We start from the raw sequence: 72,089 nt of genomic DNA on the forward strand, positions 1-72,089 counted from the left end.
GGGAGATGATCTTAGCGGGAGGAAAATACTTAGAGATAAAAGCATCTTTGCATTTGTTCCAAGAATCAATACTATTTTTAGGCAAAGACGAAAACCAAGCTTTAGCATGATCTCTAAGCGAAAAAGAAAATAGCTTCAACTTAACAATATTGTTGTCCACATCTTTCTTCTTTTGCATATCACACAAATCAACGAAGCTATTTAGATGGGTAGCGACATCTTCACTAGGAAGGCTGGAAAACAGATCTTTCATGACAAGATTCAGCAAAGCGGCATTAATTTCACAAGATTCAGCATTGGTAAGAGGAGCAATCGGAGTGCTAATAAAATCATTGTTGTTGGTATTGGTAAAGTCACACAATTTATTGTTATCTTGAGCCATCGTGACAAGCAAGCAATCCAACACACAAGCAAACAAAAAGCAAGCGGGCAAAAAGAGGCAAATAGAGAAAGAGAGGGAGGATAGAGAAGAGAGAGGGCGAATAAAACAGTAAGGGTGAAGAGGGGGAGAGAAAACGAGAGGCAAATGGCAAATAATGTAATGCGGGAGATAAGGGTTGTGATGGGTACTTGGTATGTTGACTTTTGCGTAGATTCCCCAGCAACGGCGCCAGAAATGGCTCGTTGTCGGGAGTCAAATCTCGACTTGCACGAACCTCCCCGGCAACAGCGCCAGAAATTCTTCTTGCTACCTCTTGAGCACTGTGTTGGATTTCCTTGAATAGGAAAGGATGATGCAGCAAAGTAGCGTAAGTATTTCCCTCAGTTTTGAGAACCAAGGTATCAATCCAGTAGGAGGCTATGCGCGAGTCCCTCGTACCTGCACAAAACAAATAACTCCTCGCAACCAATGCGATAAGGGGTTGTCAATCCCTTCACGGTCACTTACGAGAGTCAGATCTGATAGATATGATAGAATAATATTTTTTGGTAATTTTGTGATAAATAAGCAAAGTAAAATAAAAGCAAAGTAAAAAAGAAAAGGAAATAACTAAGTATTGGAAGATTAATATGATGAAGATAGACCCGGAGGCCATAGGTTTCACTAGTGGATTCTCTGAAGAGCGTAAGTATTTTATGGTGGGTGAACGAATTACTGTTGAGCAATTGACAGAATTGAGCATAGTTATGAGAATATCTAGGTATGGTCATGTGTATAGGCATCATGTCCGAGACAAGTAGACTGACTCCTGCCTGCATCTACTACTATTACTCCACTCATCGACCGCTATCCAGCATGCATCTAGAGTATTAAGTTCATGAAAACAGAGTAACGCCTTAAGCAAGATGACATGATGTAGAGGGATAAATTCATGCAATATGGTAAAAAAAACCATCTTGTTATCCTTGATGGAAACAATACAATACGTGCCTTGTTGCCCCTACTGTCACTGGGAAAGGACACCGCAAGATTGAACCCAAAGCTAAGCATATCTCCCATTGCAATAAGGATCAATCTAGTAGGGCCAACCAAACTGATAATTCGAAGAGACTTGCAAAGATAACCAATCATACATAAAATAATTCAGAGAAGATTCAAATATTGTTCATAGATAATCTTGATAATAAACCCACAATTCATCGGTCTCAACAAACACACCGCAAAAAGAAGATTACATCGAATAGATCTCCACAAGAGAGGGGGAGAACATTGTATTGAGATACAAAAAGAGAGAAGAAGCCATCTAGCTGATAACTATGGACCCGAAGGTCTGAGGTAAACTACTCACACTTCATCGGAGATGCTATGGTGTTGATGTAGAAGCCCTCCGTGATGGATGCCCCCCCCCCCCGGCGGAGCTCCTGAACAGGCCCCAAGATGGGATCTCGTGGATACAGAAGGTTGCGGTAGTGGAATTAGGTTTTTGGCTCCGTATCTGATCGTTTGGGGCTACATAGGTATATATAGGAGGAAGGAGTACGTTAGTGGAGCAACAGGGGCCCACAAGGGTGGAGGGCGCGCCTGGGGGGTAGGCACGCACCCTACCTCATGGCTTCCCCGTTGGTTGCTTGACGCAGGGTCCAAGTCTCCTGGATCTTGTTTGTTCCAAAAATCACGTTCCCGAAGGTTTCCTTCCATTTGGACTCCGTTTGATATTCCTTTTCTTCGAAACCCTAAAATAGGCAAAAACAACAATTCTGGGTTGGGCCTCCGGTTAATAGGTTAGTCCCAAAAATAAAATAAAAGTGGATAATAAAGCCCAATAATGTCCAAAACAGTAGATAATATAGCATGGAGCAATCAAAAATTATAGATACGTTGGAGACGTATCAGTAACATAACCAAACAACGGTTTGCTAGGAAGGTGGATTAGAGGCCTGACATGGCAATATGGGAGGCATGATAAACAAGTGGTAGGTAGCGCGACATAGCCGTAGAACGAACAACTAGCAAGCAAATATAGAAGTGATATCGAGGGTAATGATCATCTTGCCTGCAAAGTTCTCAGGGTTGTTGAAAGCTTGCTCCTCGTAAACGTACTCAACAGGATCCTCATTCATGAACTTGTCTCTCGGCTCGACCCAAAACAAAAAGACAAGCAATGGAACAACAATCAATCACGGTGCAATGCACAAGCAACATGATGCAAGACATGGCATGGAATGCAAGATATGATGTGCAATGCATATGGGTACTCCAGAAGGAAAAGGATGATCATGCCATCAACTTGGCAAACCAAGCATGCCATTGGATAGGTTGGGAGATTTCGAGTGAAATCGATATGAAGATCACCGGAAACGGATGCACGGTTTGCAAATGACAAGCAAAACAAGATATGATGCAAGCTGCTTAAAACAGCAACATGACCACTTAGATGCAAGGTTAAAATATACTACAACACCCAAACATGAAAACATAATACATGGCAGTGAAGTACAGGTGAAGCTCTACAAATCATGAACACTGAGCTACTGCTAGAAACCCCTAGAACAAGTCTAAAATAGCATGGCAAAAATGCAAAAGTTAATAGCTTATCAAACTTGGCAGAAATTCATGCATCAAGACAGAAACATCATCAGGTAGCAAAGTTTATGCATAGCAAACTATATTCTACAGGAACATATTACATTACACAAGATCATGGCATGATAGTACTAAATGCACTTAATAAAACTCACTGAACTTGTCTCAGAGACCCACAGAAAAGATGGTAGTATCAATGCAAACATGGCAAATGATATGAACAGATTTCAGACTTGGAGGAAATCATGGCATGGCATAAGCAGATTCATGATGGCAACTTTGCAAGCTTGTGGCACTCATCACAGTGCACTAAATGACATGAAATAAAATCTAGCATGAAGTAGGTATGTTAAAGAGCATGTTCATGAGCAAAACTAACCCATAGCATATTTGAATAAAATTACACATAAAACACAAAACAACATCATGATGCAAAATGACATGTTCATGAACTTGCTCAAATGCAAAAACTAATGGCACCACTGGATTGGTGGGGTTTTTCTATCCCAAAAAGATATATAATATGTCTAGGTTACTGTAGAAAAATCATCACAAAAGCTATAAGTGAAAAACTGCCCTAAATGGAAAGGGACAGAAATGGCAAGTCTCCCTAATAGGAAATGTCCAGATATGGACCTGCCCGATCTGGAAAGATTCCTTCTGCCTGAAACTGAATATGCACTGGAATAAATAAAATAAAAGAGAAAAAGGAGGGAGGGGATGACAGGTGGGTCCTGGTCCCCCGAGAGGCTGACGGGTCCCGCAAGGACCCACATGGCGGTGACACAGACATGCCCGAACATGGGAAAACAGAGGAGGGCGACGGCGTGGCCTCGCCGGAGCAGCTCCGGGGACCTAACAGAGCGGCGGAGGGGTGCTACGGAACCGTCTGGCGATCCGGCACTCGTATGTGCATCGTACAGCATCGGGTGATGACGGAGTCGACGCCGGCGATGAGGAACAGAGGGGTGACATGGAGACGAACGCGGCAAGGTGGCGACCCTAACGAGCTACTACACACGAGGAACTGGCCTACGCGACGCGGAGAAGACAACGGACATGCGAACCTAGCGAGAGGGGGTCGAGGCACTCACCGGAGACGAGGTCCGACGGCGGCGAGCTCGGGCGAACATGGCGATCAGTGACAGAGCATGCAAACGAGGGGGAAAAGGGGACGGGAAGACACGCGTGCTCACCAGGAGCTCGGAGGTGAGCTCCGTTGGTCAGGAGGTGGACGAAGACGGCGATGACAGGGACATAGTCGACGTCGGGGAAGATGATGGACAAGGTTGGCAAGGTAGACGAAGACGAGGAGCATGCTGGCGACGAGCCCGTGCTCCTAGATGCGCTCGGGACACGGCCAAAACGACGGATCTGGTGGGTTAGGTGCCCTGGCAGCGGCAGGGAGAGAGAAAGGGAACCCTAGAGGGTTTGAGGGACAAGGAGGAGGCTTAAAAGGGGGGCTAGGACGACGGGACGAAGCGGCGACGCGCTCGAGCTTGCGGTCCCCATGGCGTGGCGCGAGGAGGACGAAAAGGTGGGTCGGAGTCTACAGGGACTCGCTCACGAGCGGGTCCGCCTTGGCCACGTGTCGGCGGGGCAGCAGGGGTGCATGCGTGCGCGGGTGAGAAAAGGTTGGGAGGAGAAGGCCGCGAGGCTAGCTAGGCTGCGGGGCTGCTGCTAGCTGGGCCGGCTAGCCTACTCTGCTGCTGCTGCTGGGCTAGCCTGGAGGCCGAGGCCCAGGGGGTGCTGCTGCTGCTTTTCTTTTCCCTTTTCCTTAGGCAGAAAAAGAAAAAGAAAAGAAGAGTGGAATAGGAGAGGTGTTTGTGAAATATGAGAATATTTCCATGATCCTGGAATTATGCCTATTTAATAAAATTGGTTTGGAGATTTTTAAAGGAATTAAAATAATTCAAGTTTGAATTTAATTCAAACTTGAGCCATTTTAAAACCAAACCAAAACAACTTCAAAATAGATGAAAATTGGCAGAGAGGTTTAGGGCATGATGGCTGATTTATAGGGAGAGGATGAACATTTATGGAGGCCAAAATAATGCTTGCCAAAATAAAATAAAGGAAGGAAGAGGTGAGTAGATGAGGGGGGATATGATGATGCCATGACTCACAATCTACCATGCCCAATGCAATATGCTACACAAGAAGATGCACATGATGATGATGACAAGTCCAAAGGCAAGAAGCACAAATGCAACACTATGGTGAGGCCATGATGCAACAAAGAATGGAAAAGAAAATATGACAAGCAAAAACAAGACAATGCAATGGGAAACAAAACAAACCCAACATGAAACCCACAAAGAGGAAAACCACTGGAAATAGATGAAGAACAAGATGGATACATTGCCAAAAATGGAAGTTTTACTACTGGGGTGTTACAACAACATACCCTTCAAAAACAAGTTAGACGTCCTCTACTTTGTTGTTGCAAGTTTTACGTGGCTGCTATGGCAACTAGCAAGAACCGTTCTTACCTACCCAAAACCACAATGGTGATTATCAAGTTGCTACCTTCTGCAAGGACCGCCATAGTCAAATTAGATTCAACTAAAGTGGGAGAAATAGACACCAGCCAGCCACCTTTATGCAAAATAAGTTGCATGTTAATCGGTGGAACTGGTCTCATGTATGTGGACATGTAAGGTTCGTCTGAGCCGCTTCATCTCACGATACCGTCGAATCAAAATAAGACATAGGTAGTAAGCAATATGAACATCACTGCCCACAAATCCTTTGTGTTCTACTCATGCATGTCATCTACGCATAGACCTGGCTCTGATACCATTGTTGGGGAACGTTCCATGGAAAACAAAAAAATTATATGCACATGCAAGATCTATCCATGGAGTGCATAGCTACGAGAGGGGGAAAGCATCTACATACCCTTGTGAATAACTTAGAGGAAGCGTTTGTCAATGCGGTTGATGTAGTCATACACCTTCACGATCCATTCTGATCAAGCACCGAATGTACGACACCTCCATGTTTAGCACACGCTCAGCTCGATGACGTCCTCGCCTTCTTGATCCAGCAAGAGGGGTGAAGTAGTAGATGAGTTCTGGCAGCACGACGGCGTGGTGATGGTGGTGGTGAAACTACTTTCACAGGGCTTCGCCAAGCACAAAAGATTTAGAGCAGAGGAGATTAGAACCACACTGGGCTTCTAATTATGAGGATTAGAGGTAGCTAGTGCTGGCTCTAATTAGTCAACTAGGACCAACTAGAACTGGAACTAGATAAACTAGAGGAGGCTCATAAACTTGTGCTCTAAGGGCTAGCCCTGCTCCTCTATTTATACGTTGAGCCATGGGGTCGTTACTTGGGGAGAGGGCCTCCCCAAAGTCGGTTTAGAATGCAAAGAAGAGTCCTTCTCGGACTCCAGGGCCAAACGCCATGGTTCCTGGCGTTTACGCAAACGCCACGGACTACAACGTCTGGCCCAGGGGGTAGATGTCAGTGTCAAAACCGGTAGATCTTGGGTAGGGGGTCCCGAACTGTGCGTCTAAGGATCGAAGGTAACAGGAGGCAGGGGACATGATGTTTACCCAGGTTCTGGCCCTCTTGATGGAGGTAAAACCCTACGTCCTGCTTGATTGACTTTGATGAGTATAGGGGTTACAAGAGTTGATCTACCACGAGATCATAATGGATAAACCCTAGATGTCTAGCCTGTATGATTAGGACTGCCTCTATGGACTAAACCCTCCGGTTTATATAGATACCGGAGGGGGCTAGGGTTTGTACAGAGTCGGTTTACAGTGAAAGGAATCTTCACATCTGAACGCCGAGCTTGCCTTCCACACCAAGGAGAGTCCCATCCGGACACGGGGGAAGCCTTCTATCTTGTATCTTCACGGCCCACCAGTCCGGCCCATGTCACATAGCCCGGACGCCCGGGGACCCCCTAATCCAGGACTCCCTTAGTAGCCCCTGAACTAGGCTTCAATGACAATGTGTCCGGCACGGAGATTGTATTCGACATTGCAAGGCGGGTTCCTCCTCCGAATACTCCAAAGCAGTTGATCAAAAGAACTATATCCAGCTTTGTACAATAGTTACAAACCTGGGCCATGAGGGCAAAACACTTTAAATAGAAATAGGTTATGTCTTCTGACAACTTTTTCGGCGAGGTATTGTGTTCCGGCCTTATTATTATTTCGAACCATTTTCCATCCTCCCGTTTCGTGTTTTGAGATGCGATATTCATTGACACATCTTGTCAAAGCAGAGATCGAGTCCCCTTACTGCGGGATTCTCATCAATACAGATTTGGGTAATCCAACCGTGCCACTCACATGACTCCTGGGGAGTAGGCAAGTTTTAAGGCTCATGGGGGCGCTTGATATTCACTGCCTTTATAAGGCGACAAGGATCCACCTTTTTACCCCACGCCTTCTTCCTCTTCAGTCCATCTTCTCTCGAGCTCCAGCGCCCGAGCTTCAACCCTTTCCGTCCCCAACAAATGATCCAACCATGTCCAGATCTGGAGCACAGGGCAAGTGGATGGCCTCCTCCGTCACGGAGGAGCACATCAAAGAACTCCGGGAGGCGGGGTATCTTCTCTTGATATTCACTGCCTTTATAGGGTTAGTTGTATGTTTATAGGACTATGTATTGGAGGGCAAGAGTGGCAGAAACTTCAACCTAGCATAGAAATTGATGCATACAGGATCGAAGGGGGACCAATATATCTTAATGCTATGGTTGGGTTTTACCTTAATGAATGTTAGTAGTTGCGGATGCTTGCTAATAGTTCCAATCGTAAGTGCATAGAATTCCAAGTCAGGGATGACATGCTAGCAGTGGCCTCTCCCACATAAAACTTGCTATCGGTCTAGTAAAGTAGTCAATTGCTTAGGGACAATTTCGCAACTCCTACCACCACTTCTCCACACTCGTTATACTAACTTTATTGCTTCTTTACCTAAACAGCCCCTACTTTTTATTTACGTGCACTTCATATTCTTGCAAACCTATCCAAAAACACCTACAAAGTACTTCTAGTTTCATACTTGTTTTAGGTAAAGCGAACGTCAAGCGTGCGTAGAGTTCTATCGGTGGTCAATAGAACTTGAGGGAATATTTGTTCTACCTTTAGCTCCTCGTTGGGTTCGACACTCTTACTTATCGAAAGAGGCTACAATTGATCCCCTATACTTGTGGGTTATGAAGACCTTTTTCTGGCGCCGTCGCCGGGAAGCAATAGCGTGGGGTGAATATTCTCGTGTGTGCTTGTTTGCTTTATCACTAAGTAATTTTTATTTGCTGTTCTTAGTTGTTCTCTATCTTTATTTATGGATATGGAACACGAAATACCAAAAAATAAGGTTTACCTGCTACTCATGGAGATGGGGAACCTCCTAAAACCCTCGATGCTGGTTATGTGAAAAATATTATGTACTACTTTGATAATCCTGATAAAACCCCATTCAATTATGTTATGGGAGACACACTGGATCAATGTGAATACTTTAGGGATTATCGCTTGACTCAAAAAGGGAAACTATTATGGGATCAAATTCATATGTTGCATTGGTATGCTCGGGAACTATGCTTGAGATATGATTATACTTGTTGCTCTAGGATGAAGGCTCCACACCTTCCCTTTCCATGCATATTTAATGATGATAAAACCTTGTCTTCTTATGCTAATGGTATATATGATTACTATGATGTGGAACAAATAGAAGAATTTGTTGCTTTTGTGGGTGCTTATGAAATTGAATCTTTGTTTAAAGAGTGTGAAAATTTTGATGATTCAGTTTATAGACCTAAAAATTTAGCTATCCTTAAATATTGCTATGAGAATTATGAATTCAATTCTAATATTGATGATTTTATTGAGAGAGTCTCCGCTGTCCAAGAAGAGACTAATATTTTGCAGGAGTCTATGGAAGAAGAAATTGATGAAACTGTGAGCTCATTGGATGAAAAAGATGAAGAGGAGAGCGAAGAACAAAAGGAGGAAGAGCGGATTGATCACCCGTGCCCACCTTCTAATGAGAGTAACTCTTCAACTCATACATTGTTTAAACTCCCTTCGTGCTTACCGAAGGATGATTCCTATGATGACTGTTATGATCCCATTGATTCTCTTGAAATATCCCTTTTTGATGATGCTTGCTATGCTTGTGGCCAAGATGCCAATATGAATTATACTTATGGAGATGAACTTGCTATAGTTCCTTATGTTAAACATGAAATTGTTGCTATTTAACCCACGCATGATAGTCCTATTATCTTTTTGAATTCTCCCAACTACACTATATCGGAGAAGTTTACCCTTATTAAGGATTATATTGATGGGTTGCGTTTTACTATTAGAAATGGTGATTTTGATAGATATAATATGCATGAGGTTGTGTGCTTTGTCATTACTAAATGCCGATGTTGCTTTGTCATGCCGATGGCATGCCGATGCATAGGAAGAGAGTTAGACTTTGTCATTACTTGATATATGTTGCTTTGTGCTCACTACTAAATGCCAAATCATTGCTAATTCAAATTGGCTTTGATATACCTTGGGATCCGGGTGGATCCATTACTTGAGCACTATATGCCTAGCTTAATGGCTTTAAAGAAAGCGCTACCAGGGAGACAACCCAGAAGTTTTAGAGAGTCATTTATTTCTGTTGTGTGCTTTTATAAAGTTTAAAAATAAAATTAATGTGCCAAGGTTTGCCTTTAGGATGTTTTAGATTACTTGTTGGTTTGTACGGTGTAGGACAGAAACTTTGGCTGTAGTGCGCGATTTTACATTTTTTACTGGAACATAAAATGGTTCTGAAACATTTTTCACTGTCTTTCTCTACTAATTTTTTATTTTTCCTAATGTTTTTAGAATTTTTGGAGTAACAGAGGTATGGTGAATGTTCAGATTACTACAGACTGTCCTGTTTTAGACAGATTCTGTTTTGATGCATATTTTGCTTGTTTTGATAAAACTATCGATTTATATTAGTGGATTATGCCATGGAAAAGTTATATTACAGTATCTACAATGAAAAAACAAAATATGAATTGGTTTGCATCATTACTTAGAGTAGTGATTTGCTTTATTATACTAACGGATCTTACTGAGTTTTCTGTTGAGTTTTGTGTGGATGAAGTGTTTGAAGACCAAGGAGGTCTCTATGTGAGAAGAAGGAAGAGAGGCAAGAGATCAAGCTTGGGGTTGCCTGAGGCACACCTAGTAAATATCCAAGGATACTCAAGCGTCTAAGCTTGGGGATACCCCGGAAGGCATCCCATTTTTCTTCAACAAGTATCGGTATGTTTTCGGATTCGTTTCGTTGATGTGATATGTGCAATCTTGGACCTTCTTTTGCATTTAGTTTTCATTTTTATTTTATGCACCATGCTGGTATGAGATAGTACTTGGTTGATTTATAGAATGCTCTTTGCACTTCACTTATATCTTTTGAGTATGGCTTTATAGAATGCTTCATGTGCTTCGCTTATATCATTTGAAGTTTGGATTGCCTGTTTCTCTTCACATAGAAAACCGCCATTTGTAGAATGCTCTTTTGCTTCTTATATTTTTTAGAGCGTGGGCATATCTTTTGTAGAAAGAATTAAACTCTCTTGCTTCACTTATATCTATTTAGAGAGTTGACAGGAATTGGTCATTCACATGGTTAGTCATAAAATCCTACATAAAACTTGTAGATCACTGAATATGATATGTTTGATTCCTTGCAATAGTTTTGCGATATAAAGGTGGTGATATTAGAGTCGTGCTAGTTGAGTAATTGTGAAATTGAGAAATACTTGTGTTGAGGTTTGCAAGTCCCGTAGCATGCACGTATGGTGAACCGTTATGTAACGAAGTTGGAGCATGAGGTATTTATTGATTGTCTTCCTTATGAGTGCCGGCCGGGGATGAGCGATGGTATTTTCCTACCAATCTATCCCCCTAGGGGCATGCATAGTAGTACTTTGCTTCGAGGGCTAATAATTTTTTGCAATAAGTATATGAGTTCTTTATGACTAATGTGAGTCCATGGATTATACGCACTCTCACCCTTGCATCATTGCTAGCCTCTTTGGTACCGTGTGTCGGTGTCAAAACCGGCGGATCTCGGGTAGGGGGTCCCGAACTGTGCGTCTAGGCCGGATGGTAACAGGAGACAAGGGACACAAAGTTTTACCCAGGTTCGGGCTCTCTCGATGGAGGTAAAACCCTACGTCCTGCTTGATTAATATTGATGGTATGGGTAGTACAAGAGTAGATCTACCACGAGATCGAGGAGGCTAAACCCTAGAAGCTAGCCTATGGTATGATCGTTGATGTGTATGTTGTCCTACTGACTAAAACTCTCCAGTTTATATAGACACCGGGTAGGGTTAGGGTTACATAGGTCGGTTACAATGGTAGGAGATCTGCATATCCGTATCGCCAAGCTTGCCTTCCACGCCAAGGAAAGTCCCTCCCGGACACGGGACGAAGTCTTCAATCTTGTATCTTCATAGTCCACGAGTCCGGCTGAAGGTATAGTCCGGCCATCCGGACACCCCCTAATCCAGGACTCCCTCAGTAGCCCCTGAACCAGGCTTCAATGACGACGAGTCCGGCGCGCATATTGTCTTCGGCATTGCAAGGCGGGTTCCTCCTCCAAGTACTTCATAGAAGATTTTGAACACAAAGATAGTGTCTGGCTCTGCAAAATAAGTTTCCACATATTGCCATTGAGAGAATAATATTTACACAAATCTAATCTGCTGACGTATTCCGTAGTGTGACATCACACCACGGCCAAGCTTTTATTCGAACCGTTTTACTGTCCCATCTCAGCGCGTTATGCGAGGCGTTTCCTTGGCACATCCTGTTAAAGCAGAGATCGTGTCCCCTTATTTCGGGATTCTCATCAATACGGGGGTGGGTAACCCAACCACGCCATCGATTACGGCGCTTGGAGATAAGCGAGTTTTACCAGGCTGGTGGGGACATGTAGCTGCGTCCACTCATATAAGGGGATAAAGATCCACCTTTTCACCTACGCCTTCTTCCTCCTTCGCCTATCCATTCTTGCACACTCGAGCTCCAGCGCCCAAGTCTGCACTCCCCACCACAACCTTCTCCAGCCATGTCCGGAGCGGGAGGCAAGTGGATGGTCTCCTCCGTCACGGAGGGACACATCAAAAAGCTGAGGAAGGTCGGATACCTGTCTAACAGCATCGCGTACCAGCTCCCCGAGATGGGGCAGCTCATCCCCACCCCTAGGCCCCATGAGAGGGTGGTGTTTCTCCCCCATTTCCTTTGCGGGCTGGGCTTCCCTCTCCACCCATTTGTCCGGGGGCTCATGTTCTACTACGGCCTGGATTTCCATGATTTGGCCCCGAACTTTGTCCTCAACATCTCGGCGTTTATCATCGTGTGCGAGGCCTTCCTCCGCATCCGCCCCCATTTCGGGATCTGGCTCAAGACTTTCAACGTCAAGCCGAAGGTGGTGCGCGGCAGCCAGGCGGAGTGCGGAGGCACCATGGTGGGCAAGATGGCCAACGTCCTGTGGCTCGAGGGCTCCTTTGTGGAGACCCTGAAGGGGTGGCAATCAGGGTGGTTTTACATCACCGAGCCATGCGTCGCCGAATGGGTCGCACCCCCCGAGTTCCGGTCTGGACCCCCAACGCGGCTCACGTCCTGGAAAGAGACGGGCCTGTCGTGGGGTAAAAAAGGAGAGCTGACCGGACTCCAAACATGCGTCAAAACCCTGGTGGACAAGAAGCTCAAACTTGTCAACGTAGTCCAGGTTATGCTCATCCGCTTGATCCTCCCGTGCCAACAACGGGCTTTCAACCTGTGGGAGTTCGACTTGGCGCGGCACCAAACTCTGAGCAGGCTCTTCGACACGATGTACGAAGATGCCTGGAAGGTGCTTTTCAAGGACGCCGAGGCTCCCGCATCCGCTACTGAGGATCGCGGATTCAGTGCGCAGCGTCACGCTCTCGCTGTAAGCTGCCTTTTCCTTTTACAGGGTATCAGTTTTCCATAGTTTGACTCTATGCGGGATCTAAGCTCCCTTTCCTTTGACAGGATTGGCAGGTGACGTCCGGACAGATCAACTGTCTGGCCCCTTTGCTCGAAGGCCCAGCGGACGCTCGCTTGGCGAGGCTGCTAGTTCCGGCACCCTATGTGGTGCCGGAGAAGAAGGTCAAGAAGAAGGCCGCGGGGACTCGAAAGAGTGCCCGACGCCCGGAGGTGTCGGATTCATCATCCGACGAATCCAAGACGCACTTCTCCCGCGAAGACGAGGAGGAGGAAGAAGAAGAGACCCCTCCCCCCCAGCGGGGGAAGGGAAGAAAAGGAAGGACGCCCCAACTGGGGAGGCCAAAGGGTCCAAGAAGGGGAAAACCCTTCCTCCGGACCGCTCCACCGACGCCGACAGCGGCGGAGAGGAGTGGGCGCCTAGGGCCAAGCCCCTGGCCAAATCGTAAGTATCCGGATACCAGAGTAATTCATAATATTCGTTTATTGCATAGCTTTCCCTCACATCGAATATGTTTATGCAGCCCACCCAAAGACCGGCTCGAGGCGTCGTCGAGCGGCTCACTGGACTCATCGGATGTGAACTCACTTCCGACGGCTTCCTCACCCCGCCCTACGAACGACACCGAAGTGTTGTCCCAACAGGTTCCAAGTCGGGAGGAGGTGGTCCTGGAGGCGCTGCAAGGCGACCTCCCGGACTCCAGGAGTAAAGTGGATGAAACCCCCCAGGGCTCCAAGTCTGGCTCGAGGCCGGACACCGCTCCGGAACCTTCAAAGGTTCCAGAGTCCGGCTGGGGACCTCCTTCCAAGAGGAGCAAGTCCATCGTGCCGGCGGCCTCCGTCCAACCGGAGGCGCCGGACAATATGTTGGAGGCGCTCCAAGGCACCTCCATCAACGAGGAGCACCGCGCTATTATGAGTGTGGTGGTCCAGAAGGTTCAGTCTGCCAAAAACGGACTGAATGAAGCTTGTACTAGCCTTTTGACAGGCTTTGAGGTAAGTAAAGAAAGTGTGAATAATAGTACCGCATAGACAGTAGCCTTTGATGCTCTGTTTGGCATTCGGGAAGAAAATCCGAATAGAGGATCAAATAGAATTCACAGGAGTCTAACAAAAATGAGTCAATATGCATGTGCAGGCCACCCTGCTTGCGTCCGCCGCACTGACTGCGGAAGTGGACACGCTAAAGCAGGACCTCGAAAGGTCCGAGCAAGAGCTCGAGCGTGCCAAGAAGCAGCTCGAGGACAATGAAGGTAAGAAACACCTTGTTAAAAATATATATATATATAAAAGGTGCAATTGCAAAAAATGATAGGATTATCGTGGCTATTGTAGGGGCCATGTCTGAGGTGGCGACCCTTAAGCAAGCGCTGGACGAGGCCGAAAAGAGGGCAGCCTCGGAGCGCACCGAGTGGGAGAAGTATGAGGCTGAAGTTGGTAAGGTGGGGCAAGAGCTCCAAGCTCTCATGGAAAAGCATGAGAGTTTGGAGCTTGACTCAAAGACGCGAGCGTCTGAGCTCGCGTTGGCTATTGAAAATGCCAAGTCTGCCAAGGCTGAATCCCAGAAGACCCTCCAGGAGTTGGATGAGGTGCAGAAGATAGCGGTAGGTAAGGCATTCTTTATGCAAAGCAAACACATAAACGTGAGTTACTTATTACTTACCCGAATCCGGAGCTCTCCAGGAGCGTTCACAGATCTTCCCCGGAGTGTATCCGATGCCGCCGCATTCTATCGGGCCGAGGAGGGCAGCTCGACTGAGAAGGTGTTCTGGACCCAGTACGCTGAGGCCGGACACCCCGTGCCCCTGAGCGACCAGCTGAAGCAACTGGTCGAGCTCCACAAGGCGGCCAAACAGGCCATGAAGGGCCTCATTGTTCGGCTGTGGCCTGGAGGGGCCCTGCCTGGGAGCTATTTCGGGCTGGTGCGGCGGTTGGTGGAGGCCTGTCCAAGGCTTGAAGTCATCAAGCGCTCCGTCTGCATTGAAGGTGCCCATAGGGCCCTTGCCCGTGCTAAGGTGCACTGGGGCAAGCTAGATGCTGAGAAGCTAGTGAAGGACGGGCCACCGCTGGGGAAAGAGCATCGCAAGCCCGAGAATTACTATAGGGATGTTCTGAAGGGTGCCCGCCTTGTGGCGGATGAATGTTCTGGGGATGTAATTTTTTAGTGAAACTTGCTCGTTTTGTCCTGTGTGCTGAAAAGTTGTTTATATGCGCTAAGCAATGCTGCTGGAAAATATTACCTTCTGTGCGGTTGTTTATCAATTCTGAGAGATGGCGAGTCGTCGGCTTCTGCCCCCGTGCCGCTAGTGCTGGGGTGTTCGGGGATAAATCTGAGCGCTGTTTTTCCCATGGTTGGGTCCTTCGAGGGAGGCGCTCAGCCCAACAAACAAGGCAATCAGACTATAATGCATGAACACTCTCACTTAGCCATAGAATTCTATAATTTTAAATTTCGGCGAAGCCCTTGGTATTCGGAAGACCGAGTTCGGGGCGCTATCCACGCCTTGGCCGGACAGAGGCGGCTCCTCGCCCTAAGCGGCATAAGTCTTTAGGGACTCGAAAAAACCTCTCGAACAGCGACCATCTCTCGCTTCATCATGACAGTCAGTTTTAGCTTTCTCCACTGAGGTGCTCGACCCAGCTCAACTGGGGCACAATCGCAGTGGTTCTCCTAGTGCTACCTTAGCCAATATAGCGGAACGTAAGGCACCAAAACATAGGAGCTGAGCAAACCCAACTATTGACCCAAGACATGATTCGGAGCCGATGCATATAATGCTATAAGTTCGGGGTGCCGCACTTGTTAAAGTGTTCGGACTTCTCACACCATATTGAGGGTTACTAAAGCTCCTGGCGTATTTTGGCCGTACCAACGTGTACGGGTGCAACATGTCGTTAAGGAACATATATAAAGAAAAAAAGGTAATGTAAAAATAGACGAAAGCTATGCATTCTTTATTAAAAAGGGTTGCGATCAAAGCAGAACGATACAAATAATGCGATAAGTGGAAGGTTGGACTAGTTAACATGTCCGTTCCAGGGGCAAGCTGCGGAATAGTATGCGAAACGAGTATACTGCTCGTGATAGAGACCACCTGGGAGTTCCGTAGTGTGGCGTGGCTTGTCTGCTTCCCTGGTTCTTGCATCGTTTTGTGCGGCAATTGAACTGCCGAACAGGCCTTCCGAAGGATGAAGTCCTGAAAGTAAGAGAAAATTAAAAAATTGGCAGCCCCTGGTATGGTTTAAGCCGTGTTTTGGGCGTGCCGTGATGGTTCCCCTCCCCCTGTGCCCATGGTATCTCTAGAGCGTAATTATGTACGTGAAGTACTGGCATCACCTTTTTGCGAGGGTTGGGTTGGGGCCGCATTGCTACGCCTGCTCGGATCGTGCCAGGCGGTCTTGTTGTAGGTTACTCCGGTCGCGCTTGATGGTGTCCGGTTGTTTAGTGGCCGGGCTGGAGAACTGCCTGGAGAGGCTGCTTTGAACTTCCGCTGCAAGGGCCGTCGCGTGCTCCTTCGTTCGAAGGGAGCATTCGGTGTTTCCATTGACCGTAATTACTCCTCGAGGGCCTGGCATCTTGAGCTTAAGGTATGCGTAATGCGGTACCGCAATAAACTTAGCGAATGCGTTTCGCCCGAGCAGTGTGTGATAGCCACTGCGAAACGGGACTATGTCGAAGATTAACTCCTCGCTTCAGAAATTATTTGGGGATCCGAAGACCACTTCAAGTGTGACTGAGCCTGCACAGTTGGTCTCTACACCTGGTATTACGCCTTTAAAGGTCGTTTTGGTGGGCTTAATCCTCGAGGGATCTATGCCCATTTTCCGCACTGTATCCTGGTAAAGCAGGTTCAAGCTGCTGCGGCCGTCCATAAGGACTCTAGTGAGATGAAATCCGTCAATAATTGGGTATAGAACCAATGCGGCGAATCCGCCATGACAGATGCTAGTGGGATGGTCCCTTCGATCAAAAGTGATCGGGCAGGGGGACCATGGGTTGAACTTTGGGGCGACTGGCTCTACCGCGTATACGTCCCTTAACGCACGCTTCCGCTCCCTTTTGGGGACATGGGTTGTGTATATCATGTTCACCGTTCGCACTTGTGGGGGAAAACCCTTCAGTCCACTGTTGTTCAGCGGCCGGGGCTCCTCGTCGTCATTGCTATGCAGCCCCTTGTCTTCAGTTTCGGTGTTTAACTTGCCTGCCTGCTTGAACACCCAACAATCCCTATTGGTGTGATTGGCTGGCTTTTCAGGGGTGCCATGTATCTGGCATGAGCGGTCGAGTATTCGGTCCAAACTGGACGGGCCCCTAGGATTCCTTTTGAATGGCTTTTTCCGCTGACCGGATTTAGAGCCTCTGAATCCGGCATTAACTGCCGTATCCTCAGTATTGTCACCATTAATGCGGCGCTTCTGCTTGTTGCCACGCGACCTGCCACTACTATCCCTGGTGTCTGAATTATCAGGGTTCTTGGCCATATTGTTGCTACGAACAAGCCAGCTGTCTTCTCCGGCGCAAAAGCGGGTCATGAGTGTCGTGAGTGCTGCCATAGATTTCGGCTTTTCCTGTCCAAGGTGCCAGGCCAGCCACTCATCACGGATATTGTGTTTGAAGGCTGCTAGGGCCTCAGCGTCCGGAAAGTCGACTATTTGATTTTTCTCTGTTAGGAACCGTGTCCAGAATTGCCTGGCTGATTGCTCTGGCTGCTGAATTACGTGACTTAGGTCATCGGCGTCTAGGGGTCGCACGTAAGTGCCCTGGAAATTGTCGAGGAATGCGGCTTCCAGGTCCTCCCAACAACTGATTGATCCTGTTGGCAAGCTGTTAAGCCAATGAAGAGCTGGTCCTTTAAGCTTGAGTGGGAGGTATTTGATGGTGTGAAAATCATCGCCGTGGGCCATGTGGATATGAAGGAGATAATCCTTGATCCATACCACAGGATCTGTTGTGCCATCATATGATTCGATGTTTACGGGTTTGAAACCCTCGGGGATTTGATGATCCATTATTTCGTCTGTAAAGCAGAGTGGGTGTGCGGCGCCTCTGTACTGGGCTATATCGTGACGTAGCTCCAATGAGCCTTGTCTACTGTGTTCGGCCCCGCCGAATTTATGGCCGGCGTGACGGTTACCGTCTTGAGCCGTGGGGCACCCCCGCGATCCGTAGATCGATCTTGTTCGCCTTGCCTTATCCTCCAGCATGTCTCGTAAGTCCAGCGCATATTCCCGTGCCTTGGTACGGGGTGTGGCTTGAGTGGAGGGCCGAGATGCCTCTCTGTCGTGACCACGAGGTGGCCAGTCGGCCGCATCAAGTGCTTCCTCCTCTAATCGGGGTAGCAACCTGCGCTTTGGGTAGCTCTTGGAGGGGCGTTCGAGTTTATGCTCTTCGGCCGCAAGGACTTCAGTTCATCTGTCGACTAGCAAATCTTGATCAGCTCTAAGTTGTTGCTGTTTTTTCTTAAGGCTTCTTGCCGTGGCCATAAGCCTGCGTTGAAAATGATTTTGCTCGACGGGATCCTCTGGCACGATGAATTCGTTGTCATCGAGGCTTGCCTCGTCTTCGGAGGGAGGCACATAATTATCGTCCTCGACTTCTCTGTCTGCCGCTCTCTCATGAGGGCTGGTTTGTCCATCCTCCTGTGCTAAATCTTGCTGGAGGGGGTTTTCTTCGGCGCTTTCCGGAGTATTATTATCTCCCGTGCTGGAATCACCGTGTTTGTTTTGGCGGGATTTTGAGCGGCGCCGTTGACGCTGGCGCTTAGGCTATTTCTCAGAGGGGTCATCCTCCGCTGTTCCATCGCCATCTCCCTCTTTTGGGGTGTCCACCATGTATATGTCATATGACGAGGTGGCTTTCCAAGGCCTAGTAGGCGCTGGTTCTTCATCATCTCGTTCATCGGCGTCCATACCGTCGATATCTTCGGAGTCGAAGTCGAGCATGTCGGTTAAGTCGTCGACGGTGGCTACAAAGTGGGTAGTGGGTGGGCTTTGAATTTCTTCATCGTCCGTATCCCAACCTTGCTGACCGTAGTCCGGCCAGGGCTCTCCAGATAAAGAAAGAGACTTTAGTGACTTCAGGATATCGCCGAAAGGCGAGTGCTGAAAGATGTCCGTGGCAATGAACTCCATGATCGGTGCCCAATTGGATTCGATTGGCAGGGGCGCGGAGGGTTCGGAGTCCAGAGAGGAGTCCGGCTCCTTGGAGTCACGAGTCTCGCAGAGTACGGGGCTGGTGCTTGGCTCAATCGCCGTTGGGGTCGCAGCCCCCGAGGTGGCGTCCAACCGCCCATCCTCGATCGGCGCAGTTGGCTCGGAATTAAGGGTCGGAGCCGATGCGGGTGCGGCCTCCAGGGCGCTGTTTGGCGGCAAAGCTAGATCATGCTCGTCGTGACAGTGCGGCACGCTTGGCAGTGACTCGAATCCGTCGAAGATCAAGTCTCCATGGATGTCCACAGTGTAGTTTAAACTTTCAAATCTGACCTAACGGCCAGGGGCGTAGCTTTCAATCTGCTCCAGACGGCCAAGCGAATTGGCCCGCAGCGCGAAGCCGCCGAAGACGAAGATCTGTTCGGGGAGGAAGGTCTCACCCTGGACTGCATCTCACCCTGGACGGCGACGACACAGAGGAACTCTCAATGAAAGCACCAATGTCGGTGTCAAAACTGGCGGATCTCGGGTAGGGGGTCCCGAACTGTGCGTCTAGGCCGGATGGTAACAGGAGACAAGGGACACGAAGTTTTACCCAGGTTCGGGCCCTCTCGTTGGAGGCAAAACCCTACGTCCTGCTTGATTAATATTGATGGTATGGGTAGTACAAGAGTAGATCTACCACGAGATCGAGGAGGCTAAACCCTAGAAGCTAACCTATGGTATGATCGTTGATGTGTATGTTGTCCTATGGACTAAAACTCTCCGGTTTATATAGACACCGGGTAGGGTTAGGGTTACATAGAGTCGGTTACAATGGTAGGAGATCTGCATATCCGTATCGCCAAGCTTGCCTTCCACGCCAAGGAAAGTCCCTCCCGAACACGGGACGAAGTCTTCAATCTTGTATCTTCATAGTCCAGGAGTCCAGCTGAAGGTATAGTCTGGCCATCTGGACACCCCCTAATCCAGGACTCCCTCACCGTGCATTGCCCTTTCTCACCTCGAGAGTTGGTGCAAACTTCGCCGGTGCATCCAAACCCCATGATACGATACGCTCTATCACACATAAACCTCCTTATATCTTCCTCAAAACAGCCACCATACCTACCTATCATGGCATTTCCATAGCCATTCCGAGATATATTGCCATGCAACTTCCATCATCAACATATACATGACTTGAGAATTTATTGTCATATTGCTTTGCATGATCGTAAGATAGCTAGCATGATGTTTTCATGGCTTGTCCGTTTTTTGATGTCATTGCTACGCTAGATCATTGCACATCTCGGTACACAGTCGGAGGCATTCATATAGAGTCATATCTTTGTTCTAGATATCGAGTTGTTATATTGAGTTGTAAGTAAATAAAAGTGTGACGATCATCATTATTAGAGCATTGTCCCAGTGAGGAAAGTATGATGTAGAATATGATTCCCCCACAAGTCGGGATGAGACTCTGGACGAAAAAAAGAGAAAGGCCAAAAAAGAGGAGGCCCAAAAAAGAGAGAGAGAAAAGAGAGAAGGGGTAATGTTACTATCCTTTTACCATACTTGTGCTTCAGTGTAGCACCATGTTCTTCATATAGAGAGTCTCTTGAGTTATCACTTTCATATACTAGTGGGAATTTTCATTATAGAACTTGGCTTGTATATTCCGATGATGGGCTTCCTCAAATGCCCGAGGTCTTCATGAGCAAGCAAGTTGGATGCACACCCACTTAGTTTCAGTTTGAGCTTTCATACACTTATAGCTCTTAGTGCATCCGTTGCATGGAAATCCCTACTCCTCACATTGCCATCAATTGATGGGCATCTCCATAGCCCGTTGATTAGCCGCGTCGATGTGAGACTTTCTCATTTTTTGTCTTCTTCACACAAACCTCCATCATCATATTCTATTCCACCCATAGTGCTATGTCCATGGCTTGCGCTCACGTATTGCATGAGGGTTGAAAAGGCTGAAGCGCGTTAAAAGTATGAACCAATTGCTCGGCTTGTCATATGGGTTGTGCATGATTTGAATGCTTTGTGTGGTGAAGATGGAGCATAGCCAGACTATATGATTTTGTAGGGATGACCTTTCTCTGGCTATGTTATTTTCATAAGACATAATTGCTTGGTTAGTATGCTTGAAGTATTATTGTCTTAATGTCAAATGATAGACTATTGCTTTGAATCACTCGTGTCTTAATGTTCATGCCATGATTAGATTACATGGTCAAGATTATGCTAGGTAGAATTCCATATCAAAAATTATCTTTTTTATGATTTAGCTACTCGAGGACGAGCAGTAATTAAGCTTGGGGATGATGATACGTCTCCATGGTATCTATAATTTTTTATTATTCCATGCCAATATTCTACAACTTTCATATACTTTTGGCAACTTTTTATACTATTTTTGGGACTAACATATTGATCTAGTGCCCAGTGCCAGTTCCTGTTTGTTGCATGTTTATTGGTTCGCAGAAAATCCATATCAAACGGAGTCCAAACGGAATAAAAACGGATGGAGAATATTTTTGGAATATTTGTGAGATATGGGAAGAAAATCAATGCGAGACGGTGCCCGAGGGAGCCACGAGGCAGGGGGCGCGCCTGCCCCCTGGGCGTGCCCCTGACCCTCATGGGCCCCCCATAAGGCAGTTACTGCTCTTCTTCGCCCGCAAGAAAGCTAATTTTTGGGAAAAAATCAGGGCGAAGGTTTCAATCCAATCGGAGTTACGGATCTCCGGATATATAAGAAACGGTGAAAGGGCAGAATCCCAGAACGCAGAAACAGAGAGAGACTGGGAGACGGATCCAATCTCGAAGGGGCTCTCTCCCCTCCCATGCCATGGAGGCCATGGACCAGAGGGGAAACCCTTCTCCCATCTAGGGAGAAGGTCAAGGAAGAAGAAGAAGAAGGGGGGATCTCTCCCTCTCTCTCCCGGTGGCTCCGGAACACCGCAGGGGCCATCATCATCACCGCGATCTTCCCCAACACCTACGCCATCTCTACCAACATCTCCATCACCTTCCCCCTTCTATCTACAGCGGTCCACTCTCCCGCAACCCGCTGTACCCTCTACTTGAACATGGTGCTTTATGCTTCATATTATTATCCTATGATGTGTTGCCATCCTATGATGTTTGAGTAGATTTTCGTTGTCCTATCGGTGGTTGATGAATTGCTATGATTGATTTAATTTGCTTGTGGTTATGTTGCTGTCCTTTGGTGCCCATCATATGAGCGCGCGCATGGATCACACCATAGGGTTAGTTGTATGTTGATAGGACTATGTATTGGAGGGCAAGAGTGACAGAAACTTCAACCTAGCATAGAAATTGATGCAGACGGGATTGAAGGGGGACCACTATATCTTAATGCTATGGTTGGGTTTTACCTTAATGAATGTTAGTAGTTGCGGATGCTTGCTAATAGTTCCAATCATAAGTGCATAGAATTCCAAGTCAGGGATGACATGCTAGCTGTGGCCTCTCCCACATAAAACTTGCTATCGGTCTAGTAAAGTAGTCAATTGCTTAGGGACAATTTCGCAAGTCCTACCACCACTTCTCCACACTCCCTATACTAAATATATTGCTTCTTTACTTAAACAGCCCCTACTTTTTATTTACGTGCACTTTATATTCTTGCAAACCTATCCAAAAACACCTACAAAGTACTTCTAGTTTCATACTTGTTTTAGGTAAAGCGAACGTCAAGCGTGCGTAGAGTTGTATCAATGGTCGATAGAACTTGAGGGAATATTTGTTCTACCTTTAGCTCATCATTGGGTTCTACACTCTTACTTATTGAAAGAGGCTACAATTGATCCCCTATACTTGTGGGTTATCGCACACCCTTTGGTGGCCCCGACTACTACCTGTTTGGACCAACACTCATGAGGAGCACTGGTCCGGGGGGTTGATTAAGTCCAAGGGGTCCGGACAATCCCTATGCAAGTTTTAAGTTGTTATTTGGAAAATGGTAAAACCAAGGTTGGGCCTTGATGGAGGAGTTTTATTCAAGGCGAACTATCAACAGGGGCCCATAAACCCTCACCGTGTTAGCGACACAAAAATCAAGGAACATAACACCGGTATGACAGAAACTAGGGGCAGCAAGAGTGGAACAAAACACCGAGAAAAAGGCCAAGCCTTCCACCCTATTCCAAGTATATAGATGCATTAATTAAATAAGAGATATTTTGATGTCCCAACATATCCATGTTCCAATATGGAACAACCTGCAAGGCACCTACAACTAGCAACGCTATTAGAGGGCTGAGCAAAAGTGGTAACATGGCCAAACAACGGTTTGCTAGGAAGGTGGGTTCGAGGCTTGACATGGCAATGTGGGAGGCATGATAGACAAGTGTTAGGTAGCGCGACATAGCGATAGTATGAAAAACTAGCAAGCAAAGATAGAAGTGATATCGGGGGTAATGATCGTCTTGCCTGCAAAGTTCTCAGGGGTTGTCAAAAGCTTGCTCGTCGTAAACATACTCAACAGGATCCTCATTCACGAAATCGTCTCCCGGCTCTACCCAAATAAAAAACACAAGCAACGGAACAACAATGAATCATAGTGCAATGCATAAGCAACATGATGCAAGACATGGCATGTAATGCAAGATATGATGTGCAATGCATATGGGTACTCTGGAAGGAAAAGGATGATCATGGCATCAACTTGGCAAACCAAGTATGCCACTTTATAGGTTGGGAGACTTTGAATGAAATTGATATGAAGATCACCGGAAACGGATGCACGGTTTGCAAATGACAAGCAAAACAAGATATGATGCAAACTGCTTAAAAAGCAACATGACCACTTAGATGCAAGGTTAAAATATCCTACAACACCCAAACATGAAAACAGAATACATGGAAGTGAAGTACAGGTGAAGCTGAACACTAAGCTACTGCTAGAAATCCCTAGAACAAGTCTAAAATAGCATGGCAAAAATGGAAAAGTTAACAGCTTATCAGACTTGGCAGAAATTCATGCATCAAGACAGAAACATCATCAGGTAGCAAAGTTTATGCATAGCAAACTATATGCTACATGAACATATTACATTACACAAGATCATGGCATGATAGTACTAAATGCACTTAATAAAACTCCCTTACTAAACTTGCCCCACCTCACCGCCGTTGACCCTGCATCGCCGCCTTTGCCGAACCGGTATAAAAACCGAACCAACCCCGGTTTTTTTAGTCTTCTCGGTTTATTCATATAGATCGGTTTTTTTATTATTAGATCGTTTAAATAGTAAATGTTCCCTGTTTAGATAGTATGAGCGAACATTTTCGTTCGTTAGCATTCAGTAGCGAACGTTCGTTGTTTAGTCTTTTTCTTTTTCTTTTTAATCTTGGTCAGGGACCTATCCATGAATTTATATTTATAGATTAGTCCCTGTACTTCAACTGATCACTACTTTTTGCTCGTTAGTCAGAATTACACGAAACCAGCGCCCACTTCTTCGTTACGATACCCTCTATCTAGTAAAACAACTTAAAGATGTTTTTGAAAGTTTAAAAATTTGAATTCAAACAGATTTGTATTTGAACTTCGTTTGATCGTAACTTGAGTTTTATAACTCCGATTTAGTTGATTCTTTTTGCATATCGAAGCTCTTGACCTAAACTTTCTGATAATGCCAAATATACATAATTTTGGTACTGTTAGAAATTGTTTTATGTTGCAAGAGTTATTTGCCTGGTTTTGATGTTTTCCGATTTGTCTTCTTCGTTCTTCCCGATCTTTTGAGTGATTGCTTATGTGTGGTTACAATTGCCTGCTTACGATAGATTGACCAGAGTGTGGCGAGTAGAACTATCAGGAGTTATGAGTGCAAATCACCTTCATCAATAGTACAAGGAAAGTTCACACTTTGATCATATCCCTTTCATACCCAGGTTTTATGCATTAGTTTCAACCCTCGAACACTACATGGTTAGGACTTGATAACATGTGGGTATTGGGAAGTAGTTGATGAGGTAGGAACCTAATGTCTTGCATTCAAACCCAGGGTGTTACTACGTGATGCTTACTGCTATGCTATGCTCGTAGACGTGGTTTGGCTTTGAGAGAATTCATGATAGATGTGAGAGTTATTGTTTAATGGTTAACTTAAGGTGGCTACTTTAATACACATCTAGGTGGAATGGTAGGGGCACCCTGGAGCACCTTGGAGAACCTAGTGCTTGCCCATGGGGATCCGGAGGACCCGTGTGATCACCCTATGGAATGTCACGCAGGCTCAAAGGGATCATAAGATAATTCATGCTAGAAACTTCCGTGTACAGCCACAAGCCATTATGGGCTCTGGCATAGTTGAGTATGTTGTGTGACCTCTTTCAGTGGTGGGCTAGCAGATGTAGGGTAAAGTAGGTGTAACGGTCCACCCAGAGTAAGGGGTTAATGCTTCTGAAAGACTATGTCTTGGTCATCCGTTTCTCAAACACCATGCAGTGCGAGAAATACAACGGAGGAGATCGAGTCTTGTGGGGAAAAGTGCACAAACCTCTGCAGAGTGTACAAACTAATCATGGTTAGCCGTGTCCCCGGTTATGGACATCTTGAGTATCTGGTTCTTGAATTATCATGTTGATCTCAACACTTTATTTAATTAATTTGATTGGGTTAATGATTATTATTTTGGGATTGAGTTGGAGGAACCTTCTCAATATTTATCAAACCAACTTTGTAGTTAAATAAAATATATTCCTTTGCAGTAGGGAAAAATTGGCTTTTCGCAAAAACATTATAACCATTGAGCCTCCACCAGCCATATATGAATGTATGATAGTTATTATTCATCATTATCCTATGGTGTGAATTTGCCAGTACATTCAATGTACTGACCCTTTATGGCTGCAACGTCTCATGTTGCAGGATTTCCTTACGACGAGTAATTGATATGTTAGGGTTACGATTTCTACACTCAACTTTGTCATTGGTGTTGATGGGAATCCACAACCTTGTTTTTACTTCCGCTATTTGGATTGAGGTAATAGTATTTACGTTACTTTATACATGTGATTTACCTTTGTTATAAATCCTCAAGTAATGTGTGTGTCAGTATATCGATCCAGGGATGACACTTAAGCACGGAGACTTGACCGTCTGAGGTCCGGTCGCTACAAGATGGTATCAGAGCACATGTTGACTGTAGGACGTGACCCCTAGAAACTGGCAAGCCCATAGGAAAGATTTTCTCTACAACTTCATTTTCAAAAAAAGATCTTTTACCTCTCTTCTCTTCTGAGCTTATTCAAATATTCCTTTTAGTGAGACCATACCCCCTTTTCCTCTTTTGACCACGAAGACTCGACTGATGAGACCACTCCAAGAAGTACAAGATATCGGACAACTAAGACCACTTCAGAATGAAGATGATTTATCGTGCATTATAATAATGGAAATTACAACGGTTGAAGACTTCGAAGACTAGGAGAATTTGAAGGCTCTAAAGAATTCCCAAATTTTTATGACCTAGGAAGGCTACCCTTATGGAACCTGGCAGACTATGGAAGCTGTCAATACCCGAGATCAAGGTGTGTCGGACAAAGACCAGAACATGGAGCATTAAAAGTCAAAGTTTTGTCAAGAAAACACCAGGGCAGGAGATATCAACTATGGACTGATAGCTCATGGCAGAGACATGGGCATAGACATGGCTATCCATTGATGTTATCGCCCGCTTATGCTATTTGTCATCGTGCTGAGTTAAGCATGCATTTCTTCAGAAGGATTGGATGACAAAAGGGCTAATGGAGCACCTATCAGCAAAAGATGAAGTTTTAACCTTAGCTGGTGTATCACCAGGATCTGGAGTAGTACATCAAGAATTTTAAGATGGAGCTCCAGGAAGCCGTATTAGACAAGGAAGCATTTCGTGAAGAACTCAGGACCCAAAAGCTAAAAGTAGCCAAGCTGGAGGAGCAAAACCTCGAGATACCGGAGATTCGTCAGGAACTGAAGGACGATAGGACCATGGTTCATGACAAGGAAGTTGAAACCCAGAACTTTGGAACACAACTCCAGAAATATTAACGGACACCACGAGAAACTTCGCGTCAACAGAGTTGATCTAGCAAAAGAACTTGGGAAGGACAAGCACGATCGGAAGAAGCCATCGGAGACATGAACAAGGCTTGAAGAGTTTGGCAACTTTGAAGATTTATTGACCTTTAGAAGACAAAACCCCTGTTATATACCTACGTTAAATGCGATGATTGTGAGCTATCATTTGTTTGATGTTTTTTCGACAGCCACAAATAAAATCTATCTTTTCAAAACTATTGTTTGTATTGTGTGTATCCCTCTCTATCTCTCTTATCTCACCCCAAAACACATGGACCCAATAGAGGATGCATGGAGATGAACTCATATTTTCTTGACCGACAAGTCAATTGGAGGCAGACCCATGGGTTCAGAACATGGAGGGTCGCATAAAGAATAACACTATAGCCGGAAAGGATATGGCCTAGCATGCTTTTCAGTGCTTTGAAAGAGGTGCTGCTACTTGGTGGAGGATGTACCAAACCATCAATGGATGGCAAGGAGTAACCACTTGGAAAGAATTTAAGTTGACTTTGCCAAAGTCTCGGTTTGTGTCCCAGAAATTGAAGCCTGATGTAAGTGATATGAAGAAACCTTGTGCATGCAAGCTCTATGGAGAAATAGGACACAACCATAGAGAACATAAGGGATGAATGCCCTAATTGTGAAGGAAGTCACCCAGCTGAAGAATGCACAACTTGGCAGAATACTTGTTTCTTGTGTGAAGGGACTACCCACTACCCTGCTCAGTGTCACATTTACCCCGTGGTTCAAAGAACCATCCAACAGAAGAAAGAAGCAATGAAAGGATCCCTCATGAAAATTTTAGAAGAACCTGTGATGAAGGAAGAGGTGAAGGACACACCCAAATAAGGCCCATTTAAACCATGCACCAAGTCGTGCTGTTCATGTGGAGAAGAAGGACACATCTCCCAAAATTGTCTGAATGGAGACCTAGTAGAATTCCCGACAGAGGAAGTAGAGTATGACCCATGGGAAATAGAAGCCCTGATTGGAACGGAAAAGTCCAGGAAGAGAAGTAGATTGGATACCAGGAAGGACCTGAGTCATATCACCTGTTTTAGGTGCAAGGAGTCAGGGCACTACTTCTGCAGTTGCCCAAAAAGGAAACCTCGAGACTTGTCAGAAGTAATATGTTTTTGTTGTAATGAAGTAGAGCACTTTGCCAGATATTGTCCCAAGGAGAAGGAGACTTGTGATAATCAGTTGTGTTTGTGAGAAGTATAGTAGTAGTAGTGAGAACATTTTCCTTTATATTGAGGCGGCGAGTTAAGGCGTGTAATGGAAATGCAAGAGATTGTAGTCATTGGAGAATCAATAAAGTTAGCTTTGTTGGCACTGAATTGGATTTTATGAGTTGTTACTCTATAAAGAAAGATTTTGACCATTTCGAGGCTATGAGAAATATGGTCTATGGATGAGTTTGTGCATTTCAAGGGTGGTAGTAACTGTGAGGACCCTTGACCCCTGGAAAGGATAATGATGTTCCACAGAGTGGACTTCATAAGTATAAGTTTTAACTCTTTATGTGGGATACCCCAAGAGTATGAAGGGATGAAGTACTATTGGATATTAAGGAGGTTGAATGTTGGTAATATGGAGCAATAGTAACCCTGTGATGAGTTTGAGTAATCACGTCTTAGTTTGGTGCCAATAGAAGGAAGGGAGACAGTACAATTGGATGGAATTAAGAATGTTAGGAAGCTGGATGTTGGAATAACGATGAGTTGCCCCTGATGATGAATTCAAGGATTGCAAGTGATGAGATGGGCCATAACCCACATGCCCCAGGACCTGCCAAGAAGCAAGCACACTCTTGCTGAAGGAAAAAACCCTGGAAGAAGTTACGATTTTATCAACAGACGATCTTATAGGAGCTTACGCAAAACCTGAGAGTTGTGAAGAAACGATAGATGTTTGTTTTGGCTTGCATAATCAATGGATTTATCTGAACTTGGTTCGTCGAAAAGAGAAATTCTGCAATGCTTGTGAGGATGACCGAGTGTTAGAATGCGAGATTCGTGTCACGACCGGTTTTCCGGGTAATAAATTTCTAGAAAAGACCGTCGTGCTCATCAGCCCCAGGATTACTGTTAGCTGATGAGGCTCCAACTTGATACAAAAATTCCAAGCAGAAAACAAAATATGTAGTACAAGGCCATTCTGGCCTGTGAGTACAACAAATGGTTTCTAGTGGTTGATGGCGGAAGCGGGTTGTGAAACATCAGTGTCTATGGGACTCCATTTCCCAACAGGAACAGCTGACCAGGTTAACTCCTATCTTCGCGAGGCTGCTATCTCCATTGTGTGGGTTCCGGGGCTGGCATCGCGTCGCTCCTCTCCGTGCAAGAAAATCTGGCTAAGACAATAGCCAGGGACAAGCCAGTGAGTACTTTGAATGTACTCGCAAACATTATGAACACAGGTATAATATAACAATGATGTGCTGAAAATATTTTATGCTCATGACGTCAGTTAAAAATAGTAAATAAAATTCTGATGCGTGCAGGCGGTTATTTATAAAAATACAATAACATAGTAGTATTAAAATTTATGAAATAAATAACAAGCAATGCCACCATCGGGCGTCTTAGCGACACCACATAAAGGGCTTTAAAAGAAATGCCACAGTCGGGCGTCTGAGCGACACCACATAAAGGGCTTTAAAAGAAATGCCACAGTCGGGCGTCTGAGCGACACCACATAAAGGGCTTTAAAAGAAATGCCACAGTCAAGCGTCTGAGCGACACCACATAAAGGGCTTTAAAAGAAATGCCACAGTCGGGTGTCTGAGCGACACCACATAAAGGGCTTTAACGGAAATGCCACAGTCGGGCGTCTGAGCGACACCACATAAAGGGCTTTAAAAGAAATGCCACAGTCAGGCGTCTGAGCGACACCACATAAAGTTCTTTAAAATAAACAATCATAGTGAATATCCCGGAGGTAGAACCATCCCAGAGATACTCGATAATAACAATAATATCATGGGTTAGTCAACAATAATAATAATCAGATTTATCACAAGTCACAAGTAGTAATTCCATTTCTGGTTAACAGTTTCACCTCCAAAGACCGACACTAAGACCGACACCTGACCCATCCCAGACTGTAATCCTTAATCATGGACATGGCTATTCGAATAGGTTTATTCTCTGCAGAGGGTGTACTCTTTACCCATGAGTAACGGATTTCTTTAGTCCATCGGGACTAATTCCGTCTACGGTCTTTTTGTTGAAAACACACCTAACTTGCACACACCAGCTTAACTCACACGTGTCTGGAATCACCCACGACACCTGTCAAGCAAACTCTAAGTGGGGAGGCTACAACCTCGCGTAGCATGGGATCAAATTTATATCGCGCTCTAAGGGGTGGCCTCCCCTCTCGGTCCCAACCGGAAACACCCATGCCCCCGGACCAGGTGGCCTGCCTACCAGCTACAACCGGTATCTTCCACCATGGCCTCTCTGTACGGTGTGTGCTAGAAAGAGGTTGACAACTTACTGAACCGTACTCTACTTGCTGTAGAGACGAGTGGTAGTACGAAACAAGTATGGGGGTTACTGGCACAAGACTCGATCTACGGTCGACTCAGGAGGTTTAAGTATTCCCTGCATGATTAGCATGACGAATATATTTCAACCAGCAGAGTCACCGCTCATATCACCTTGCCATGCCATACCAGACATAACCGTCCCGACGGAGACCGGCGACAAACTCATGCCTACCCAAGGCAGAGGTTTTCCCGGGTTCCTGCCGGTATGCATGCAAGGCACATGAGGGTGATTATCATCACAAGTGTGTCCATTTCCAACAGCATGGAAATCAATAACATGCACCCATGCATATGATCATATCACATGAAATAACAAGTTTTCTCCAAAGTGAGGTGATGTTATGAACGTGTCAACGAACACACAAAAATATTATGCCGGGGTTCAGAATGCTTGCCTTCAATGTGTGGAAAGGCAGGGTGCACTCCAAAACTTGAAACATTTCTCCTCTCTTCAAAAATCCTATTTTAGCAATGTAAAAGAATTAACACACAAAATAAAAACAGCACCAAAAGTTGTTCTGAATTTTTTTCAAATAAATCTTAAAATAAACTAGGTGAAATTTGAGAGAGGTAGGAAAAAGAATCATTTCATTTGGAGTTGTATTTAAAAAGTTATAGGCAGTCAAAGATTTGGTCAAAATCTGTTTTTAAAAATAAAATAGAAAAAGAAATCGTTTCAGACAGAACACGCTTTCGGTGCAGGGAAAACATACTGGGGAGTTTACGCTTCCACTTAATCCCACGTGGACAGGTGCGGGGTCGCTGACAGTGGGTCCAGGGGGCCCACTAGTTAGGTTTGACTAGTCTTCTCCCTCCTCTTCCTCTGTCCCGAGCCGAGGCGGGGCGTCCGGCGATCGTCGCCGGTGAATGGTGTTTCTTCGCGGGCATCTGAGCGCAGGGATGGATCCGCCACTCCTAGGCGGTCCTTCCGGTGGTCGCAGGGTCGCCGGGGGTGGAGGGAGTCGCCGGCGGTGAGCTCCGTGGCGGAGGGGGCTTCGGTGACAAAGTGATTTTGTGGCGGCGATGGCTCCCGATCAAAATCAAGTAGGGGGTTGGGTTCCTGGAAGGAAGGAGGTGTTCTTGGTGAAGAGAAATGGGAGGGAGAGGCCCTGGTGGCGCTGGAATGGACGGGACAGTGGCGGCGGCAGGAGTTGCCGGAGATGAAGAAGACGACCTCCTCAGGTCGATTGGCTGCCATGGGGAAACTAGGGAGGTGGACTGAGGTTGCATGCGTGCTCGGATGAGTTCGGGGGTCCTTATATAGGCGAGGCAAGGCGATAAGGACGACGGCGAACCGCCTCCCTGTAGCGTCAGGGCGTCGTGGCGACGACGGGAGCTAGCCGACGAGCGGGGGATAAGCTTGCGCTGTTCCTTGGGGCAGGTGGCGAGCCCGGGTGGCTTTGGCGGCGCTGACCGCGGCAGAGGCGCGCTGCGGCCGCCGGTGTGCCGCCAAAAGCTCTGTCGGCGGCGCTGTAGGCTGCCAGGGTGGCTTGGCGTGTTGCTGTGAGGAGGGTAGTGCGTGGCGAGGTGCTGCAGAGCGGGCCAAAATCCAGGGGGACCAGCGTGTCGGCTCGGGCGCGCGGCTGCAATTGGCGCGCTCTGGGCGCGTCCAGTGCACGCACAGAGGGTGTTTGATGAAATGCCAGGGTGGCCAAAACTGCTAGGGATCAAGTGCAAATCCACAGGTCTGGGTTGGAGACCATTAGTAGGCTACTAGAGAACATGGTTTGGACAGATGGACAAGTTCATCACACAAACCTATAATCATGCCAAAACTGTTCATGCCCACAGAGTGTTTGATAAAATGCCAGAGGCATCTAGGCAGGTCTTGGAGGGGCCAAATCTTCCAGATTGAAGTCTCTTTGGATGCAAGAGGGAGTGGTGTGGTTATTTTGGCAAAAGGAGAAACTTGTTTGTGCAAGTTTTACAAAACTTCAATTCTGGACAGGAAATAAATGGCACCATTTCATGAACCAAAATTAATCCAATGGGTGCATGCTCCTGGATTTAGGGGTTTGGTAGGGCTGTCTACAAGTAGGAGAAAACACGAGATCTTTGGAGCAAAATTAAATAGGGTTGCAGTAGAAATCACAAGGCTGGACCAGAATGAAAAGGAGGATGATTCACTGAATTTTTTCAAAGAACATAAATAGGTTTTTGCACAAAGTGGAATAATATGCTCCTACTGACCTCCCCTAATTTTGGTAGAAGTTTTAAAGAAATATTTAAATAGGTTGTAGTGTAAAATTGCCCACTGGACCAGATTTGAAAACTTGGTGTAGAACTCAAAATATCCAATGAATGAAATATATTATTGCGCAAAAAGTGATTTAGAGACATCACATGATATCTCCAAATTTTGGTGAAATTTTTAGTTAAATATATCAAATGGTTGTAGTTCAAAAAGAGCTCCAAATTTTAAAACAAGTCATTTAATGAATAAAGCTCAGGGTGACATAATTTTATAAATAAATCTCCTGATTGAGAGATGTTTTTTTTAAATGAGCGGGAAAATAAGTCCAATATATTTTGGAAGGATCCACTTGGGAAAAATTTCTTAATATTAAAAGAAAAGTTTTGAAATCAACAGAGATATACTTGCATGCAAAAATTTTAAACTCTTGGCAAAATTTTAATAACTAAAACCTGGTTAAATTTTTGGGGTGTTACAATTCGCTAAACCATATACCAGGTAATGATTTGGGTGCGGGATGGATTGATCACCATACTGACTTACTCTTATTATTTGCCTTGCTATATGGGATGGTAAATCTGAGTGACTTATCCATAGTAGAGCGACAACGATCAAAACCTTGTTTGAACCTTAGAATGGTATGACAAATTTTCCCCTTGTACAAGGCAGCTGTTGCCAACCGTAGGTCATACGGTGAGGTTCAAGCCCAAACCCATTTTCTGTAGGGACCCAGTCAAATTGTTTGATGACCACCATGAGATATCGATAGTTGTTTAGTATTGGCGCCAGACCCGTCAGCTAAGAAGACCCAGTCTCGTAAGAACCTTACCAAGATGAAAGGACACAAGAATTGAGGAAAAAACGTTAAGCCACTACCGGAAGAGCCCCAAGAAGGAATTATCCTAAAGATCTAAGAAGATCGACACTGCCAACAATGCGGACGGAGTATATGAGTTTTGATGGAACCGTAACAATGCTTCTAAGGGTTGTAGCACTCGAGACCCCAGAGATGATTGAGGGATTTTGAGAAGACCCCAAACCTAACCTATTTCTTGCTAGCCTCTCTGAATCTCGAGGACGAGATTCATTTTAAGGGTGGTAGGTTTGTAATATCCCAAAATTCTAAATTTTGGAATGTTATATTAAATAAATAGTTTTGGTTGATTGTTTGATTGTGGTGTGGTTGCTTGTGTGAAATTGAGTGAAATTCGAAACTTTTTGAAAGTTAAATGAGAGGGAATAAAAGGACTTTCCCAAACTTTCGTTTTTGCATTTATGATCTCCATGAATTCAAATTCTTTTCATCACAAAAACCTTGAGTGAAGATGATATGACTTCTTCACTTAAATAAATGAAAAGGGTTGTTGAAAAGATTTGAATTTCATTTGGAAATATTTCAAATTCAAAACTTTAAGCAACTCAATGATTTTCATGGGAGAAGATAAAATGACTTCTTCAAAATGTATGAAATATGAGTTGGAAGTTTTAAAGGAATTAAATTCAAAATCCCATTGGAATTATTTTCAATTTGGGGTTATTTGGTTTTTATTAAAATTAGTTTTCTCTAAAAATAAAATATATGGAAAATAGGGTAAAATGATTCCCTACAATAGACAATTGGAGAATAATAAATTTGAAATCATTTTGGTATTTTTTTAAATGGTTTTACTGGATTTTATTCGAGCAGTAGCACTGTTTGATTTATTTGAATTTTTGTAGATTTTATTTGAGGCCAGAATAATGTTCAGGTTGTAGGAAATCTTTTTTTCAAAAATTTGATATATAATATGCCTATAGTTTATCTTATTTTATTTGTTGTTTATTCATATCTTTGTTGTGTGTAAAAAAAATCTCCGTCGAACTGGGTCGGCCCAACCAACCGGGCTGAGCCAGCCCAGCACCCTGTCGCCCCTTCTCCTCCTCGCCCGTCGGAGCCGCATCCGTGCCGCGCCGCCGCACTTCGCCGCAGCCGCCTTCCGCCGCCGACGTGTCAGGACCCCGATCCTAAGTCACACCGATCTAGCATGTAACACATCATATCACTTTGCGGCCTCACGCACGGTATTCCCACGGGTGCCACCTTACCTGGCCCGGGACCGTTTGCGCCTTTTGGCTCACGTATATGATAGTGTCGCTAGCATCCATATGACAAAGAACCCGGGCTGACATGGCTAGTCGTGAACCCAAAGTGGCACTAACTTACAGGGACAGGCATCCATGACCCAGCATCGAACGTGTCGGTCATCAGCGAGTGAATCCAGGCTGTAGCACTGGGCTAGCAGGACTCCGGTGAACCGGGCTGTAACGGGCTAATAGGACTCCGGTATTCATCGCGTGACATTTCCCCGAAGGGACAGACACAGGAACGAAGAAGGACACATGCCGCCAGTCTAAGTGTTCCGGAGCAGTAGCAAGCTACCATGGCTCGATGGAAACACTAGGAGACATTTCCCGGTAAGAGAGGCTACTAAGGATAAACAACTAGATAGTCAGATCCCACACATACCAAGAATTTCAATCATACACACAATATGCTCGATATGTGCAAATACAACATGGCATCACAACATGACTCTACGACTCAAGTATTTATTAGGCTCCGAGGAGCGAGATATTACAAACATGGGTCTCATGACCCAACAATCAGAGCATACAAGTCAAAACACAAACGGAAGCCATCATGTCTGAGTACAGACAACTATAAATGAAAGAGGCTGAGAAGCCTGACTATCTACCAGATCCTGCCGAGGGCACAAGATCGTAGCTGAGGTAACAAGCTAAACGTCGAAGTCCACGTGGAACTACTAGTGAGACTGAAGTCTCTCTGCAAAAACATAAATTAAGCAACGTGAGTACAAATGTACCCAGCAAGACTTACATCAGAACTAACTACAAATGCATCATTATCAACAAAGGGGATGGTGGAGTTTGACTGCAGCAAGCCAGCTTTGACTCGGTGGCTATCCTGGACTACGACTGCAATGTAACTCTTTTGAGGTAGCGCACACGAGTCCACATATTCACCATATCAATACACCACTATGGATCCACTCCCGTCCCCCTACGAGAACTCCATCCATAGCACTCACGCTTATCTTGCGTATTTTAGAGTATCCACTTTCACTTGTCTATGAACTATGCAAGGGGTCCAAGTTTCCATATCCGAGGAATCCGGCTATTCGAATAGATAATGATAACCCTGCAGGGGTGTACTTCTTCACACACGCTCCCGCCACTTATCGCCCTGTACACGTCATGTACCTCGGCAACCTTCAAGCGGAAGCCGGGTGAGGGAGTTGGCCACGACCTGACTAACCGAACAAGTCTCTAGTCCAGGTTTATCGCCTATTCGGGTTCCATCCGCAAGGAGATCCGGCCAAGGTGTCGCTCACGGCCCCAAACGATGTGAGCAGGGTTCCCAAGCCCACCATCCGGGTGCCACTTGGTACACCGTGCCACTGTGCCTAGTCTGTCCCAAGCCCACCTGTACCGGGTGCCACTTGGTAGACTACTAACACTACCTACAAACACCAGAAACTAGTTGCAACTCCTGGACAGAGATCATGTTGATTAATAAGTCGAGAGAGTCAATTAAGGATCCCAATGTGTGGTAGTAGCTGTTCATGGATCACAAACACAGAACTCAGTTCCTGAGGACGGCTGCAATGAGACAACCCACCATGTACTCCTACATGGCCTCTCACCGCTACCTTTACCAAATCGTGTTCACACACTTAGTTCACACATAGTAGGACATGTTCACACGCCTCTGATTCATCCCCGATGAATCAGACTTGACTCAACTCTAAGCAGTAGCAGGCATGACAAACAAGCATAAATGAGCAGGCACATCAGGGCTCAAACAACTCCTACTCATGCTAGTGGGTTTCATCTATTTACTGTGGCAATGACAGGTCATGCAAAGGATAAAGGGGTTCAGCTACCGCAGCAAGTAACAAATATGTCGTTGTTGTCCTAATGCAGTAAAAGAGAGCAGGAGCGAGAGAGTGGGATTTTATCGGAATGAACAAGGGGGTTTTGCTTGCCTGGCACTTCTGAAGATAACATTGATTCTTCATCAGTGTCAACGATCACATTGTCGGTACAACGTCTACCGAGGGGGAACAACACCGGCAAACACAGAAGAAACACAATCAATGCAATGCACAATATGATGCATGATCATGACATGGCAAAATGAATGTGTTTTGGGCTAATGCATCTAGCAACAAGTTAAATGGGGTTGGTTTGAATACAAGATTCAAATTCAAACCCCATATGTGATTATTTAAATGCCATTCACTTCATTTGTCCTAAACAGTAGTGATAAGTTGTTCTAACATGCATGGAAATGGTACAGATGGATTCCTTGAATTTTTTTGATAATTTTTCATATATAATTTATTTCATTTGGAGTTACGGTTGAATTTCTATGAATTTTAGAAGTTTATACAATTTTCTGGAATTTATAAATCATTTCCTAATTTATTTTAATTCCAGAAAGGAATTATTGCGTCAGCATGACCTCATCCTGACGTCATCAGGTCAACAGGGCGGGTCCAGGTCAAACCTGACGTGTGGGGGCCACACGTCAGTGACACAGGGCTAGTTAGTGTCAATGACAGGTGGGGCCGGGTCAAAAGCCACGTCAGCGCGGTCAAAGCTGACGCGTGGGGCCACTGCAATTAGATTAAACCTAATCTATTTTAGTTAGCCGGTTAGTTAGGCGGTGGGGCCCGGCTGTCTGTGACACGATGCGGTGGTTAGTGGCTAATTAAGCCAGCCACGTCAGCTGGCCGGAGATTAGTCGGCGACGACCACAGAGCATGGCGGGGGCACGCCGGACTTGCGCTAAAGGCGACGGAGGCAGCGGCTGAGGGCACCGGGGCGTAGCCCGGGCTCTCCCGCATCTGATGGGGTAGGTGGGAGGCTACGGGAACGTCGGGGCTCGCCGGAACGGAGCTCGCGGCGGCGCCGGAGTTCGGTGAGTGCGGGGTTGGCGCTGTGGTGCACGGGAGGGCGAGTTAGGATATGCGTTAGGCTCCTGGTGGCTTCCTGAGTGCGGTGACACGCTCCGAAACGAGCTCAAGCGGCTGCAGTGACGGCGGCGACGAGGTCAGCGGCGGCCGGAGTTCGGCCGCGATGGAGCTATGGCCTAGAGCTCGCAAGCGCGAGGGGAAAGAGAGGGGTTCTGCACGGAGGCTCACAGCGAGGTCGATGAGCAGCTCGGTGGTCTCGGGGAGGCGTCGGAGGCGGCGAATCGACCGCGGCGATCGCCGGACAGATGCGGTGATGAAGGCGGCAGGGACGACGCTGCGGTGCACCCGGCGTCACATGAGTTGGTGGAGACGAAGAGGAAGGCGCGGCGGTGGTTCTTCTGGAAGCATCGGCGAGGCGAGGGGTGGACACTGGCCGCGGTGGAGCTCGTCGGTGCTCTCGGGTGCTCGTGGTCGATCGCGAGAGAGAGAGAGAGCAGAGGGGGATAGGGACGGAGGGAGAGATACGGGAGAGTGAGAGAGGGTCGAGGGGGCCGCGTGGCGTCTCCAGGGAGTAGCGGAGGCAAGCAGGGAGGCAGGAGGTGGCCGAGGCATCGCCAGCGCTCGCCACAGAGCAGCTTCGGGGCGAGGGGGAGGAAGACGACAGAGAGGAGGAGGTGGGCTGGGCCGCTGGAGGAGCTGGGCCAGGTAAGTGGGCGCCAGGTAAGTCCTTCTGCTCTTTTTTTAAATTTTCTGTTCTGTTTTATTTTTATTTAATCTTTTGCCACTGTTTTGAATTTAAAATAATTCAAACAATGCCAAGAACTCCTCTGAATATTTTTATTTGGCTAGATGGACTTTTCCAAAAGCTCATAAAATATTTCAGGGGTATTTGAAATTATATTCTAGTTATATGAATATAATTCAAATTCAAATAGCTAATGATTTAAATTCAAGGTCCCAAAAATAAATCCTTTTAAAATGTCCATTATTTTTGGTTTGGATCAAAACCCTTGCCAAAAATATTAAACATCTAAGAAGAGCATTTTGGAACAATGAATGAGATTTTAGGGTTTTTGCCCTTCTTTTATTTAGGGTTTTGAGGCTTCTAAATTCCTCAGTTCAAGTTTCAAAAATTTAAACATGATGCACAGATGGAAGCAAGCATAGGACAGGCCAGAACTAGGGATGTGACAACTCACCCCCACTAAACAAGAATCTCGTCTCGAGATTCAAGCGTAGGGTAAGATGAAGGGAAAACGCAAACTAGTATAATCTTCATGATCCAGGTTGCACTTTGAATGAACGTTGATTCGATCACCATCATTGTCTCGAAGTCTTGCTCTGAGAAATCCTGCCAACATGACATGGAGAGAAGAAGGAGACTCTAGAAGGGTCGATCTTCTCGAAGATCGAACAACTCAGGATTAACTCACGGAATGAGACATAGCAACCTCTCTCGAGCTGAGACACTAAACATACATCCATGGGAATGGAGTGAAGCAGATGACGAAGGTTCACTAGGTAGACAACAATTTCACGCTTAAGAAGGTGGTAATTGATTGTCAACGTAGCGAGGAGTTGAGTTGCCATGATACCACAACGAGGCATCTTAGGGATGGTGACTCGTAGATATATCCCCTTAAGTGGCAAAAAGAATTACCTTTGATTCAGAGATCATTGAAACTCTTTAAACCAGCCTAAGGCAATTCTCGAGCGATCGTTTGGAGGGGGTCGGTAGAATGGCATACTCGGACTTGGATGATGTGGATTACCTTGTTGAAGACAACGTAATGGATGAATTTGCTTACCACCGGAAATGGAAGAGACCCATGGTAGAATGGCACATTGGCGGTGCAGGCTGGGAACAAAATGCAAATGCTGGGAATGATTCTGGTAACTGGGGAAGAACCCAACAATAGAGAGTGAATCCACTGTTTGAGAAGTTATACTATAACCGAGGAAGCTGAGAGCAAACCCAGTTAGTGCCGATGATAACACCTGGCGCTTGTGCGTGCTCTCAAGAACTTGAGCATTTCCATATTCATCAAGGTTTTACCAACATCCGTGTCAAGGATCCTGGCAACACAACATACCACCATGATGAACAACGATGGACGATGCAGATGCAAAGGAAGATAACACTTTCTCAGATTTCACCTTAGCGAGGCCAAGGAAACAAAATCTGGATGATCGACCGAGAGACATTTAGCACTCCACTCCTAATGTTCTCCTTGATGTGCTAGCATATCCCATTCATTGAAATGGTTTGGTAACTAGACATCAAGTAAAAGGTCGGACTTCGGGAACACAAAATCCATAAAGATCAACTACGGAGGTAAATCCTGCGAAATCCTTATGGGGATGTGGCCAATTTCTTCAATCAAGATACTACAATAATAGGTCTTCCGGCTGGGTGTGTTGGCCATGACATCCACTTTACCGGTTAGAGAGAGACCATTATTATAGTTCTTGGGAAATGTTCCAACCATCATATCTGCCTGAGATTCAGATCTGGTTGGTGTCAGAATAATCCAGACTCATCGAGCCTAGAAAGAAAAATGAAAGTTTGCAACACCAATCGACGAGATGACGTTGCGATATTCTCGGGAAATGAACTACATAGCAAGCTCCAAAACATGAGCTGGTTCTGCTACACACGTGTGAACACGCTGTCACAGACAAACATGAACACATGGTAGTCTTATAATAAAACACTACCGAGTTCAGGGGGGAAACCATCATCGAGGATATTGAAGTCTTGTGCACTTAAATTAGACTTCTTTGCCTAGAACAAGTCAATCAGTGGCTTGGTGTGCTAGGGAATACATATGGAATGAAGATGATCAGTCTATCAGGCCATAGAATACTCTGCACGTGCATGACTGACTTGGGATGATTCCAGAGGAGCAAAACAAACTTTCTCGAATTCACGACGGCAACTTACATCAAATGCACGTGAATCAAAGGAAGTCACTTCTTTCATCCAGCATATGCTTCATGAACTAGCATGAAGAAATGCTTTCAAAAGTTTCCAACACTAGCTTAATGTTCAACAAAATCATGGAGGAGATAAGGATGTTGTCAATGGGCTCAACAACAATTCATCAGAATTTCCATATCACTGGACTTCCACCACCATGTGAACACGGTGATAGTATTGGTCATACCAAAGGATGTAATGGTATATGCTCGAGGGATCAACCACGAGTAAGACAACATTACGAACATCGTTGGTACTGATTTGATTTGATGATAGCCCACACTCAAATCAAGGATTGATAAGACAATAGTTCCAGCAACTGATCACAGGGACCAATCGATGAAGATATCATCTTTCTTCAGCACACACTACACAAGAATATCCCTTTGGAACGAACTAAGTTAGGCAAGCGTTTATCTTCCAACTCTCCAAGTTGTTGTCTAGCTTAACCAACTAGCTCAGGGGTATCCAACACGGATTCTTGGAGAAAGGGTGGTTTACAGGATAAACCAACTTGATCACGAGCTCAACATGACAGTCAGGTGACAACCTGGTAATACTACCGAGAAGATCTTCGAAAAATCACGAACCACCGATATGTTACTAAGCTCGAGAACAATCTCGCTTTTGAGGGCAAGACGATATGATCAAATGAGTGAGGACTTGACAAGATCCTAACTCATCAATTGAAGGGTGCACCGAAATAAGGACTAGGTAGCACGATCAGTCTTAGAAGGATGATTCAAAAACCAACACGCTAAGAATGAAATTATTGTCCTTTAACTACCAAGCAACAAGGTTGCTAGGAGTATTGATTTCACACATCACAATTCATTTGTCGGTATTCCGGTTGCATCAACACGAAGACCGAGGAATGACTAATGATGGTGAGAAGTATCACTACGTCAAAATTCATGAGAGTTGGTGCAGTCTTCATGAATATCCTGACATAAAGACGGTAATACTTCAGGGTAGAACAGAATCAAAAGCTGGGCTGGCATTTTGATCTGCGGAGCACAATTGCTTTGACCCAATCCTAGATATGGATGAGGTACTGGAGTTTGTTTCTCCTAGTCATTTCGGAATAGAATGGCTTGACAGACCACAAGAGTAATAGGCATCGATGAACGAATGCACACATAATCTTGACTATCAATTGATAGACGAGGGTCAGAAGACAACTAAAGAGGGACAACCCAAAGGAACATATGTTTTTCTGAGTTGTGGATGCATAGATTAGTATGCCGAACCAAGTTCAACATGTTTCTTCCGGATAACCCATGCAGAGAGGTAGGACTGGCAGAGTCACGATTTATGAATGGAGAACTCCTCAAGAGTACTCTAATTGTGATCTTTTGATCCAATAAATATCTGCCATAAAGTGGTTCATAGTATTTGGAAGAAGGAAATACCACGAACTTCGAGGACTATCACAAGGTTACTAATAACCTAAGGGAGCTAGCAATTACTATCAACATGAAGTAAGTAGGGTGAATCTCGGGTTCAAAACCCAGAAGTGGAATGCCTACTAACTAAGGGGCATCACGGGATGCTTACAAGAATGATGGCCAGAATCATCACACTGGGACACAAATCATGGCTAAATTACTAGATGATCCCCTAAGACACCTAGGGTCATAATACTAGCTCCAGCATATATGTCAAGGCAATAAAGTACCTCAACTCACTGATTTGTGTGATTAATCTGACCAAAGGCACATCGGAAACAGGAGCAAGGAATTTGCAAATGCATCAGACTATTTAGAAACCTAGGATGACTCGGACAGCATAACGGCTGTAAATGCTCAAAAAGATTTGAGACATTCACAAAAATGGTGGCATAACCACTCAGAAGCACAATATCAAGGTTTCGAGATCAACAATTAACATACGGGAGTAGTAGAAACTGAACAGAGGCTTAAGTCCAACAATTCTATAAGTCTACGGATTAGTAACACGTGATCCTGATAGAAAGAAGAGAAAGCCTAGTTCCTTAACCCCGCAGGAAAGATAAGATGACTCAGATCAGAAGGCATGAGATATAAGGAGTAAAAAGAGCCTTACGTTCCATCCCACAATCAATTCCCTTATATAACTAAAGAATTTCTAGACTCAACTTCGACCAGTTTGGCTTGGTAATCCTACAGGCAGTCAAGCTCTGATACCAACACTGTCAGGACCCCGATCCTAAGTCACACCGATCTAGTATGTAACACATCATATCACTTTGCGGCCTCACGCACGGTATTCCCACGGGTGCCACCTTACCTGGCCCGGGACCGTTTGCGCCTTTTGGCTCACGTATATGATAGTGTCGCTAGCATCCATATGACAAAGAACCCGGGCTGACATGGCTAGTCGTGAACCCAAAGTGGCACTAACTTACAGGGACAGGCATCCATGACCCAGCATCGAACGTGTCGGTCATCAGCGAGTGAATCCAGGCTGTAGCACTGGGCTAGCAGGACTCCGGTGAACCGGGCTGTAGCGGGCTAACAGGACTCCGGTATTCATCGCGTGACATTTCCCCGAAGGGACAGACACAGGAACGAAGAAGGACACATGCCGGCCAGTCTAAGTGTTCCGGAGCAGTAGCAAGCTACCATGGCTCGATGGAAACACTAGGAGACATTTCCCGGTAAGAGAGGCTACTAAGGATAAACAACTAGATAGTCAGATCCCACACATACCAAGCATTTCAATCATACACACAATATGCTCGATATGTGCAAATACAACATGGCATCACAACATGACTCTACGACTCAAGTATTTATTAGGCTCCGAGGAGCGAGATATTACAAACATGGGTCTCATGACCCAACAATCAGAGCATACAAGTCAAAACACAAACGGAAGCCATCATGTCTGAGTACAGACAACTATAAATGAAAGAGGCTGAGAAGCCTGACTATCTACCAGATCCTGCCGAGGGCACAAGATCGTAGCTGAGGTAACAAGCTAAACGTCGAAGTCCACGTGGAACTACTAGTGAGACTGAAGTCTCTCTGCAAAAACATAAATTAAGCAACGTGAGTACAAATGTACCCAGCAAGACTTACATCAGAACTAACTACAAATGCATCATTATCAACAAAGGGGATGGTGGAGTTTGACTGCAGCAAGCCAGCTTTGACTCGGTGGCTATCCTGGACTACGACTGCAATGTAACTCTTTTGAGGTGGCGCACACGAGTCCACATATTCACCATATCAATACACCACTATGGATCCACTCCCGTCTCCCTACGAGAACGCCATCCATAGCACTCACGCTTATCTTGTGTATTTTAGAGTATCCACTTTCACTTGTCTATGAACTATGCAAGGGGTCCAAGCTTCCATATCCGAGGAATCCGGCTATTCGAATAGATAATGATAACCCTGCAGGGGTGTACTTCTTCACACATGCTCCCGCCACTTATCGCCCTATACACGTCATGTACCTCGGCAACCTTCAAGCGGAAGCCGGGCGAGGGAGTCGGCCACGACCTGACTAACCGAACAAGTCTCTAGTCCAGGTTTATCGCCTATTCGGGTTCCATCCGCAAGGAGATCCGGCCGGGGTGTCGCTCACGGCCCCAAACGATGTGAGCAGGGTTCCCAAGCCCACCATCCGGGTGCCACTTGGTACACCGTGCCACTGTGCCTAGTCTGTCCCAAGCCCACCTGTACCGGGTGCCACTTGGTAGACTACTAACACTACCTACAAACACCAGAAACTAGTTGCAACTCCTGGACAGAGATCATGTTGATTAATAAGTCGAGAGAGTCAATTAAGGATCCCAATGTGTGGTAGTAGCTGTTCATGGATCACAAACACAGAACTCAGTTCCTGAGGACGGCTGCAATGAGACAACCCACCATGTACTCCTACATGGCCTCTCACCGCTACCTTTACCAAATCGTGTTCACACACTTAGTTCACACATAGTAGGACATGTTCACACGCCTCTGATTCATCCCCGATGAATCAGACTTGACTCAACTCTAAGCAGTAGCAGGCATGACAAACAAGCATAAATGAGTAGGCACATCAGGGCTCAAACAACTCCTACTCATGCTAGTGGGTTTCATCTATTTACTGTGGCAATGACAGGTCATGCAAAGGATAAAGGGGTTCAGCTACCGCAGCAAGTAACAAATATGTCGTTGTTGTCCTAATGCAGTAAAAGAGAGCAGGAGCGAGAGAGTGGGATTTTATCGGAATGAACAAGGGGGTTTTGCTTGCCTGGCACTTCTGAAGATAACATTGATTATTCATCAGTGTCAACGATCACATCGTCGGTACAACGTCTACCGAGGGGGAACAACACCGGCAAACACAGAAGAAACACAATCAATGCAATGCACAATATGATGCATGATCATGACATGGCAAAATGAATGTGTTTTGGGCTAATGCATCTAGCAACAAGTTAAATGGGGTTGGTTTGAATACAAGATTCAAATTCAAACCCCATATGTGATTATTTAAATGCCATTCACTTCATTTGTCCTAAACAATAGTGATAAGTTGTTCTAACATGCATGGAAATGGTACAGATGGATTCCTTGAATTTTTCTGATAATTTTTCATATATAATTTATTTCATTTGGAGTTACGGTTGAATTTCTATGAATTTTAGAAGTTTATACAATTTTCTGGAATTTATAAATCATTTCCTAATTTATTTTAATTCCAGAAAGGAATTATTGCGTCAGCATGACCTCATCCTGACGTCATCAGGTCAACAGGGCGGGTCCAGGTCAAACCTGACGTGTGGGGGCCACACGTCAGTGACACAGGGCTAGTTAGTGTCAATGACAGGTGGGGCCGGGTCAAAAGCCACGTCAGCGCGGTCAAAGCTGACGCGTGGGGCCACTGCAATTAGATTAAACCTAATCTATTTTAGTTAGCCGGTTAGTTAGGCGGTGGGGCCCGGCTGTCTGTGACACGATGCGGTGGTTAGTGGCTAATTAAGCCAGCCACGTCAGCTGGCCGGAGATTAGCCGGCGATGACCACAGAGCACGGCGGGGGCACGCCGGACTTGCGCTAAAGGCGACGGAGGCGGCGGCTGAGGGCACCGGGGCGTAGCCCGGGCTCTCCCGCATCTGATGGGGTAGGTGGGAGGCTACGGGAACGTCGGGGCTCGCCGGAACCGAGCTCGCGGCGGCGCCGGAGTTCGGTGAGTGCGGGGTTGGCGCTGTGGTGCACGGGAGGGCGAGTTAGGATATGCGTTAGGCTCCTGGTGGCTTCCTGAGTGCGGTGACACGCTCCGAAACGAGCTCAAGCGGCTGCAGTGACGGCGGCGACGAGGTCAGCGGCGGCCGGAGTTCGGCCGCGATGGAGCTATGGCCTAGAGCTCGCAAGCGCGAGGGGAAAGAGAGGGGTTCTGCACAGAGGCTCACAGCGAGGTCGATGAGCAGCTCGGTGGTCTCGGGGAGGCGTCAGAGGCGGCGAATCGACCGCGGCGATCGCCGGACAGATGCGGCGATGAAGGCGGCAGGGACGACGCTGCGGTGCACCCGGCGTCACGTGAGTTGGTGGAGACGAAGAGGAAGGCGCGGCGGTTCTTCTGGAAGCATCGGCGAGGCGAGGGGTGGACACTGGCCGCGGTGGAGCTCGTCGGTGCTCTCGGGTGCTCGTGGTTAATCGCGAGAGAGAGAGAGCAGAGGGGGATAGGGACAGAGGGAGAGATACGGGAGAGTGAGAGAGGGTCGAGGGGGCCGCGTGGCGTCTCCAGGGAGTAGCGGAGGCAAGCAGGGAGGCAGGAGGTGGCCGAGGCATCGCCAGCGCTCGCCACAGAGCAGCTTCGGGGCGAGGGGGAGGAAGACGACAGAGAGGAGGAGGTGGGCTGGGCCGCTGGAGGAGCTGGGCCAGGTAAGTGGGCGCCAGGTAAGTCCTTCTGCTCTTTTTTTAAATTTTCTGTTCTGTTTTATTTTTATTTAATCTTTTGCCACTGTTTTGAATTTAAAATAATTCAAACAATGCCAAAAACTCCTCTGAATATTTTTATTTGGCTAGATGGACTTTTCCAAAAGCTCATAAAATATTTCAGGGGTATTTGAAATTATATTCTCGTTATATGAATATAATTCAAATTCAAATAGCTAATGATTTAAATTCAAGGTCCCAAAAATAAATCCTTTTAAAATGTTCATTATTTTTGGTTTGGATCAAAACCCTTGCCAAAAATATTAAACATCTAAGAAGAGCATTTTGGAACAATGAATGAGATTTTAGGGTTTTTGCCCTTCTTTTATTTAGGGTTTTGAGGCTTCTGAATTCCTCAGTTAAAGTTTCAAAAATTTAAACATGATGCACAGATGGAAGCAAGCATAGGACAGGCCAGAACTAGGGATGTGACACGACGCCACTCCACGCTGCCGCCGCACTTCGCCGCATCGCCGCGCCGCTGCCGCCGCACTTCGCCCATGCCGCCGCCGTCGCGCCTTCTGCCGCCGCTCGCCGGAGTCGCCACCGACGCCTCGCCTCGCCGCCATTGTCCCTGCCTCGCCACCTTTGCCGAACCGGTATAAAAACCAAACCAACCCCGGTTTTTTTGGTCTTCTCGGTTTATTCATATAGATCAGTTTTTTATTATTAGATCATTTAAATAGCGAACGTTCCCTGTTTAGATAGTATCAGCGAACATTTTTGTTCGTTAGCGTTCGGTAGCGAACATTCGTTATTTAGTCTTTTTCTTTTTAATTTCTGTTAGGGACCCATCCATGAATATTATATTTACAGATTAGTCTATGTACTTCCACCGATCACTACTTTTTGCTCGTTAGTTGGAATTATACGAAACTAGTGCCCACTTCTTCGTTATGATCCCCTGTATCCAGTAAAACAACTTAAACATGTTTTTGAAAGTTTAAAAATTTGAATTCAAACAGATTTGTATTTGAACTTCATTTGATCGTAACTTGAGTTTTATAACTCCGATTTAGTTGATTCTTTTTGCAAATCGAAGCTTTTGACCTAAACTTTCTGATAAGGCCAAATACACATAATTTTGGTACTGTTAGAAATTGTTTTATGTTGCAACAGTTATTTGCTTGGTATTGATGTTTTCCGATTTGTCTTCTTCGTTCTTCCCGATCTTTTGAGTGATTGCTTATATGTGGTTACTATTCCCTGCTTACGATAGACTGACCGGAGTGTGACGAGTAGAACTATCAGGAGTTATGAGTGTGAATCACCTTCATCAACAGTACAAGGAAAGTTCACACTTTGATCATATTCCTTTCATACCTAGTTTTTATGCATTAGTTTCAACCTTCGAACACTGCATGGTTAGGACTCGATAACATGTGGTTATTGGGAAGTTGTTGATGAGGTAGGAACCTAATGTCTTGCATTCAAACCCAGGGTGTTACTATGTTATGCTTACTGCTATGATATGCTCGTAGACGTGGTTTGGCTTTGAGAGAATTCATGACAGATGTGAGAGTTATTGTTTAATGGTTAACTTAAGGTGGCTACTTTAATACACATCTGGGTGGAATAGTAGGGGCACCCTGGAGCACCCACTGGTTTGCCCGGGCACTTGGAGAACCTAGTGCTTGCCCAAGGGGATCCTGGAGGACCCATGTGATCACCCTATGGAATGCCACCCAGGCTCAAAGGGATCATAAGATTATTCATGCTAGAAATTTCCGTGTGCAGCCACAAGCCATTATGTGCTCTGGCATAGTTGAGTATGTTGTGTGACCTCTTTCAGTGGTGGGCTAGCATATGTAGGGGAAAGTAGGTGTAACGGTCCACCCAGAGTAAGGGGTTAATGCTTCTGAAAGACTGTGTCTCGGTCATCCATTTCTCAAACACCATGCAGTGCGAGAAATACAACGGAGGAGATCGAGTCTTGTGGGGAAAAGTGCACAAACCTCTGCAGAGTGTACAAACTAATCATGGTTAGCCGTGTCCTCGGTTATGGACATCTTGAGTATCTGGTTCTTGAATTATCATGTTGATCTCAACACTTTATTTAATTAATTTGATTGGGTTAATGATTATTATTTTGGGATTGAGTTGGAGGAACCTTCTCAATATTTTATCAAACCAACTTTGTAGTTAAATAAAATATATTCCTTTGCAGTAGGGAAAAATTGGCTTTTTGCAAAAACATTATAACCATTGAGCCTCCACCAGCGATATATGCATGTAGTGATAGTTATTATACATCATTATCCTATGGTGTGAATTTGCTAGTACATTCAATATACTGACCCTTTGTGGCTGCAACGTCTCATATTGCAGGATTTCCTTACGACGAGTAAGTGATACGTTAGGGTTACGATTTCTACACTCAACTTTACCATTGGTGTCGATGGGAATCCACAACCTTGTTCTTACTTCTGCTATTTGTATTGAGGTAATAGTATTTATGTTACTTTATACATGTGACTTACCTCTGTTATAAATCCTCGAGTACCGTGTGTGTCAGCTTACCGATCCAAGGATGACACTTAAGCACAGAAACTTGACCGTCTGAGGTCAGGTCGTTACATGGGGACGTAGTCGACGTCAGGGAAGACGATGGACAAGGTTGGCGAGGCGGAACATGACAAGGAGCACGCCGGTGACGAGCCCATGCTCCCAGATGCGCTCGGGACGCGGCCAAAACGACGGATCTGGTGGGTTAGGTGCCCTGGCTGCGGCATGGAGAGAGAGAGCGAACCCTAGAGGGTTTGAGGGACAAGGAGAAGGCTTAAAAGTGGGCTAGGACGATGGGATGGAGCGGCGACTTGCTCGAGCTCGTGGTCCCCATGGCATGGCGCGAGGAGGACGAAAAGGTGGGTCGGAGTCTATAGGGACTCGCAGACAAGCGGGTCCGCCTTGTCCACATGTCGGCGGGGCAGCGGGGGTGCACGCATGCGTGGGTGAGAAAAGGCAGGGAGGAGAAGGCCGCAGGGCTAGCTGGGCTGTGGGGCTACTGCTAGCTGGGCCGGCTGGCCTGCTCTGCTGCTGCTGGGCTGTCCTGGAGGCCGAGGCCCGGGGGGGTGCTGCTGCTGCTTTTCTTTTCTCTTTTCCTCAGGCAGAAAAAGAAAAACAAAAGCATAGTGGAATAGGAGAGGAGTTTGAGAAATATGAGAATATTTCCATGATCCTGGAATTATGCCCTATTTAATAAAATTTGTTTGGAGATTTTTAAAGGAAGTAAAATAATTCAAGTTTGAATTTAATTCAAACTTGAGCCATTTTAAAACCTAACCAAAACAACTTCAAAATAGATGAAAATTGGTAGAGAGGTTTAGGGCATGATGACTGATTTATAGGGAGAGAATGAACATTTATGGAGGCCAAAATAATGCTTGCCAAAATAAAATAAGGGAAGGAAGAGGTGAGTAGATGAGGGGGAATACGATGATGCCATGACTCACAATCCACCATGGCACAATGCAATATGCTACACAAGAAGATGCACATGATGATGATGATGACAAGTCCAAAGGCAAGAAGCACAAATGCAACACTATGGTTAGGCCATGATGCAACAAAGAATGGTAAAGAAAATATGACAAGTAAAAACAAGACAATGCAATGGGAAACAAAACGAACCCAACATGAAACCCACAAAGAGGAAAACCACTTGAAATAGATGAAGAACAAGATGGATACATTGCCAAAATGGAAGTTTTACTACTGGATTTTTACAACTCTCCTCCACTACAAGAGGATCTCGTCCCGAGATCTAGGACTGAAAGAACTCCGGATATTCGGAACGGAGGTGATCCTTGCGCTCCCAAGTCGCTTCTCGGTTGGAATGGTGAGACCACTTAACTTTCAGGAATTTGATCAACTTGTTGAGAGTTTTGCGCTCGGTTTCTTCAAGAATGGCAATGGGATGCTCATGATAAGACAAGTCTTCTTGGAGGTCAATCTCTTCAAAGTTGATAGTGCATTCGGGCGTCTTGAAGCACTTGCGAAGCTGTGACACGTGAAACACATCATGCGCATTTGAGAAGTTGGGTGGATGCTCGAGTTGATAGGCGAGGTCGCCTCTTTTGCCAATGATCTTGAAAGTGCCCACGTATCTTGGGGCAAGCTTCCCTTTGATACCGAAGCGTTGAGTGCCTTTCATGGGAGAGACGCGGAGATAGACATGCTCTCTGATCTCGAAAGACAAGTCATGGTGCTTGCTATCATAGTAACCCTTCTGGCGCGATTGCGTGGCTTTGAGAGTTTCACGGATAACTTTACACATTACTTCAGCTTCTGTGATCAAGTCATTTTCAAGAAGTTGGCGTTCACCAGTCTCGGACCAATTGAGAGGAGTACGGCTCTCATACCAACTTGTAACGCCCAAGATGCGGCTATATCTCCCACATGTCGAGGCACAACTTAGAGGCATAACCGCATTTTGGGTATTGTCGCAAGCAGGGTCATCTTCACACAATCCGATGTACAAGAACAAGGATAAATAAATAGTTGGCTTACAATCGCCATGTCACACAATGCTTAAATAAATCATACATCATTCAAAGTACACACATAGTCCGACTACAAATGAATCCAAATAAAAGAAGACAACCCAAATGCTAAATCCCGATCGTCCCAACTGGGCACCACTACTGATTATCCGGAAATGAAACATAGTAATGACCAAGGTCCTCGTCGAACTCCCACTTGAATTTGGTTGCATCACCTGCATCGGTATCATCGGCACCTGCAACTGTTTTGGTAGTATCTGTGAGTCACGAGGACTCAGCAATCTCAAAACCCACGAGATCAAGACTATTTAAGATTATAGGTAGGATGAGGTTATGAGGTGGAGCTGCAGCAAGCGCTAAGCTAATATGGTGGCTAACATACGAGTACAAGAGTAAAATGAGAAACTATGCAACGGTCATAAATTAGAAGTGATCCTGAACTACTTACGTTCAAACATAACCCCACCATGTTCTCTTCCCGAACCTCATTGAAAAGAGACCATCACGGTTACACACGCGGTTGGTGTCTTTTAATTAAGTCAAGTGTCAAGTTCTCTACAACCGGATATTAACAAATTCCCATCTGCCACATAGCCGCGGGCACGGCTCTCGAAAGTTTAAACCCTGCATGGGTGTCCCAACTTAGCCCATGACAAGCTCACGATCCACGGAGACAATCCTCCATTGCTGGACCCTCCGATCAGACTCGAATCCTGGTGCACAAGATATTTCGACAATGGTAAAACTAGTGCAGCAAGACATCCCGACGTGCCGACACCCCGATAGGATCCGCGCGTATCTCGTCTCAGGCCATCATCGGTTTGGCTAAGTTTCCTGCTGGCACACCTGTTGGTGGCCCCGGCTACTGCCAGTATGGACCAACACTCATGAGGAGCACTGGTCCCGGGCGGGTTGATTAAGTCCACGGGGTCCGAAAAGTCCCTATGCAAGTTTTAAGTTGTTATTAGGCAAATGGTAAAACCAAGGTTGGGCCTTGTTGGAGGAGTTTTATTCAAGGTGAACTATCAAGAGGGGCCCATAAACCCTCACCATGTTAGGGACACAAAAATCAAGGAACATAACACCGGTATGACGGAAACTAGGGCGGAAAGAGTGGAACAAAAGACCGAGCAAACGGCCAAGCCCTCCACCCTTTGCCAAGTATATACATGCATTAATTAAATAAGAGATATTGTGATATCCCAACATATCCATGTTCCAACATGGAACAACCTGCAAGGCACCTGCAACTAGCAACGCTATAAGAGGGCCGAGGAAAAGCGGTAACTGCTACCTCTTGAGCATTGCGTTAGATTTCCTTGAAGAGGAAAGGATGATGCAGCAAAGTAGCGTAAGTATTTCCCTCAGTTTTTGAGAACCAAGGTATCAATCCAGTAGGAGGCTATGCGCGAGTCCCTCGTACCTGCACAAAACAAATAACTCCTTGCAACCAACACGATAAGGGGTTGTCAATCCCTTCACGGTCACATACGAGAGTGAGATATGATAGATATGATAGAATGATAATTTTTTGGTATTTTTGTGATAAAGATGTAAAGTAAAATAAAAGCAAAGGAAATAACTAAGTATTGGAAGATTAATATGATGAAGATAGACGCGGAGGCCATAGGTTTCACTAGTGGCTTCTCTCAAGAGCATAAGTATTTTACGGTGGGTGAACGAATTAGTGTTGAGCAATTGACAGAATTGAGCATAGTTATGAGAATATCTAGGTATGATCATGTGTATAGGCATCACGGCCGAGACAAGTAGACCGACTCCTGCCTGCATCTACTACTATTACTCCACTCATCGACCGCTATCCAGCATGCATCTAGAGTATTAAGTTCATGAAAATAGAGTAACGCCTTAAGCAAGATGACATGATGTAGAGGGATAAATTCATGCAATATGATAAAAAAACCATCTTGTTATCCTCTATGGCAACAATACAGTACGTGCCTTGCTGCCCCTACTATCACTGGGAAAGGACACTGCAAGATTGAACCCAAAGCCAAGCACTTCTCCCATTGCAAGAAGGATCAATCTAGTAGGCCAAACCAAACTGATAATTCGAAGAGACTTGCAAAGATAACCAATCATACATGAAAGAATTCAGAGAAGATTCAAATATTGTTCATAGATAATCTAGATCATAAACGCACAATTCATCGGTCTCAACAAACACACCCCAAAAAGAAGATTACATCGAATAGATCTCCACAAGAGAGGGGGAGAACATTGTATTGAGATCCAAAAAGAGAGAAGAAGCCACCTAGCTAATAACTATGGACCCGAAGGTCTGAGGTAAACTACTCACACTTCATCGGAGAGGCTATGGTGTTGATGTAGAAGCACTTTGTGATGGATGCTCCCTCCGGTGGAGCTCCGGAACAGGCCCCAAGATGGGTTCTCGTGGATACAGAAGGTTGCGGCGGTGGAATTAGGTTTTTGGCTCCGTATCTGATCGTTTGGGGGTACGTAGGTATATATAGGAGGAATGAGTACGTCGGTGGAGCAACAGGGGGCCCACGAGGGTGGAGGGCGCGCCTGGGGGGGGGCGGGGTAGGCGCGCCCCCTACCTCATGGCTTCCTTGTTGGTTGCTTGACGTAGGGTCCAAGTCTCCTGGATCTTGTTTGTTCCAAAAATCACGTTCCCGAAGGTTTCATTCCGTTTGGACTCCGTTTGATATTCCTTTTCTTCGAAACCCTAAAATAGGCAAAAACAGCAATTCTGTGCTGGGCTTCCAGTTAATAGGTTAGTCCCAAAAATAATATAAAAGTGGATAATAAAGCCCAATAATGTCCAAAACAGTAGATAATATAGCATGGAGCAATCAAAAATTATAGATACGTTGGAGACGTATCAAGCATCCCCAAGCTTAATTCCTGTTCGTCCTCGAGTAGGTAAATGATAAAAAGATAATTTTTCATGCGAAGTGCTACTTGGCATAATTTTAATGTAATTCTTCTTAATTGTGGTATGAATATTCAGATACGAAAGATTCAAGATAAAAGTTTAATATTGATATAAAAATTATAATAATTCAAGCATACTAACAAAGCAATCATGTCTTCTCAAAATAACATGGCCAAAGAAATTTATCCCCACAAAATCATATAGTCTGGCTATGCTCTATCTTCACCACACAAAGTATTTGAATCATGCACAACCCCGATGACAAGCCAAGCAATTGTTTCATACTTTTGACATTCTCAAACTTTTTCAATCTTCACGCAATACATGAGCGTGAGCCATGGATATATCACTATATGTGGAATAGAATGGTGGTTGTGGAGAAGACAAAAAAGGGAGAAGATAGTCTCACATCAACTAGGCGTATCAACAGGCTATGGAGATGCCCATCAATAGATATCAATGTGAGTGAGTAGGGATTGCCATGCAACGGATGCACTAGAGCTATAAGTATATGAAAGCTCAACAAAAAAAACTAAGTGGGTGTGCATCCAACTTGCTTGCTCATGAAGACCTAGGGCATTTTGAGGAAGCCCATCATCGGAATATACAAGCCAAGTTCTATAATGAAAAATTCCCACTAGTATATGAAAGTGACGAAATGAGAGACTCTCTATCATGAATATCATGGTGCTACTTTGAAGCACAAGTGTGGTAAAGGATAGTAACATTGTCCCTTCTCTCTTTTTCTCTCATTTTTATTTGGGCCTTTTCTCTTTTTTATGGCCTCTTTTCGTTCCCTTTTTTATTTTTTTATTTTTTCGTCCGGAGTCTCATCCCTACTTGTGGGGGAATCATAGTCTCCATCATCCTTTCCTCACTGGGACAATGCTCTAATAGTGATGATCATCACACTTTTATTTTCTTACAACTCAACAATTACAACTTGATACTTAGGAAAAAATATGACTCTATATGAATGCCTCCAGCGGTGTACCGGGATATGCAATGAATCAAGAGTGACATGTATGAAAGAATTATGAATGGTGGCTTTGCCACAAATACGATGTCAACTACATGATCATGCTAAGCAATATGACAATAATGGAGTGTGTCATAATAAACGGAACAGTGGAAAGTTGCATGGCAATATATCTCAGAATGGCTATGGAAATGCCATAATAGGTAGGTATGGTGGCTGTTTTGAGGAAGGTATATGGTGGGTGTATGATACCGGCGAAAGGTGCGCGGTATTAGAGAGGCTAGCAATGGTGGAAGGAAGAAAAGTGTGTATAATCCATGGTCTCAACATTTGTCATAAAGAACTCATATACTTATTGCAAAAATCTACAAGTTATCAAAGCAAAGTATTACGCGCATGCTCCTAGGGGGGTAGATTGGTAGGAAAATACCATCGCTTGTCCCCGACCGCCACTCATAAGGAAGACAATCAAAAAATAAATCATGCTCTGACTTCATCACATAACGGTTCACCATACGTGCATGCTACGGGAATCACAAACTTTAACACAAGTATTTCTCAAATTCACAACTACTCAACTAGCACAACTTTAATATCACCATCTTCATATCTCAAAACAATTATCAAGCATCAAACTTCTCATAGCATTCAACACAATCATAAGAAAGTTTTTACTATTCTTGAATACCAAGCGTATTAGGATTATTTAAGAAAATCACCATGCTATTTAAGACTCTCAAAATAATCTAAGTGAAGCATGAGAGATCAATAGCTTCTATAAAACAATTCCACCACCGTGCTCTAAAAAATATAAGTGAAGTACTAGAGCAAAACTATATAACTCAAATAATATAAGCGAACCACATAGAGTATTCTAACAAATTCCAAATCATGTATGGCTCTCTCAAAATGTGTGTACAGCAAGGATGATTGTGGTAAACTAGAAATCAAATACTCAAATCATACAAGACGCTCCAAGCAAAACAAATATCGTGTGGTGAATAAAAATATAGCTCCAAGTAAAGTTACCGATAGAAGTATACGAAAGAGGGAATGCCTTCCGGGGCATCCCCAAGCTTTGGCTTTTAGGTGTCCTTAGATTATCTTGGTGGTTCCATGGGCATCCCCAATCTTAGGCTCTTGTCACTCCTTGTTCCATAATCCATCAAATCTTTACCCAAAACTTGAAAACTTCACAACACAAAACTTAAAGTAGAAAATCTCGTGAGCTCCATTAGCGAAAGAAAACAAAAGACCACTTTAAGGTACTGTAATGAACTCATTATTTATTTATATTGGTGTCAAACCTACTGTATTCCAACTTCTCTATGGTTTATAAACTATTTTACTAGCCATAGATTTATCAGAATAAGCAAACAACACATGAAAAACAGAATGTGTCAAAAACAGAACAGTCTATAGTAATCTATAGCTAGCGCAAAATCTGGAACCCCAAAAATTCTAAAATAAATTTATGGACGTGAGGGTTTTTCTATTAATCATCTTCAAAAACAATTAACTAAATATCACTTTCAAAATAAAAATGGCAGTAGTTCTGGTGAGCGCTAAAGTTTCTGGTTTTTATAGCAAGATAACAAGACTTCCCCAAGTCTTCCCAATGGTTCTATTTGGCACAAACACTAATTAAACACAAAAAACACAACCAAAACAGAGGCTAGTTAAATTATTTATTACTAAACAGGATCAAAAATTAAGGAATAAAAATAAAATTGGGTTGCTTCCCAACAAGCGCTATCGTTTAACGCCCCTAGCTAGGCATAAAAAACAAGGGTAGATCTAGGTATTTCCATCTTTCGTAGGCAATCCAGTGGCTCTCATAATAGATTCATAAGGTAATTTAATTTTATTTCTTAGGGAAGTGTTCCGTGCCTTTCCTTAACGGAAATTGGAATCTAATATTCCCTTCCTTCATATCAATAATTGCACCAATCGTTCTAAGTAAAGGTCTACCAACAATAATAGGACATGAAGGATTACAATCTATGTCAAGAACAATAAAATCTATGGGCACATAATTCCTATTTGCAACAATAAGAACAACATTAACTCTTCCCATAGGTTTCTTAATAGTGGAATCCGCAAGGTGCAAGTTTAAAGAGCAATCATCAAAATCACGGAAACCTAACAAATCACACAAAGTCTTTGGAATCATGGAAACACTAGCTCCCAAATCGCATAAAGCATAGAACTCATGATCTTTAATATTAACTTTAAAAGTTGGTTCCCACTCATCATAAAGTTTTTTAGGGATAGAAACTTCCAACTCAAGTTTTTCTTCATACGATTGCATCAAGGCATCAATGATATGTTTAGTAAACGCTTTATTTTGACAATAAGCATGAGGAGAATTTAGCACAGATTGCAACAAGGAAATACAATCAATCAAAGAGCAATTTTCATAATTAAATTCCTTGAAATCGAAAATAGTGGGTTTAGCAACATCTAGGGTTTTAATTTCTTCAATTCCACTTTCATCAAATTTAGCATCAAGATCTAAAACTCCGAATTTTTGGAACGCCTTCTAGGTAAAGGTGGATCATATTCATTCCCATCATTATCAAGATTCATATTGAAAAACAAAGATTTAATAGGGGACACATCAATAACTTTTAGATCTTCATCTTTATTTTCATAGGAACTAGAAGAACACGCTCTTATAAAGGCATCTTTCTTAGCACACATCCTAGCACTCATCAATGGAAATTCTCATGGCTTTGAGGGACTCATTGATGTCATGCTTAGGAGGAATAGATCTAAGTTTCAAAGAATCAACATCAAGAGAAATTCTATCAACGTTCCTAGCCAACTCATCAATCTTAAGCAATTTTTCTTCAATCAAAGCATTGAAATTCTTTTGCGAAGTAATAAATCCTTTAATATTAGATTCAAAATCAGAGGGCATATTATTATAATTTCCATAAGAATTGTTGTAGGAATTACCATAATTATTAGAGGGATTACTAGGATAAGGCCTAGGATTAAAATTTCCTCTATACGCGTTGTTACCAAAATTGTTCCTACCAACAAAATTCACATCCATAGATTCATTATTATTCTCAATCAAAGTAGACAAGGGCATATCATTAGGATCAGAAGAAACACTCTTACTAGCAAATAATTTCATAAGTTCATCCATCTTTCCACTCAAAACATTAATTTCTTCTATCGCATGCACCTTTTTATTAGTAGATCTTTCAGTATGCCATTGAGAATAATTAACCATAATATTATCTAGGAGTTTAGTAGCTTCTCCTAAAGTGATTTCCATAAAAGTGCCTCCCGCGGCCGAATCCAAAAGATTTCTAGAAGCAAAATTCAATTCGGCATAAAAAAATTGTATAATCATCCACAAATTCAAACCATGAGTAGGGCAATTACGTATCATTAATTTCATCCTCTCCCAAGCTTGCGCAACATGTTCATGATCAAGTTGCTTAAAATTCATAATATCTTTTCTAAGGGAGATGATGTTAGCGGGAGGAAAATACTTAGAGATAAAAGCATCTTTGCATTTGTTCCAAGAATCAATACTATTTTTAGGCAAAGACGAAAACAAAGCTTTAGCACGATCTCTAAGCAAAAAAGAAAATAGCTTCAACTTAACAATATCGTTGTCCACATCTTTCTTCTTTTGCATATCACACAAATCAACGAAGCTATTTAGATGGGTAGCGACATCTTCACTAGGAAGGCCGGAAAACGAATCTTTCATGACAAGATTCAGCAAAGCTGCATTAATTTCACAAGATTCAGCATCGGTAAGAGGAGCACTCGGAGTGCTAATAAAACCATTATTGTTGGTATTGGTAAAGTCACACAATTTAGTGTTATCTTGAGCCATCGTGACAAGCAAGCAATCCAACACACAAGCAAACAAAAAGCAAGCGGGCAAAAAGAGGCAAATAGAGAAAGAGAGGGAGGATAGAGAGAGAGAGGGCGAATAAAACAGCAAGGGTGAAGAGGGGGAGAGGAAAACGAGAGGCAAATGGCAAATAATGTAATGCGGGAGATAAGGGTTGTGATGGGTACTTGGTATGTTGACTTTTGCATAGACTACCCAGCAACGGCACCAGAAATGGCTTGTTGTCGGGAGTGAAATCTTGACTTGCGCGAACCTCCCCGGCAACGGCGCTAGAAATTCTTCTTGCTACCTCTTGAGCAGTGTGTTGGATTTCCTTGAATAGGAAAGGATGATGAAGCAAAGTAGCGTAAGTATTTCCCTCAGTTTTTGAGAACCAAGGTATCAATCCAGTAGGAGGCTATGCGCGAGCCCTCGTACCTGCACAAAACAAATAACTCCTCGCAACCAATGTGATAAGGGGTTGTCAATCCCTTCACGGTCACTTACGAGAGTGAGATATGATAGATATGATAGAATAATATTTTTTGGTATTTTTGTGATAAAGAAGCAAAGTAAAACAAAAGCAAAGTAAAAAAGAAAAGGAAATAACTAAGTATTGGAAGATTAATATGATGAAGATAGACCCGGAGGCCATAGGTTTCACTAGTGGCTTCTCTCAAGAGCATAAGTATTTTACGGTGGGTGAACGAATTACTGTTGAGCAATTGACAGAATTGAGCATAGTTATGGGAATATCTAGGTATGATCATGTGTATAGGCATCACGTCCGAGACAAGTAGACCGACTCCTGCATGCATCTTCTACTATTACTCCACTCATCAATCGCTATCCAGCATGCATCTAGAGTATTAAGTTCATGAAAATAGAGTAACGCCTTAAGCAAGATGACATGATGTAGAGGGATAAATTCATGCAATATGATAACAAAACCATCTTGTTATCCTCGATGGCAACAATACAATACATGCCTTGCTGCCCCTACTGTCACTAGGAAAGGACACCGCAAGATTGAACCCAAAGCTAAGCACTTCTCCCATTGTAATAAAGATCAATCTAGTAGGCCAAACCAAACTGATAATTCGAAGAGACTTGCAAAGATAACCAATCATACATAAAAGAATTCAGAGAAGATTCAAATATTGTTCATAGATAATCTTGAAAATAAACCCACAATTCATCGATCTCAACAAACACACCGCAAAAAGAAGATTACATCGAATAGATCTCCACAAGAGAGGGGGAGAACATTGTATTGAGATACAAAAAGAGAGAAGAAGCCATCTAGCTGATAACTATGGACCCGAAGGTCTGAGGTAAACTACTCACACTTCATCGGAGAGGCTATGGTGTTGATGTAGAAGCCCTCCGTGATGGATGCCCCCTCCGGCGGAGCTCCGGAATAGGCCCCAAGATGGGATCTAGTGGATACAGAAGGTTGCGGCAGTGGAATTAGGTTTTTGGCTCCGTATCTGATCGTTAGGGGGTACGTAGGTATATATAGGAGGAAGGAGTACGTCGGTGGAGCAACAGGGGGCCCAGAAGGGTGGAGGGCGCGCCTAGGGGGTAGGCGCGCCCCCTACCTCGTGGCTTCCATGTTGGTTGCTTGACGCAGGGTCCAAGTCTCCTGGATCTTGTTTGTTCCAAAAATCACGTTCCCGAAGGTTTCCTTCCGTTTGGACTCCGTTTGATATTCCTTCTCTTCGAAACCCTAAAATAGGCAAAAACAACAATTCTAGGCTGGGCCTCCGGTTAATAGGTTAGTCCCAAAAATACTATAAAAGTGGATAATAAAGTCCAATAATGTCCAAAACAGTAGATAATATAGCATGGAGCAATCAAAAATTATAGATACGTTGGAGACGTATGAGTAACATAGCCAATAACGGTTTGCTAGGAAGGTGGATTAGAGGCTGACATGGCAATATGGGAGGCATTATAAACAAGTGGTAGGTAGCGCGACATAGCGATAAAACAAACAACTAGCAAGCAAAGATAAAAGTGATATCGAGGGTAAGATCATCTTGCCTGGAAAGTTCTCAGGGTTGTCGAAAGCTTGCTCCTCGTAAACGTACTCAATAGGATCCTCATTCATGAACTTGTCTCCCGGCTCTACCCAAAGAAAAAAACACAAGCAATGGAACAACAATCAATCACGATGCAATGCACAAGCAACATGATGCAAGACATGGCATGGAATGCAAGATATGATGTGCAATGCATATGGGTACTCCGAAAGGAAAAGGATGATCATGGCATCAACTTGGCAAACCAAGCATGCCACTGGATAGGTTGGGAGATTTCGAATGAAATCGATATGAAGATCACCGAAAACGGATGCACGGTTTGCAAATGACAAGCAAAACAAGATATGATGCAAGCTGCTTAAAACAGCAACATGACCACTTAGATGCAAGGTTAAAATATACTACGGCACCCAAACATGAAAACACAATACATGGCAGTGAAGTACAGGTGAAGCTCTACAAATCATGAACACTGAGCTACTGCTAGAAAGCCCTAGAACAAGTCTAAAATAGCATGGCAAAAATGCAAAAGTTAACAACTTATCAGACTTGGCAGAAATTCATGCATCAAGACAGGAACAACATCAGGTAGCAAAGTTTATGCATAGCAAACTATATTCTATAGGAACATATTACGTTACACAAGATCATGGCATGATAGTACTAAATGCACTTAATAAAACTCCCTTACTGAACTTCTCTCAGAGACCCACAGAAAAGATGGTAGCATCAATGCAAACATGGCAAATGATATGAACAGATTTCAGACTTGGAGGAAATCATGGCATGGCATAAGCAGATTCATGATGGCAACTTTGCAAGCTTGTGGCACTCATCACAGTGCACTAAATGACATGAAATAAAATCTAGCATGAAGTAGGCATGTTAAAGAGCATGTTCATGAGCAAAACTAACCCATAGCATATTTGAATAAAATTACACATAAAACACAAAACAGCATCATGATGCAAAATGACATGTTCATGAACTTGCTCAAATGCAAAAACTAATGGCACCACTGGATTGGTGGGGTTTTTCTATCCCAAAAACATATATAATATGTCTAGGTTACTGTAGAAAAATCATCACAAAAGCTATAAGTGAAAAACTGCCCTAAATGGGAAGGGACAGAAATGGCAAGTCTCCCTAATAGGAAATGTCCAGATATGGACCTGCCCGATTTGGAAAGATTCCTTCTGCCTGAAACACAATATGCGCTGGAATAAATAAAAGAAAAGAGAAAAAGGAGGGAGGGGATGACATGTGGGTCCTGGTCCCCCGAGAGGCTGACGGGTCCCGCAAGGACCCACATGGCGGTGACACAGACGCGCCCAAACAGGGGAAAACAGAGGAGGGCAATGGCGGGGCCTCGCCGGAGCAGCTCCGGGGACCTAACAGAGTGGCAGAAGGGTGCTACGGAACCGTCTGGCGATCTGACACTCGTACGTGCATCGTACGACACCGGGTGACGACGGAGTCGACGCCGGCGATGAGGAACAGAGGAGGTGATCCGGAGATGAACGCGGCGAGGTGGCGACCCTAACGAGCTACTACGTGCGAGGAACTGGCCTACACGACGCGGAGAAGATGACAGACATGCAAACCTAGCGAGAGGGGGTCGAGGCACTCACCGGAGACGAGGTCTGACGGCGGCGAGCTCGGGCGAACATGGCGATCAGCGACAGAGCATGCAAATAAGGGGGGAAAGGGGACGGGGAGACGCGCGTGCTCACCAGGAGCTCGGAGGTGAGCTCCGTTGGTCAGGAGGTGGACGAAGACGGCGACGACAGGGACGTAGTCGACATCGGGTAACATGATGGACAAGGTTGGCAAGGCAGAATACGATGAGGAGCACGCCGGCGACGAGCCCGTGCTCCTAGATGCGCTCGGGACACGGCCAAAACGACGAATCTAGTGGGTTAGGTGTCCTGGCGGCGGCAGGGAGAGAGAAAGGGAACCCTACAGGGTTTGAGGGACAAGGAGAAGGCTTAATAGGGGGGCTAGGATGACGGGACGGAGCGGCGACGCGCTCGAGCTCGCGGTCCCCATGGCGTGGCGCGAGGAGGACAAAAAGGTGGGTCGGAGTCTACAGGGACTCGCTGACGAGCGGGTCCGCCTTGGCCACGTGTCGATGGGGCAGCGGGGGTGCACGCGTGCGCGGGTGAGAAAAGGTTGGGAGGAGAAGGCCACGAGGCTAGCTAGGCTGCGGGGCTGCTGCTAGCTAGGCTGGCTGGCCTGCTCTGCTGCTGCTGCTGGGCTAGCCTGGAGGCCGAGGCTCGGGGGGTGTTGCTGCTGCTTTTCTTTTCCCTTTTCCTTAGGCAGAAAAAGAAAAAGAAAAGCATAGTGGAATAGGAGAGGAGTTTGTGAAATATGAGAATATTTCCATGATCCTGGAATTATGCCTATTTAATAAAATTGGTTTGGAGATTTTTAAAGGAAGTAAAATAATTCAAGTTTGAATTTAATTCAAACTTGAGCCATTTTAAAACCTAACCAAAACAACTTCAAAATAGATGAAAATTGGCAGAGAGGTTTAGGGCATGATGACTGATTTATAGGGAGAGGATGAACATTTATGGAGGCCAAAATAATGCTTGCCAAAATAAAATAAGGGAAGGAAGAGGTGAGTAGATGAGGGGGAATATGATGATGCCATGAGTCACAATGTACCATGCCTAATGCAATATGCTACACAAGAAGATGCACATGATGATGATGACAAGTCCAAAGGCAAGAAGCACAAATGCAACACTATGGTGAGGCCATGATGCAACAAAGAATGGCAAAGAAAATATGAAAAGCAAAAACAAGACAATGCAATGGGAAACAAAACATACCCAACATGAAACCCACAAAGAGGAAAACCACTTGAAATAGATGAAGAACAAGATGGATACATTGCCAAAAATGGAAGTTTTACTATTGGGGTGTTACAACAACATACCCTTCAAAAACAAGTTAGACGTCCTCTACTTTGTTGTTGCAAGTTTTACGTGGCTGCTATGGCAACTAGCAAGAACCGTTCTTACCTACCCCAAACCACAATGGTGATTATCAAGTTGCTACCTTCTACAAGTACCACCATAGTCAAATTATAGTCAACTAAAGTGGGAGAAATAGACACCAGCCAGCCACCTTTAAGCAAAATAAGTTGCATGTTAATCGGTGGAACTGGTGTCATGTACGTGGACATGTAAGGTTCGTCTGAGCCGCTTCATCTCACGATACCGTCGAATCAAAATAAGACATAGGTAGTAAGCAGTATGAACATCACTGCCCACAAATCCTTTGTGTTCTCTCATGCATGTCATCTACGCATAGACCTGGGTCTGATACCATTGTTGGGGAACGTTGCATGGAAAACAAAAAAATTATATGCACATGCAAGATCTATCCATGGAGTGCATAGCTACAAGAGGGGGAAATCATCTAGATACCCTTGTAGATAACTTAGAGGAAGCGTTTGTCAACGCGGTTGATGTAGTCGTACACCTTCACGATCCATTCTGATCAAGCACCGAATGTACGACACCTCCATGTTCAGCACACGCTCAGCTTGATGACGTCCTCGCCTTCTTGACCCAGCAAGAGGGGTGAAGTAGTAGATGAGTTCCGGCAGAATGACGGCGTGGTGATGGTGGTGGTGAAACTATTTTCACAGGGCTTCGCCAAGCACAACAGATTTAGAGCAAAGGAGATTAGAACCACACTGGGCTTCTAATTATGAGGATTAGAGGTAGCTAGTGCTACCTCTAATTAGTCAACTAGGACCAACTAGAACTAGAACTGGATAAACTAGAGGAGGCTCATAAACTTGTGCTCTAAGGGCTAGCCCTGCTCCTCTATTTATATGTTGAGCCATGGGGTCATTACTTGGGGAGACGGCCTCCCCAAAGTCGATTTGGAACGCAAAGAAGAGTCCTTCTCGGACTCCAGGAGCAAACGCCACGGTTCCTGGTGTTTACGCAAACGCCACGGACTACGGCGTCTGGCCCAGGGGGTAGATGTCAGTTTCAAAACCGGCAGATCTCGGGTAGGGGGTCCCGAACTATGCATCTAAGGATCTAAGGTAACAGGAGGCAGGGGACACTATGTTTACCCAGGTTCGGGCCCTCTTGATGGAGGTAAAACCCTACGTCCTGCTTGATTGACTTTGATGAGTATAGGAGTTACAAGAGTTGATCTACCACAAGCTCATAATGGCTAAACCCTAGATGTCTAGCCTGTATGATTATGACTGCCTGTACGGACTAAACCCTCCGGTTTATATAGATACCGGAGGGGGCTAGGGTTTGTACAGAGTCGTTTTACAGAGAAAGGAATCTTCACATATGAACGCCGAGCTTGCCTTCCACGCCAAGGAGAGTCCCATCCGGACACGGGGGAAGCCTTCTATCTTGTATCTTCACGGCCCACCAGTCCGACCCACGTCACATAGCCCGGACGCCCGGGGACCCCCTAATCCATGACTCCCTCAGTAGCCCCTGAACTAGGCTTCAATGACGATGTGTTCGGAACGCAGATTGTCTTCGGCATTGCAAGGCGGGTTCCTCCTCCGAATAATCCAAAGCAGTTGATCAAAAGAACTATATCCAGCTCTGTACAATAGTTACAAACCTGGGCCATGAGGACAAAACACTTTAAACAGAAATAGGTTATGTCTTCTGACAACTTTTTCGGCGAGGTATTGTGATCCGGCCTTGTTATTATTTCGAACCATTTTCCATCCTCCCGTTTCGCGTTTCGAGATGCGATATTCATTGACACATCTTGTCAAAGCAGAGATCGTGTCCCCTTACTGCGGGATTCTCATCAATAAGGATTTGGGTAATCCAACCATGCCTCTCGCACGACTCCTGGGGAGTAGGCAATTTTTAAGGCTCATGGGGGGCGCTTGATATTGACTGCCTTTATAAGGAGACAAGGATCCACCTTTTTACCCCACGCCTTCTTCCTCCTCAGCCCATCTTCTCTCGAGCTCCAGCGCCCAAGCTTCAACCCTTTCCATCCCCAACAAGCGCTCCAACCATGTCCGGATCTGGAGCACACGGCAAGTGGATGGCCTCCTCCGTCACGGAGGAGCACATCAAAGAACTCTGGGAGGCGGGGTATTTAGCGAAGGAAATCACCCATCGGCTCCTTGCCAAAAAGAAGATCATTCCCACACCAGAGCCCAATGAGAGGGTAGTATTCATTCCCCACTTCCTTCGCAGGCTAGGGTTTCCTCTCCACCCTTTCGACCGCGGACTCATGTACTATTACGGGCTAGATTTCCATGATCTAGATCCAAATTCATTCCTCAACATCTCAGCGTTCATCATCGTGTTTGAGCGTTCCTCTGCATCCCCCCCCCCCACTTCGGCCTATGGCTCAAGGTATTCAATGTGAAGTCGAAGGTGGTCGAGGGTCAACACGCGGAGTGCGGCGGTGCCATGGTGAGCAAGCTCCCTAATGTCACCTGGCCCAAGGGGACCTTCATAGAGACCGTGAAGGGGTGGCAACATGAGTGGTTCTACGTTACGTAACCTCGCGACGCCTCATGGGCCGCCACTCCTGAGTTCAAAACTGGCCCGCCAATGCGGCTCACATCATGGCTCAAGAAGAGCCTAGATTGGGTGTCATCCGACGAGGTGATGACACTGCAAAAGCGCGTCAAGAGCATGGTGGACAAGAACACCAGCCTTGCCAGCGTGATCCGGGTGATGCTATTTCGCCGGATTCTCCCTACCAACACGAACTCTCCATACGTGGGAGTTTGATTTGGCAAGTCCCCGGACCTTGTATGGTTCTTCGGCACGAAGCATGAAGATATATGGAAGCTACCTTTTAAGAACCAAAAGACGTGGGCACCGACGACCGAAGACCTCGGCCACGACTGCGCTCATTTAGCCACTCCAATGAGTTTTTCAGCTTTCTAATCATGTCCTTGATTTATAGATCCAATGAGTAAGTTTAAACCTTCCTCTTGTCCCCCAGGGCTGGACGAAGAAGGCAGAGCAGATCAAGTGTCCGGCTCCCCTGCCCGAAGACCCAGCTATTCCTCTTCTGACGAAGATGCTGGTTTCGGTGCCGTACCAGGCACCGGAAAAGAAGGCCAAGAAGAAGGGCAAGGAGGTCTGAAGTGGCCTTCACCGCAAAAGTGCTTCGGACATATCATTCGAAGATACCGAAGCTCTCTCCTCCCATGCTGAAGACGAGGAGGAGGAGGAGCACAATTCTCCCCCTAAGGGGGGAAGAAAAAAAGGGAGCTTCCGCAGATCTAGAGGCGGAAGTGTCCAAGAAGAGGAAACTCTCCCTTCCATATGATTCAGAATCGGACGCCGAAGCCGTCTCCAAATGGAACCCCAGGCCGAAGCCTTCGGCTAAATCGTAAGTATTTAAGGATAATGAATGTATACGTCTTTATGCCTTGTGATCCTAACACGCAGAATCACGTATTGTAGTCCAGCCCGCGATCTCCCCCGGCAATCATCGTCTTCTAGGAATTCGCTGGGCTCACACATGATGGAGAGCGAGTCGCCTCCATTGGCGTCCCCACCTATTGCTACAGACAACACCAAAGTGTTGTCCTGAGGGACCTTTCCAGGCCATGGAGAGGTCCGGGAAGCCGTCAGGGTGGATCCAGAGGGTAATACCTCTGCTGCTTAAAACATGGGGGAACCGACTCCCAGGGAGGCCAGCGACGGGGGCCATGCCAAATTCAGCCCCCAACCGAATATCATCCGAAGGCCGATATGGCTCCAGAATCAGGCGAGCAGCCTCCTTCGTAAGAAGGGGGTGCGATGACTCAACCGGCGACCTCTGTCAATCCGGAGGCACCGGACACTCTGATGGAAGCGCTTGAGAGCATCTCCATTGTTGAGGAACATCGTGCCCTTCTGGGTACGGTGGTTGAAAAGGTTCGGTCCGCTAAAAGCAGGTTGAATGAGGCCTATACTAGCCTTCTGATAGGCTTTGAGGTACATGATTTAACTATAAAAAGAATACCTGTGTATAGTCAGTAGCCCCTGAGACTTTGTTCGGCGTTCGTTTAAGAAAGGACAAACAGAGGATCAAATAGTCTTCATGGGAGATTAACATACATGTGTATTTGAACAAACAGGCTTCGAAGTTAGCAGCCACCACTGATTCTGCCGAGATATCCGGACTAAAGAGGAGGCTGGAGCGGGTCGATGAAGAGCTCATCCGTACCAACAAACAATTGGAGGAGAAGCAAGGTATGTGGTACTTTGTTCGCATCTGAAATGATATGACTTGCTGGTTAATTATCTTGTTGAGTTTTGTGATCATGCTTATAGTTGGCGTGTCTGAGGTCAAGGCCCTAAAGAACGCGCTAGCCGAGGCCAAGAAGGAGGCGGAGGGGGAACGAGCCGCCCGCCATAAGCATGAATCACGGGTGGAGGAAGTGCAGCAAGAGCTCCGGGATGCCACAAACAAATGTGAGTCCTTGAAGTGCAAGATTACGGATCAAGATGCCGAACTTGCTAAGGCCCTCCAAAGCGCACAGGAAGCCCGAGTTGAAGCCCAAGGCGCCTGCCGGGAGATTCAAGAGGCCAAGAAGATTGCGGCGGGTAAGGCCTTTATTATGTAGAGCAAATTTGTGAGGAGAAGGTACCTCTCACTAACCCGGGTTTGGAGTTCTCCAGCAGCGTTTGCGGATCTGCCCCAGAGTATTGCTGATGCTGCGGAGTTCTTCCGAGCCGAAGAGGGGAGCTCGACAGAGAAGCTTTTTTGGTCACAGTACCTTGCGCCACAGCATCTGGTGCCCCTCAGCGATCAGCTGAAGCAGCTGACCGAGCTGCATAGGGTGGCCGAACTGGCCATGAAGGATGTTATAGTCTGACTTTGGCCAGCCGAACCCACACCCGGTAGTTACTTCGGGCTCGTGAAGCGGCTCGTCAGCGCCTGCCCCCAGCTTGATGCCATAAAGCGGTCGGCCTATATCGAAGGTGCCCGGATGGCCTTCACCCTTGTCAAGGTGTAGTGGGCGAAGATGAACGCCGTCAAGCTGGCAACCGAGGGACCGCCCGTAGGCAAAGAGCACCCCACACTGGAGTGGTATTTTGATGAAGTCTTGGAGGGTTCCTGCATTGTAGAGGGCCAGTGTTTGAAGGACACTATTTTCGAATGAATGTACCTGTAATGCCCGTACTTTGTATTATAAAACAAGGCTTATGTATAATGTGTTGCTTGTTTTACTTTGAAATCCTTTCCTCATGTGCGGCTGTTTATGGTATCTAAGAGTTAGCCAGTCGTCGGCTTCAGCCCCCACATAGGAAGTACAGGGGTGTTCGGAATGGCACCTAGACACACTTGACCTAACCAGCGTGGTCCTTGAAGGAGGTGGTCAGTGCGGCGAACCAGGCAATTAGACTATGTGGCTTTATCGCTCTCACTTAGCCATAGGGGTTTGAAAATGAGGTTATAGGCGTAGCCCCTGGTGTTGCTCGATTATCCGAACTTGGGTGTTGTAGATGCCTGATCGGGCATAGACCGGTCCTTCACATAATGCGGGTAAAATCGCAAGAGATTTGTAGTTAGTCGCCTAGCTGACCAGCTCTCGCCGCACCATGACAGTCAGTTTTCGGCTTTCTCTACTGAGGTGTTTATCCATATGAGCCGGAAACACAATCGTGGTAGTTCTCCCTTTACTGTCTTAGCCGAACAAGCGGAATGTACGGCAATAACCACAGGAGTCGGGCAACCCAACTATTGACCAAAGACATGATTCAGAGCTGATGCATATAATGCTATATTCGTGACACCGAATTTGCACTGTAAAAGTGTTTCGGACTTATTTTATTTTTAAGACATGTACGTGGCCGAATGGAGCCCTGGGCGATTTAGGTCATGCCAAGGTGTACATGGCAATCAGACGAGAGAGAAAAAAGAAGGAATATAGATTAGGAAATAAGCCAGTACCGAGTACGTTGGGCGAAAGATTGTTTCCATTATAGTCTGATTGATACGTCAAAATATATTTTTACAAATGATGTGACAAGCATCGAGGCTATTTTACATGCCGAATACCAGGGAAAGCTGTGTACAGGTCCTCAAAAGGAAAATGTGATCTTTAAATATCCTTTAGATAATCTGGCACACATCCGTGCCGTTTTTCCTCCTTGGTGTATTATCCTTTGAAAGGATCAATGATCGGGTTCTCATGAGGGACCTAAAAAAGGCCCTTGCTACCGTCAGAAGGTGTTGGTGGTTGTAAGGAACCTGGAAAAGAAAAAATAAGAGAAAAAGAAACATGAGGGTCCAGGTAGGGTCGAGCCGTATTGTGGACTTTGTCTCTACTATGCCTCCGTCTTGGCCCAAATGGTATCTTTAGTGCGTAGTTATGCACGTGTGACACATATGCCGCAATTCTTCTGGGGCTGAGACTGAAGCCAAATTGCTGATCGAGGTCCGGTCGAGCCGGACAGTCGCTCTGCCGAGTAGTCCAGACGCGTATAACAGTGTCCGGGGGCTTGACTGCCGATGTAGTGTTTGGCATGATAAGTCCGCCCTGGATCTCCGTTGCAAGGGCCACGGTGTGCTCCTCAGTACGGAGGGAGTGCTTCGTGTTTCCATTGACTGTTATAACACCGCGTGGTCCGGGAATCTTTAGTTTGAGATATGCGTAATGCGGGATCGCATTGAAGCGAGCGAATGCGGTTCGTCCAAGCAATGCATGATAATCGCTACGTAAGGGAACAATGTCAAAGATCTAGTCCTCGCTTCGGAAGTTGTCCGACGAACCGAAGACAACTTCCAATGTGATTGAGCCCGTGCAACGGGCCTCTACACCAGGTGAGGGAGTCCTTGATTAGGGGGTCTCCGGACAGCCGGACTATCTCCATTGGCTGGACTGTTAGACTGTGAAGATACAAGATTGAAGACTTCGTCTCATGTCCGAATGGGACTCTACTTGGCGTGGAAGGCAAGCTAGGCAATACGAATATGGATATCTCCTCCTTTGTAACCGACCTTGGGTAACCCTAACCCTGTTCGGTGTCTATATAAACTGAAGGGTTTTAGTCCATAGGACAACAACCACAACATACAATCATACCATAGGCTAGCTTCTAGGGTTTAGCCTCTCCGATCTTGTGGTAGATCTACTCTTGTACTACCCATATCATCAATATTAATCAAGCAGGACGTAGGTTTTTACCTCCATCAAGAGGGCCCGAACCTGGGTAAAACATCGTGTGCCCTGCCTCCTGTTACCATCCGGCCTAGACGCACATTGGTGCTTTCATTGAGAGTTCCTTTGTGTCGTCGCCCTTAGGCTTGATGGCTCCTACTATCATCAATAGCGATGTGGTCCAGGGCGAGACTTTTCTCCCCGGACAGATCTTCGTATTCGACGGCTTTGCACTGCGGGCTAATTCGCTTGGCCATCTAGAGCAGATTGAAAGCTACGCCCCTGATCGTCAGGTCAGATTTGGAAGTTTGAACTACACGGCCGACATCCGTGGAGACTTGATCTTCGATGGATTCGAGCCACAGCCGGGCGCGCCGCACTGTCATGATGGGTATGACCTAGCTCTGCCGCCAAGCAGTACCCCAGAGGCCGCGCCTGCATCAGCTCCGACCCTTAGCTCAGACCCAACTGCACCAATCGAGGACAGGTGGCTAGACACCGCCTCAGGGGCTGCAGTCTCAACGGCGATCGAGCCGAACACCAGCCTAATCCTCTGTGAAGCCCGTGACTCCAAGGTGCCAGACTCTTTTCTGGACTCCGAACCGTCCACGCCCCTGCCAATCGAATCCGATTGGGCGCCGATCATGGAATTCACCGCCGCGGATATCTTTCAGCACTCGCCCTTCGGCGACATCCTGAATTCACTAAGGTCTCTCTCTTTGTCAGGAGAGCCCTGGCCGGACTATGGCCAACAGGATTGGGATGCGGACGACGAAGAAATTCGACGCCCACCCACCACCCACTTCGTAGCCACTG

The sequence above is a fragment of the Triticum dicoccoides genome, chromosome 2A, assembly GCF_002162155.2.
Source record: "Triticum dicoccoides isolate Atlit2015 ecotype Zavitan chromosome 2A, WEW_v2.0, whole genome shotgun sequence".
NCBI lineage: Eukaryota > Viridiplantae > Streptophyta > Magnoliopsida > Poales > Poaceae > Triticum > Triticum dicoccoides.